This window comes from Populus nigra, chromosome 15, assembly GCF_951802175.1.
Source record: "Populus nigra chromosome 15, ddPopNigr1.1, whole genome shotgun sequence".
Classification (NCBI taxonomy): Eukaryota; Viridiplantae; Streptophyta; class Magnoliopsida; order Malpighiales; family Salicaceae; genus Populus; species Populus nigra.
The window spans coordinates 4,180,169-4,252,257 of record NC_084866.1 but is presented as its reverse complement, the minus strand read 5'-3'; the positions used below and the strand labels follow the sequence as shown (position 1 = coordinate 4,252,257).

Below are 72,089 nucleotides of genomic sequence, written 5' to 3'. Positions count from 1 at the left end.
AATAATTAATTATATTTAAAAAAAATTGAATGTTTACAGAGGATGGAATAGGAAAATAAAAGTAAAAAGTCCATAACTTTTACAACATTTATTGATAACCCTAAACCAAAAAGATACATTAAAGTCTATTTAATTTTCTTCACAAAAAAATATTCGGCAGTGATGATGAAATAAAACAAACAATTTAAATATATGTATATGGATAAGCCGGAACAAATGTGAAAACTTCCAATTCATTCCCATGTTTTTAGTGATTTTCATTTTAATTGATTGAATTATTTCTTGTCTTCAGTTAAAAGTCATAACTCATTCTATAATGGTATACTGCTCTTAAACCAACTACAATCACAAACATGTGGCTATAAATATTGCTATTTTCTATGAGATGTTGCAATTGAAACTTGGTGTATTCCATTTAAAATATAACTCAACTCTAAAGAATAGTTTATTGGTCCTTCGTAATTGTTGTTGCAATTAAGGAGAAATGAATGAAAAGAAAGAGAAGAGGTTATAATGGCCATTTTGAATACTTTAACAATACTAGAAAATATGCCGTTGTAGTCCACCATGCAAAGAGCAGAGAAAACTTGTTTTTCCGTAACCGGGTCCAACTTCAAGTAAGTGGTGAGGCCCATCAATTTTAAATATTCTCGAAACCAGTAACCAAACACTCATTCATTGCGATTTACACAAAACACAGAAACAACCACATTAACAAACACTTTAGGTGTGTTTGGTATTGTAGTAGTGGTTGTGGTTTAAAAAAAATTATTTTATAAAAGTACTTTTAGTTGAGGTTGGTTTGGAAAAATATATATTTGGTTAAAACTGTGGTTGAAATTGAGGTTGAACAAAAAGTAGTTTAATATGTGTTGGTTAAAAGAATGCTTTTCAAATTGAGGTTATAAAATATTTTAAAAAATATTTATTAATATTGATGGTTTTTAATTTAAATATTGTAAATTTAACTACTGTTATTATATCATGAAATAAATAATATTGATATCAAATATTTTTTATTGTTCCATTAAACTATGTGCAATTTCATAACGTACGAAATCTATCCAACAAGGACTATATTTTTCATGGTTTCTTAAGCGCGCAACAACATCAGGTAAGATATCATCAAGAACAAAATTGATGTTGGGATCAAATTCTGCAAATATTACGTCATTAAGCGATCTACTTCTAATTTTTTTAATAAAACACAATTAAAAATTAAAATTAAAATTAAATTTTTTTTAACCAGGTCGGACTCGGCAAGAATAAAATTGGGATTGCCTTTTAATTTTTTGAATAAAACACAATTAAAAAAATAAAAATTAATTTTTTTTACTAGATCAGACCCGGTTTAATACATTTAGCTTTGTACCGGATCCGGACTGACCGGAACAGTGAAGAGTGACTCCACTATTTACGTGAACAGTGGAGTTTTGCTCTCCACTGTTCACTTAATTAAGTAGACAATGGAGAGTTTGCTCTCCACTGTACAAAGACACAGCATAACAAGAAAAAGCATAAAAAAATTACTTTAGCTGAACCTATAGTTACATCTCAATTTTTATTAGTCTCATGCGTGAAAATATAACTACTATTTATAACCAAACATTACATTACTGAGTTTGAAAAAAAAAACAGCAACTGCGCATCGCCAAACAAACTTTAAATTCCAGATTTTTATCAACTTCTAATGCTGTGGCAGATGCATAATGTTGTTCAAAGGGCCGCAATTTCTTTTCTTTAGATTCTTTATTTGTTTTTCTTTTTTAAAAAAGAGGAAAAGATAAAGAAAAAGACAGAGCCGTTATTTTTTTGCATTAGGTTTGTGAGGGAGTGCTAGGAACGATGCAGGCATGCAGCCCACCTGGCAGCCATTAGGCAAGCATGTCGCCAGCCTTGAAGAATGCGGATATTTTTTAAGGAGAGATTTCATTTTCATCCCTAATATGCTACCTCATTCTCATCTTCACTCTAAAACAATTTGTTTTTATCAATTTCATCCCTAACACATCAGGAATTTATTCAACAAATTCCTTCCGTCTAAAACCGTTGCCGTTTCACATCATTTTATGACGTACCATAACAGAAACAAATGCTAACAACACGGATGAAACGGCTCAATTGAGTAACGTCTGATAATTTAAGGCCCAGATTGAGACTTAGTTTAGGGAACTAATTAAGAGTTGATGGATGAAAAGGGAAGTAATACGAGGTTTCCTCCTCTCTTCTGTTTTTTTCTTCTTTTTTTTTGCCGGTTTAGGTGAAAACTTTATTCCTGGTGACAGCAGGGAGGAGGGAGGAAAGGAAAGACAAGTGAGTTACAATTTCTAGTTCAATTTTTGTACGAGTCAACTTTAGAGTACTTTTAGCCAAGCAAGATACAGGTCGGTGCACGCATGATGCTGCCTCTGCAAGAAGCAAGCAATATCAACTGCAATAGAAAGTGTCGGTAAATGTAATAATTGTTGTTTTCTGAAGTTTTTTTAAATAAAAAATATATTAAAATAATATTTTTTATTTTTTAAAAAATAATTTTTTTAACATCATTAGATTAAAATAATTTCAAAATATAAAAGAAATAATCTAAAACAAAAATAATTAAATTAAATTAAATTAAATTAAAGAAACACTTATAAAATATAAAAATAAATAGTTCTAGCATGTTAGCACACCCTTGAGATCAGTTGAAACGGTAAATCACAGCCATTAACAAAAGAAAAAATAAATTTGTTTAGAATTGCATTCTAGATGATATTTTTTAAAAAAATTAAAAATTAATTTGTTTAAAATTAATTTTTTATACTTTAATATGTTAATATTAAAAGTAATTTTTTAAAAAAATATTATTTTAATACATTTTCAAACCAAATATACTTTCAAAAATAATTGTTTCTAGACTCTCAAATACCCCTAAAAAGCCAACATACTATCAACATAAAACATGAATTCTGTTTTTTTTTTTTTACACAAAATCAATAGTATAAATACCAACACAGCAAAATAAATTATCTCCCCTTGCTTTCCTTTTCTTATTCTTTTTAAAAAAAATTGTTAAAATATCAGGTTATTAGGTAAAAAGTTAAAAAACAAATTTTACCATGGATTCTCTAATTTCAATTATGTCCGTTGATCGGATTAATGAACATAAAATTGTTATTTCATATGCACAAGTGGTTGCTCTTCCAAAAGAAAACCTTATATTACGATCCACCCATCACGTAACACAGCTTATTAGTGATTATAATAGCCCATTAGCTTGCGCATAGCAGTGGATTAATAGAGTAATTTTTATAAAAAAAATAAAAGAAAATTAGGTTTTACTAATATATCTTTTAAACATAAAAAATATTTTATTTATAAATTTAAAATCAATTGGATATTAGACAATATTTTTATCTAACATAAAAAATATATTAAATTAATCTAAATCATTTTGGGTTGACATGAGAAAGTTATAAGATAACCTTGAAAATAACAAATAGAAAACTTAAATCTCAAATTAATTCAATGTTAAAGGAAAAAATTAGAAAAAAAAAATCTTAATATTTGTTTTTATAAAAACAAGTAAACTTAAATCAATCAACTAAACTCTTGATACAAGTCATGCATACCATCAAATTCAATAATTTTTTTGATTTCATAGATTTTTTTAATATATATATATATATATATATATATATGAAAAGAAAGCACATGTGATTTTTTTAATGAAATATTTTTTAAAAAAAATCATAACATATACGTGAGGTTGAGATAACAAAAATAAATCGTTGATAGCAAGGGGTAGGCCTGCATTTTCTTTTTAATTTTAAGTTAAATAAAAAAATAGATCATTAATAATAAAAGGTTGAATTGTATTTTTTTTAAAAAAAAATTGAGGGATGAAAAATGTATCAAACAAAAAACAAAATAATATACTGGATGTTTTGGCTTAACTAATTAAACTTGTGATCCAGATCATAGAACTAACCGGATTAAATTTTTTTTTCATAAATTTGTATCTAAAAAAAGCAAAAAAAAAGCCCAACATGGCGTTCCTTTGGACTTTTAAGTCCAGAATTGCACGTTTACATTTTTTTTCCTCGTTTAAAGGGTTGTATGACCTTTTTAGTTTTTAAAATATATGGAGACAACGTGTCATCTAATTCGTTATTTTTCAGCCTAAATTCCAGCTATTATTATAATGGCTAAAAAATTAGGTTATGGATTTTTAACCCAACAAACCCATTTTCAACTCATTTAAAGTAAAAAACACACCCTAAATCTAGTCCTACAACATCTAATAACCAACTAGTTACATGATCCGTGCGATGCTGCGGGTTAATTTTTTTTGCATAAAAAATATTAAAAAAAGCTAAGATCTAAAAATATTAGGTATTTCTGTAAAGCTATAACTAAGAGTCTTGGATTTGGCTACAACATCTGACATAAGAGTAATATTTATAATATTAATAATAACATTAAACTTGCATGACCCAAGTTTAAGTGGGTCTGACTGCAATACCAAAACACAATAGCCTTGGATATGAATCTGGTTGCAAGGTCGTGTTATAAAAATATTATAATTAAATAGATTAATTAAAAAGAAAAAAAACCAACATAAAGAAAAAAACTAACAAAGAAAAAGAAAAAAATATGAATTAACCGGATCAATCCTTCAAAGCAAGTTAACTCGTCAAACCTTGGATTCTTGTTATGAAAGTTTGATAATTAAATAGAAAAAAAATTGATGAATTACCCATAATTAATTAGGCTAACCCGTCAAATCAGGTTAACTCGTCAAACCTGAGATTCGTGTCATGAAAGTTTGATAACTAAATAGAAAAAAATTAAACATTAACAAACTAAATTAAACGAAAAAAATTAATGAAAAAGAAAAAAAATAAAAACAAACAAAAGACATCAGCTTTTTCATTGTGGACTGCACAGTGTTGTCCACAGTCAAAAGCATAAAAATGGAAAAAAAGAAAAAAAAACTAAAGGCATTAGCCGATAATTAAATAGAAAAAAATTAATATTAATGAACTAAATTAAATAAAAAAAATATTAATTAAAAATAAAAAATAAAAGAAAAAATCTTATAAGAAGAAAAAAACAAATGAAGAAAAAGAAAAAGAAAATCTAAATTAATTGGTTTAACCCGTCAAACCTAAGATTCATATTATAAAAGTCTGATAACTAAATAGAAAAAAATTTAATATCAATAAACTAAATAAAAAAATTAATTAAAAAAATAAAAAGTATCAGCCTTTTCACCGTGGACTGCATTGTACAATCCACAGTGAAAGACATAAAACAAAAAAAATTATGATGAAATAGAAGCCTTTAATATCAAAACCATTGTTAATTTAAGCTTACACCAGTCGTTCCCTACAATTCACGTCATGAAAGTTTGATAACTAAATAGAAAAAAAAATTGACGGGTTTACCCAGAATTAACTGGGTTAACCCATTAAACGAAGTTAATCTATCAAGCCCGGGATCCATGTCATGAAAGTCTGATAACTAAATAGAAAGAAATTTAATATTAACAAATTAAATTAAACGAAAAAAATTAATTAAAAAGAAAAACAAATTCAGGTTAATTTGTCAAATCACATTAAGCCGTCAAACCTGGGATCCGTGTCATGAAAGCCTGATAACTAAATAAAAAAATTTAACATTAATAAACTAAATCAAACAAAAAAAATTATTAAAAAACAAAAAAAATTTTAAAAAAATGGACAATTTAACATTTCATTTACTTTTTAGTGTATATTATAATATAATATAATAATTATAATTATAATAATATAATATATTAATAATGGGGAAAATTACAGTACTTTCTCCACGCCTTTTAAAATATTTTATAATTTAGCAATTCAATAAAACAAAAAAATAAATTCAAATCATATATCAAACTGAATAAACTTTTTAGATTTGTTTTTAGACAATATTAAAATTTAAAATAACTATCATAAAACTCATTAAATAAAATTTATTTACATAAATTTTAATTATTGTAGTGGTCAAAATAAATATAAACAGTAACTTTTTCTTTAATTTAATACCTTATTTTTTACACAAGTTGAGTTTTCATGAACTTTTTTATATGAAATTTATACCCGCATGTAATTTTCACTTTTGTTTCTGACTTGAACCCATCCTTTCCTTTAAAAAATATAATTAGATTTGGGATGAAAAAGAATTCAGAAGTTGGTATTAAATTGAGATTTTTTCTAAAATTAACTATTTCTGATTTGCGAGAAGAATAACAGTAAACTGGCTACATTATTGTAATTTGAGGACACGGCTTAACCTTCTCAAAACGTCGTCGTTCTCTGGAAACTTTCCATACACAGATAGTCAAGAAGTAAAGAGATTTTTATCGCCATAAATATACGCAGCCGATCTCCCACTCCCTCTCACTAAAGGAAAACAATCTTCAACAAAGAAAGCGGAGAGCTTATAAGATCCGATCAGATCCCGTCAAAGTCAATTTCTCTATCTAAAACTCTCCTAGCATTTCTCCTTACATGTATCAACACCGATCGGTTCATTTCTGTCATCCTCTAATTACCTTCAATCGAAGCTCGATTTTACAGTTTTGACTCCGGTATTTTGCGATTCTTCACTTCATTTCTTCAATTTAGGGATTTTTTTTTCTTATTTTTTCTAGAAATGCACGAGACCGTGTGACCTAGGGTTTCTTGCGTGAGTAAAGGTACTGCGTTTACCTTGAATTGCATGAAGATTTGGTGTTTCTCGTGCTTCATTTTCGGTAAAAAAGAAGTAGTAGAATATAAACCCATGAGAGAGGGCATTTCCGAAAATGAAGGCAACACTGAGGGTAATTTTGGAAATAACGAAGAGGAGGATACTGAGGCCGTTGCATTGACAGATATCCGCCGAGACCGTAATGCTCGGGAGTCGTTGAGGTGGATTGAGGAAATGATTAGAGCGATGCAACGTACACGTGGCGGCGGAGGCAGTGGTGAGGCTACTTGGGGAGAGGTGGGGTCGGGTTTCGAGGTGGAGGCTCCATTTGTGGCTCCTTCTCTTGCTTTGAGGAGCTCTGCTTTTCGCGCCTCATGGCTGGCACGGGGAGAAAGTAGTGGTAGTAGTTCTGCAGTGGCAGAGGCGGAGGGTAGTGGTAAAGAGAAGTGTGATCGCGATGCTCATAATAAAAGGGCTAAAGTTTACTCCTGTGCTAAGTGAGTTTTCAACTTGTTTTGTGTTTAATTGGGGTTGAATTTTAGTCTCTACGGCTTGCTGTTTCTGATTGTTTTGTGGTTTTTTTGGGCATGTTTCGTTCTAAAATGGTAGTTTTTTTAAATGAAAGTTTTGAACTTTCAGTATTTTTGGATAATAATTCAATGTTTTTCTGCCAATTGTGGTGTGTGTGCTTCTGGGTCATGTTTTTGAAACAATGCTGTTTAACAATCTGTCATTATGTTAAAATAATTTGAGCTAAACCCTGCTATATTTTTCCAGATATTTTGGATTTCTACGTTTAGTTTTCTCTCTGACTGTGAAGTGTAAGGAGGATTGCTGGTTAACTTGTAAGGAAGTGCATTTCTTCCTTTGGTCTTTAGCTTGCAAGCATATAGTCTCATTTGTACATCACAATTGTAACTTGTTACTGTTACCTTCATATTTTGATTGCATTTTCGTCACCAACATTGTTTGCAATACCTGATTAGGATTGGATGATGTTTATGTTACATGAGTGCTATCAGAGTGTATGCGTGCTTCTTGGTTTTAGTGGTTGTTGTTCATGCATGATGGGCTACTGTCTCTCTGCAGTGACAGTCATTATGCTGCGGTAATGTCTTCAGATGTTGGCGATTCTACTTCATCGGCAGATAGAGACCTTGGTTTAACTCAGAGCTCTTCAATTTCATCTAATAATGAGATTTGTTATCATAACTTCATGTGGAATAACAACAGCGATGAGAATCCCTTTGATTCTAGTGGTGGGAGAGATGGTGGTGATGATAGTGTCATTTCCAATTCAGAAGACTTAGATGTTAGGATGGATCTTACAGATGACTTGTTGCATATGGTAAATTGCATTTTTAATAGATCTATGCACCACAGCTTGCTTTCATCTGATCTAATTTTATATTTTCCTTTTTCTACCCAGGTTTTCTCTTTCTTGGACCACATTAATCTATGTCGGGCAGCAATGGTTTGTAGGCAGTGGCAAGCTGCTAGTGCTCATGAAGACTTCTGGAGGTGTTTGGATTTTGAGAACCGAAACATATCGGTTGAACAATGTGAGTTCTACTATTTTCCTTATGCTAAATTTTTTACTTTATCTTCCTCCTGCATATGAGACGGGGTATTGTAGAGGTGTGAACATATGTGGTTTTGTAAAACTCAAAAGGAGCTTATCACCATCCACACTCCCTCCCCCCATCCCTCTTGATCTTATCACCAGAAGGCTTTAATGTTAACTTCCTTTTCTATATAGCTTAAGGATGAATGAATATTGGAAAATGGAAACCCTGCAAATGTGGTCTGTAATTTCTTACCTAACCATGATTGAAAAGCCTTGTGTGAAGTAAATGGTTTGCAGCAAAAAGTAGTGAAATCCAGATGATGTAGTTACAGAAGTTTCTTAAAATGCATAGATATGATGCTCTTCATGTTGGAAAATGCCTTGAGGCTAGATATGAATTGCGGCTTTGTCGGGTTTGTAGTACTTGTCATCATTTGATAAATAAGAATGGGTGTACGAGTTAAGTAATCAGACATCATAAATGTGGAATGGGCTAGATGTTTGAAGAATAAAGAACACAAGCTTAGCTTCCTAAATTACGAATTTGTTTAAAAAGCCTTGTTTAGCATGCAATATTGGTCCACTTATAAGTGAGTTTTGAATCATCATTTGATAAATAAGAGTACATGTATCAGTTAAATAATCAGACATCATATATGTGGAATGGACTATACATTTAAACAATAAAGTATTCGCGCATAGCATTCCTGAATTATAAATTTGTTGAAAGCCTTGTTGAGCATGCAATGTTGGCCTACTTATATGTGTAAATGGAACACAACCTAACTATCAAATATTATGATCTACAAATGAAAGCGATTACCCATATTGTACTATAGAAGCATCTATGTCCCTTCTCTTGGAAAATAATGGTTGAGGAATCAAATTGATGTATTTAATATGAATTTGTAGTTGAGGACATGTCTCGACGATACCCGAATGCCACTGAAGTGAATATTTATGGTGCTCCTTCTATTCACCTGCTTGTTATGAAAGCAGTCTCTTCTTTGAGGTAGATGTTTTTGATTTTGTTCATCTTGTTATGGTCAAGTAATGACACACTAAGCTGCCACTAATATCTTTATATTTTTCTCAGAAATCTTGAGTCTTTAACCTTGGGAAAAGGACAGCTAGGGGATCCTTTTTTCCATGCCTTGGGAGATTGTAGCATGTTAAAGAATTTGAATGTCAATGATGCTACTCTGGGTAATGGTATTCAGGAGATACCAATAAACCATGATAGACTGTGTCATCTTCAACTAACAAAATGCCGTGTGATGAGGATATCAGTCAGGTGAAACATTATTAAGCTCTTAAATCAAAATTTTGTTAGTTCTCTTACTTTGTGCTAAGATACTTCTTTTACAGGTGTCCACAACTTGAAACTTTATCTTTGAAGCGCAGCAACATGGCACAGGCTGTGCTGAATTGTCCTCTCCTGCGTCTCCTTGACATAGGCTCTTGCCACAAGCTTACAGATGCAGCAATTCGTTCGGCAGCAATTTCATGCCCTCAATTAGCATCTTTAGACATGTCGAATTGTTCTTGTGTGAGTGATGAGACACTACGTGAAATATCCCACACTTGTGCTAATCTTCACATTCTTAATGCTTCTTATTGTCCAAACATATCACTTGAGGTTAGTTTCTAAATTAGTGCATTCTTTGATTTGGTTAGATGTGGATATGCCACTGTTTGACTTCATGATAATTACCTTTTTTTTTTATCTCTTTGAAGTCTGTTAGGCTGCCAATGTTGACAATTCTCAAGCTTCATAGTTGTGAGGGCATCACTTCAGCTTCAATGTCTGCAATTGCACATAGTTCCTTGCTGGAGGTTCGGATTCTCTTGCTTTGCATGTTGGTCTTACCTAGATGTGTTCCCTCAGAAATAACTTTGGAGCATTTCCATTGTAATTTTTATAGGTTTTGGAGCTTGACAATTGCAGTCTTTTGACTTCTGTGTCCTTGGATCTTCCTCGCTTGCAAAACATAAGATTAGTACATTGTCGAAAGTAAGCATGCTCTTCCATTCCTCCATCTCACCATTTAAATCTTGAGAAGCATTCTTACCCATTGGATGGTAAGAGATTTGTTCTTGCTCTTTTTTGTTGAAGTAATATTATGTTCTTTTTGGTCTGCCCGCAGATTTGCTGATCTGAACTTACGAAGTATCATGCTATCATCTATAATGGTGTCTAATTGCCCAGCCCTTCATCGTATCAATATCACTTCCAATTCACTTCAAGTATGTTTAACCAGAAGGCTCCTGTATATTCACTTTGCTTTCCTTCATTTTTCAGTGTAGCAACTCTTGTAATTTGTTTCTTGACTTGCAGAAATTAGCATTGCAGAAGCAGGAGAACCTAGCAACATTAGCATTACAGTGCCAAAGTTTGCAAGAAATGGACCTCACAGATTGTGAATCTTTGACTAATTCTATTTGTGATGTTTTTAGTGATGGTGGTGGATGCCCGAAGCTGAAATCATTGGTTCTTGATAATTGCGAGGTTTGTGAATTGCAACCTTTTTGCCCTTTTTGTTTATGCATTTGTGAAATCTGCCATGCTTTGGCATGTGCATAAAGAGGGAACATGGTATTTTAATGCTGTATTACTGTTATAATCTTTCACATGTTTTGCTCTCTTTTGGAGCAGTTATTCTTATAAAGTAAGAATGATAATGGTGGTGTTACTGTATTAGAATTCCAATTCTTATGCCTTCAATAAAGTGTTGTTTGCAGAACAGATTTTCTGGATTGATGCTGTTCTGTTATGATATAGGTCATAAGATATCTCAGGTTGTAAAAGTGGAATCATACTTTAGAACTATCATTTCAACATGACATATTGAGTGGAGGAGATGGTCCATATAACCAACCTTAACTAGTTTGGATTGTGACTTATTTTAGATGGGTTATCATTTTCACCAATGACATTTGCTCAAGATGGAGCTCCACTATGAATTAGTTAGAACTAGTCACATGCTTCTAAACAATGCATCACTGATGCTGAGGACACTCTTTACAGAATTTGGATTGGACTTGAGTAATGCAAAGAGTGCAATTTGAAATCACTTGTGGGAAAAATTTGGGTTGTCAAAAATTTGGAATGACTTCTAATTATGTTCAGAGCAAGTAAACGTTGATAAGTGGACTTTTGAAGATTGGGCAGGGAGAAAGGGCTTGGCTGCTGAATTCTGATTTTAAAGTATTATCTTCTTAGTGAATTATTGGTCATGTGGTAATGCAATAAGTTCACCTTATACTGTTTTTGTGATAAATAATGTTTTTTTCTCTGTTGGCTGTTCATTGGATGTTTGTGCCCAGGTAAATTGAGCTCATACTTCCTGTCGAACATTTTCATGACATATGGTTTTGTGCCATTCTGGTTTTGGCTTATTGAGTGAAACTTATGCAATTATTTCTGCAGTTCTTGTGATTTGTTTTTCCCTTTGACTGAGTGAATGATTTTACTTTTCAGAGTTTGACTGCTGTGCGATTCCGCAGCACTTCTTTAGTCAGTCTTTCCCTAGTTGGTTGCCATGCTATTACTGCTCTCGATCTGGCGTGCCCTTCTCTTGAGCTTGTTTGTTTGGATGGCTGTGATCATCTTGAGAAAGCATCATTTTGTCCAGTGAGTGGGAATCATTGGTGTCAATTTTGTTCTGCTAAATAATGAGCAAGGTGTGTATTATGCTAAACAAAATTTATGGTAACCTGAAATATTCTGCCACTTTTCAGGTTGCTCTCCGGTTACTCAATTTAGGAATATGTCCCAAACTGAACATGCTTAGCATTGAAGCACCATTCATGGTGTCCCTTGAGTTAAAAGGATGCGGTGTATTATCTGAAGCAACTGTTAATTGTCCCCTCTTGACATCTCTGGACGCTTCATTTTGCAGGTCACGATGCTTTCTAGTAGTTTTTTTTTTGGCTGTCCCTTTCATCTCCTATGACTGACATCTGTGGTGTTTACATTCAGCCAACTCAAGGATGGCTGCTTGTCTGCAACCACTGCATCCTGCCCACTGATTGGGTCATTGATTTTGATGTCTTGCCCTTCTGTTGGCCCTGATGGACTATTTTCTTTGCGGCGACTTCCACATTTGACTGTGCTTGATTTGTCATACACTTTTTTGATGAATCTGGAGCCAGTGTTCGACTCTTGTTTGCAATTGAAGGTACTTGTGATTCAGCTTGCATATTTTTACAGATTACATGTAGTTCACTTCAATTTTGTAAAATTTGTACCTCTATAACCAATGAGCCTGTAGGTTAGTGGTACTCTTGCATAACTATGAGGGATGAGGTCGGATGTTCATCTCACCTTTTTTAATTGATTTCTAATAAAATCGGATCACACTGATAAAAAAAATTGCACATTCAATGGATTAGCGAGATCTATACTTTTCCATAACAAACTTGCTTATGTAATTTGAACATTCCAAAGCTCATTTTGAACGAGCTAAACTTTTCTTGCTGAAACATGTTGAATTGCCTTGTGATTCAATTTCATGCTGTCTAAATATTCAAAAGATGAGCATCTGGAGAATGTTATGATTGTGTCATCAACTTGATTTGTGCATTGTTATATTTCATTTTTTAAGCTGAATGCGTATCCTTGGATGACCTAAGCATCTGATTCGCTTTCTTTTTTTCTTGTTCAATGGTTTGATGAATGGTTTGTGAAATTGTGGGCCTTGCTGACTCAATATTTTTTACATGTTCACTAAGGTACTAAAATTACAAGCGTGTAAATACCTTACTGACACATCATTAGAGCCTCTCTATAAGGATGGTGCTCTTCCAGCACTTCAGGAGTTGGACTTATCTTATGGCACCCTATGTCAATCTGCAATTGAAGAGCTTCTTGCTTGTTGTAGACACCTCACTCATTTGAGCTTGAATGGCTGTGCAAACATGCATGACCTGAATTGGGGATGCAGTGGTGGTCAGATTTATGAGTTCCCAAGCAAATTTAGCTCAGCTGCGCTGTTTTCAGATGAGAATCTTCCTGTGTCAACTGAGCAGCCAAATCGCTTATTGCAGAACCTCAACTGTGTTGGTTGTCCGAATATTAGGAAAGTTGCCATTCCACCAGTGGCCCGTTGTTTGCTTCTTTCTTCTCTAAATCTCTCTCTGTCCTCCAATTTGAAGGAAGTTGATGTTGTTTGTTTTAATTTGTGCTATCTCAATTTGAGGTACACTTCTCTCTGTTGACGTGTTTAATGTTCATTCTTATTAGTTTTATGCTTTTTATATCTAATATCTTTGTTTTTGTATGTTGTTCAGCAATTGTTGCTCCTTGGAAATATTGAAGCTTGAGTGTCCAAGGTTGACTAGTCTTTTTCTTCAGGTATGTGCAATTCTGACTTTTAATGAGTTCTTGGATCTGGTCATTGTTTGGGCTTACCCATATCATAATTCAAGGGTAAAAGGACAAAAAGAGCATTTCTCTACTAAGTTGGATAATGTAGGACTGACCTCGCGCAAATAACATGGCTATTGACTTTCTTTCGCCTTAATTAGTTTGCTGGGTTTGGGGAAGCCCTCAATCTGGTGCCCACCGTTATTAGCCAGGAAAATATTGTGGTGCTGCTTGCACTATAGATGTATATACTGAACTATTTTGTTGGGAGAATCGCTCTCCTTTGGGAACTAATGTATAAGAAAACCAGAGAGCCTCCTTAATACCAATCGTGAGGATCACTTGTTTCTGGTTTGATGTGCAATTTTCCTCAGAATTTGATTCTTTGCCCGCCTTCTCTCCTGCAGGGGAGAGCATGCCCTAGCCATATCTTTTGGCCAATTATCATTTTAGCTTTTAGGGACAGCGCATCTGAAATTGCTCCCAATTAATACTGTTTTTGGTTCCTGTTTTAAACGTCGCAGTCTTGCAATATTGATGAAGAAACTGTTGAGGCTGCCATATCTCAATGTGGCATGCTGGAGACTCTAGATGTACGTTTTTGTCCGAAGGTGAGATCAACATTTTATCTTATATATATATATAAGAGAAGTCTGTTATCTTATTAGCTGAAATACAGTCTTGGATTTGTTTCTATTTACCGTGCTTCTTGTGTTACTCGAGTAATAAAGTTACTAAATGAATTCATCTGTGTTCTGACTTTCCCTAGATATGCTCAATAAGCATGGGCCAATTACGTGCAGCATGCCCGAGTTTGAAGCGTATCTTTAGCAGCCTGTGATGTGAATAATTAGCTTCCTTTTGTATTTGTCATTCACAAGTGGTGATTCTATTTGACCTGAAGTAGCAACCTGTCGTTATATGATATCCACGATTCACACCTGTGTTGTAAATGTTCATCTATCTTATTGATGCTTGTTCCGAGTATATATAGGTTGTGTAGTAGCTGTCGTTCTGTTTCAATACAATAAATTTTCGATGTTTTAAATTTTACACTATTTGGAGTTTAATTTTAAAAAAGGGATTTGTGGTTGTGTGACCACAGCTAGGATGGGGCTTGGACTCATTTAGTTTTGTTTTAGTTAAAAACCATATTATTATTTTTTTTCCCTATTGAGACTTGGGAAAGATATATATATCAATTCCACTATTCAACACATCCACTCTATATAGTTTAATGTTGAATAATAAATAATACTGAATATAATAGAAACATGACCAGTATCCATTGCCATCCAGAAGAAATAACCATGGTTGGTACCAGTCATAAGATTGATTCCAGCTGTTTCAAAGCTGGGTCTAAATATTAACCTGTGAATCTTTTTCTGTGTTATGTAAGCATGATCAATGGCCATCCCTCTATCCAACACATCAGAACGGAGAGTATGGAGAGGGATGTAAAGAGAGAGCATGAGAGGAAAGGAAGTTCATTTGTCCTATAGATATATTGTCAAGGAGAAACAAGTGAGTATTATGAGAAAACAAGAATCTGTTGCTCAAATGTTAAGCACCGCTGCTATAATTATATTATTAACGAAAACTAATTAGAGGTTTTGTTGTTCGCTTTTGCACTGTGCTTTCTCTTACTAACCATGGTGGATTTCAATAGTGTTATTATCCCGTTTTAATTGCTTAACTTTTTTATTTTCTCATTGAAATTGCTATTTGAGATTTTCCATGAGTTAATAGTTTTTCTCTTTGGTTATTCTCGGAAATTAAGGTTTTGATCACATTTTAGAATTTGAATGGAGGTCAATTCAATGAGATACAATTTAAATTTCTAGCAAAAGAACTAAAACTAGAAAAAATAGCATGGCTTTACTCAAATTTACTTCAAAAAAAAAAGTCAACATATTACCCATTGACTGCTTTTTAGGTCCTTTTAGTTTTGGACTAAATTTTATTTTATTAATGTTTCAATCCCTAAGTTTGAAAGAAAAAGAAAAAAGAGGAACTCACTGAAAAATAAAAGAGGAGAGAGTCGTCGGCTAGTTATATTCTGGCAATAAAAAAAATCAATCTTGATATCAATAGGTTCTAGTTGATAAGAGAAATATTATTTAGGTGTTTTTAATCTTTCATCTTGTTAAAAAAATAGATCATGAATAAAAAATGTTTTTTCTTTAGAATGATTTTTTGGGTTTTTAATTGATTAAGGTTGGTTTGAGTTGAAAATAGATTTATTAAGGTTTGTATGATAAATTTTTTTAAGTGTTTTCAAGTGAGAAAATACTTGAAAATAAGTTTTTAAAATCAAGAAGATGAGTTTCGACTTTCCAACCACTTGATGTGGCTGAAGTTTTACTAGGGGACGACACATCGTTTTTCATTGTAGATGATACATCGTCTACCTTGTTTTTAAATTATTTTTTTAGGAAGTCGAGATGTCTAATGTGCGCGAGCCTAAACTTGTAGACCTACATACGCCTAGCGTTATTCATTTTAGGCTAGGAAAGCTAAGTCCACCCAAACTCAAACACGTGGTCTCTTTGTATAAAGGATTTTATGGTTTTTGTTAAAAAACAAATTCTTAACTTTTAATTAAAATTAACTAAAATGAAATAATTAAAAATATTTTCAGGACTTATTTTTATTAAATACCATTCAATTTTTACATTGTTTTCAAATAATATTGCAATATCTTTTTATAATATTAACAAACGCTCTTTTTGTACATTCCTTTTCAGTAATGAGCCCCTTAGTAGGTTATGGTCTAGTGCAACCTCATGTGATATGAATGATGTAGAGATATGAACCCTTTTCACCCTTTCTACTAAGGTTTGTGATTGTGTTGAATAACAATAAATCCATGATCAACACTATTATTTTGTATATGAGTAAATGAGATCTTGTCTAATATTAATCATTCTAACTTTTCCTGTAAGGAAACTAATTAGTGCTTGATGTTGTTTGTTATTGACCATTTTGTTGGTATGTACCACTTTTAGAAACTATTTCTTATACAAGGTGTATAGATGACATCATCTCTCCTTACCAAAATGTTTAGCATTTCTTTCTCCTAAACTAGGTTTTGGATAGTTGTCCTTGTTTCCATCTTCTTTCCATGTCTAGGATATTTGATGATATTGGGGAAGATCATCATCCTCCACATCACTGGATTTTGATGACTTTTGTTGTGATTATTGCTTATTTCAATCATTTTTATTGTTGAGTTACTACTTGCTTAACATTACCCTCCAAGTCCTTACTCTTTGAAATAATTGTGTGGCAGGTCGGTAATTATATACATCATATCTTAGTGTTCAAACTATCCATTTAGCTTTCCTATAATCTATGTATTTTTTTCAAATACACTAATTGACACGATCAAAGAGTTAATGTTTTATCCCAAGTGCAAGAGTGTCAAAGTAATAAATAACCCGACAAGATCGGGGTCGAACTATAGGGAGATCAACTATATATATATATATATATATATATATATATATATATATATTAACAAAGAGCAAAGAGATCTTTAAGATGTGAGATTAATGTGAGGATTAAACAATAATAAAAACAAATGTCAAGGTTAAAGGGTCCACTAATGGTATTAGAAATAAGTATAGTATAAACTATTTTTATTACTCAATTGGAAACCACACACAAAGGAGGTTTCAATTGGATGATTTATCCTTAATAATTCATTATAAATTTTTAACATGATCATATTAATTATCTTATTTAAGTAACACCATACTTTTAAATATTGTCAGGAATTCATGATGCTAACTTATGCTAACAACAAATCAAGCTCCTCTCATAACAACGATGTCGGCCGAAAACTATGAAGGATCAATCATTTATTGTACCAAGTGTTATACAACACAAATCGAGATAAATCATTTAACAAGCAAGGTATTAAGAATTAGTAAGATAATAAGATAAGACATATTAATAACAAACTTTCTTTGATATAAACATTGAAGTCCATCTTGAGTTTATATTATACATATTCTAACACCATTAGTGAAACCTTTTCACCTTGATAATATTAACTTAGCTAGACATAATGAAGAAGAACATAAATAAACAAGATAAGAACATAATTATGATATAAGTTAACTAAGAGTAGTAAAGGAAATGAAAAGCATAAACAAGAGATTAATGAAAATAAAACATGAAATAGAATTTGAACATTACAAAAAGAGCAAGCAAGAAAATGATCTTGATCTGAAAACCAAGATGCCTAAATGAATGGCAAATGATTTATTTTATAGGCTAAAATTCAGAACTATTCATTTGGTAATTGATTATTGATGTAGTGGCCAACTATTGATTTAGTGGACTTGGTGGACAACAACACTCAAGCATTTTAGCTGGATGAAATGACATCGATGCAATCAGAATTTGGCAAAGTGTTCTTCATGAAAGTTGTTGGAAATCATCTTCTCTTTTCACCCATAACATTTCAGAGCATTTAGATCACTACAGATTGAGATATGGCTAAAATACTGAGTAGCGCTTCTTGTGGACGTGGTGGATAGCCCTCAAGCTCTTGTTTGGATGAAATGTCATTGCTAACATCAGAACTTGAGCAGATGATCTTCAAGAAGGTTGTTGGCAATTGTCTTATCTTTCCATCCACCAAATTTGACTTCAGTTTGCCTTCTAGAACTCTAGATATGGGTTAAATTCTTAGCAATGTTTGGGCTAGATTGCAGGACAGATTCTGACTTTTCTTTTTTGGCCAAGCTTTGAATTTGAAAACGGCATATTTGGGTCTTCCACTCTTCATGAACATTATAGGCCTATTTCTTAGCTTTCTAGCCATATAAACCAAACTAAAATCCAAGATCTACAGCTCTAGATATGACCTAATGACTAAACAATGTTCCAATTTAAATTGAATCAGCATCTCTTTTCTAAACTTAGCCTTTTCTTTGTCCTTTCACTTTCAATAGTTAATCACATCAATCAATCCTTTGAATTGTGAGATATATCTGCATTTAAAAATGAGCATTTACCATAAATTAAAGCTATCTTATATTATCAGACTTGTTATTATAAAACATGCTCTAGTTGAGTTATTGATACTTTTAAGTGCAAAATGATGATATAAAACCTTAATAAAAATGCACTTTTAAGTACTAATCACTAATCATGATCAACTCTAGTCTTTGTCGTGGTCGATTAGATATTGTCTTTTACATCCCTCTCTTTCTAAGATGCACAACAAGCTCGGGGTTACCATTTTTGTAATGATAATCCACTTTCATTTATTTATCTAAAAAATAAATATGTCTTAGACTATAGAGCCTTTTTAATTTGGTTCTTGAAGACCACATAACTTTTAGTTTCATGTTTCTAAGAGCCATTCCAATTACAATAGTTCTTACCCTTAGTTTTATTTGTAGTAGGGATAATATGATTTCTAAAAAGCTTATTTCCCCCTTATACAACAATTAGTCAAATCTCTCCTTTTCCCTTTTGATATTAAAAGGCTACCCTATCTTCAACTACTTTAGTATCATTTACATCTTTGTTGTCAGGTTTAACAATCTCTTTAGGATTTTTTTAATATTACAAGCTCAAATAGTTTTTCATATTTGATTCTTGTGATTGATATAAGTTATTATTGGACCTCTTTAAACTCCTCATTAGAGTCCAGATCTATCAATGAATGTGTACTCATGATATTATCTTAATGGACAACAAGGTAGGTTCCCTTTAATGACTTCTTTTATGTCTATTTTGCTAGGATTTTCTTTTAACAAGCAACTTCATTAGTGAGGGTGTAGATGTCTAGTTGTTTTGTTCCTATAAACCTCTTTTTTATATTCCATTGCAATCCTTTTAATAATAACTTTATGCACTAATGACCAGTTATAGCTACAATGCACTTAATTTCCAACATCTTAAACCACATAATATAACTTTTTATAAACTTTATAAGATCTTAAACTATCTTAGATAAATCAGTAAATGTGAACTTTGGATTAGCCCTATAAAATTATTTATTAAAATGAGGTTCCATCTTTTCCCAAACATTTAATCCAATTAGGTGGCAATATGAAAAACTAGTGAAAAACTATCTTGGTTAATGATGAACTAAACAACCTTAGTTACAAGAAAGGTTTGGTTTTGTAGAAGAAAATATTACTACTACTACTACTACTACTAATAATAATAATAATAATACAGGAAAGGTGATGAATGGAAGGTGATGATGGTGTTAAGTGTCTATTTCAAACAATGTTTGAGCTATAATTTTTTAAAATTATTTTTTAATCATTTTGATGTGTTGATATTAAAGATAAATTTTAAAAAATAAAAATATATTATTTTAATATATTTCTAAACAAAAAATATTTTGAAAAACAACTACTATCATTATCTCAAACACCTCCAAATATAGTCATGCCAATATTGTATTGGTGGATCGAGTTAACTTAGTCAGGTGTAGGAGGAAACAGATAAAGGAAACGGGGCCTTATCCCTTAACTTGTCTCATTGTTTCTTTATGTCTTCATTTTTACTCGAGGGTAGATCAAAATTATATTTGTATAATATTGATAATATTATAATTGATAAAATATTATAATTGTATTTATACTATTATAATTAGATCAAAATTTTATTTATAAATTGAATATTATAATTGCAGTTATATAATATTCAATTTTTCAATACATTCTCCAAATCAAGTTTTTACATTTAAATTGATAAAATTATATTTTTTTCATTCCAAAATTGCATTGATGAAAACTTTCTCAAGTTTTCTTAAAATATTTTAAGAAATAAGATATTTCAAAACTACTCAACAATTTAAATTTTAAAATATAAGTATATTTTTTAAAATTATAATTATAATTTTAAAATATAATAATTTTAATTTGGATAGGAAAACTTAATCGGAGAATTTATTATGAAAATTGATATTATATAAGGATATAATAAATACAATTAAAAACATTTGGACATGTTGAAGACTTGTCCAATTATATAAAAAGTTTAATTAAGTCATTTACCCATTTAAAATCCAATAGCTAGAAATTTTATTGATGTTATTTAATGATGATTTGTAGCCACATTTAGTAATTGTTTATAATCATGCATAGATAAAAAATCAAGCATCCATTTTCTTTAATTAATACTTAAAAAGTCATGATTTGATCAAAATGTATTTGGACAGTCAAAAGAATCCTAGAATCTAACTGTATGAATATGTGTTATTGATGCATTTTATTCCTAAATTATTTGTTAAAGATAACAAGATAACATGTATGTGCCAATAATTAACCTAAAACAACTCCAAAACAAGAGGTTAAGGCAAAGTTCATGTAAAGAACATGAACCCAGAATCTGGAAAAATTTTAGAAATTAAAGAACTACTACCAAAACCTAGATTTTTTCTTTTAAGCATCTAAACAAACAACTTTTTGTCCTCATAAATCACATTATCAATACCAAGCATAATTGAATCCAAAGAGCTAACAAATAACATCAAATCTTATTCAACCTACATATCTATGTAATTTGGATTCAAAATTAGTTTTCCAAACATATTTTGGTCATGAACAAGCCTTGAAAACCAAGGATCAACAATATTACTTCATAATGCATTAATTAAACAAAACAAAACAAACAAACAAACATTGTTTTTACCAAAACTAACCTAACTAGAAAGCTTTTATCACATTAAAAACGCCAAACACACTTTAATGACAACATATCAAATCGTAGAATCAAAATCATAGCAACAAAAAAAAAACACAACCCTTACTCTTTAAGCATCACCCTATTTGCAAACATAAATGCAGATAAAATGACAACCAAAATATTCTCAAGCAAGCCATATGGACTCCATTTAGATTAAAAAAATACCTTCGAAACCCTAGAATGATCACTGCCTTCTTTGCTCTCCTTTGTAAAGTTTTTCTTTTACAAACTTAATGCCTTTTCAAAACTGAATCAACCCTTATGTTAGGCTCGTAAACCCGTGCAACTAGGGTATTTTATTAATATTTATCTCCTCCTTTTCTCTCATTTTTTTCTCCTTTTAGCTCTAATTTTTAGGGGTTATTTATAGAGTTTTGCTATGGTTTTTTTATTGGATTTAATAAAAAATTGATCATAATTGATCAATCTTTGATCTCTGATCAGAATAAAAGGGTTTTGGAAAAAAAAAATAGCTAGAAGCTCTAAACTAGACTGGTTTTGCAGTGGTGGTTTTGCCAAACTTGTAAACCAACAAGCTATTTTTTAGCCTTTTGATTTTGAGAGAAATACGATTAAATCTTGATAAAAACCTATTAAGAAAGTTTTAAGTGTGAACACATGAAAAAAATCAATGGTTTTGCAAAATAGGTGTCACAGCCATGACTAACTGAATTGACCACTTTTAAGGTCTTGTAGGAGCAACTTCGATGTCAACATTGCCTAAGACCACCTGAAGTTGGTAAAGAATATGCACACCTTTCGTTTGGATCCAACCTTACCCAATTTGGAGATATGTAGCTTCACATTTATTTATCCAAAGATGCCAACTTGATCATCCCAGAATTTGAAAATGTAAGGAAAGCTAATTGGGGACTTTTATGGAAGAATTAGGGTGTAAACGTCCAATTTTGATGGTCATGGGCTTATAGAGGGGGCGTTTCTTAATTGAATGATGGTGGTTAAAGCCTCTGAGATGGTCGGAAACGCCTCATTCATTCACTTGAAGTTGCCTACTCAACCAACTAAAATTGTCAAGGAAGGAGATGAACAATGGTTGAACGACACGTCGTATATGTTAAACCCTAGAAATTATAGTTTTTTAATTTGGGATTTGGCCAATTTAAATTTGTTCCCTACTTTTCCAATTCATTTTAATTACATTTGTAATTGTCATCCAACTTTTAATTGCATGCAATTGCACCCTTATCAAATTCAAATATCACCCCTAAAGTTCAACACCTTTTACAAATGAGTCTTTGATTTTCAATTTATTCAATTTCATCCTTAATTGACTACCAAAATTTCAGTTCCTTTCAATTTGGCCTCTAATTTCATGAATTTCTACCCCTGAAATTGTGTGTCATTTACAAGTTGGTCCTTGGTCTTGGGAATATACAATTAAGTCTTAAATGACCTCCAAACTTTATTTGTTTATTACAATAAAGCCCCTGATTAACAAATTAAACCTTTCAAAGTCTAATTTCAATCCTCAAACTTTAATTTCTTCCAATTAACACCCAAATTGACTCCAAAAACTTATTTTCCTTACAATTAAGTCCTCAATAAAATCAATTAAGCCTTCCAAAATTCTTATTGAGTTCTTACCCATCTAAATTTATGTTTCTTTACCCTAGATAAAATATTTTCACCAATGAGGCCTTTTTTCAGTCAGAATTAGGTTGCCAATCTTATACATTTTATTCCTCCAATTTTTTCACTTGTCATCTTGGTTCTCTACCACCAATCTTGGGCAATCTTCCAGGATATCTTCATGTATGTTCTCTTATATTTTTTATATATATATATTTTCTTATGAATGGTAAAAAATAGGTAACAACTGATGTCTCTTCTTTACAATGCTTACAAACAAGGTTGTTAAAATCGCGATTTAACTCTTAAAATCATACGATTTTACGAGTTAATATATACTTAACGTGTAAGATCGCCTTAAAAACTCAAAAATTGATAAAATCGGGTTGAAATCGGTAAAATTGGATGAAATCACAAAAAATCATGATTTTATTACTGATTTTACGATTTCAACAAAAATATATACTGTACTGTAATGGTGCACTATATGTTTCTTCCCGACCAATTATAGCATGCCACTTGTTCACACAAAAGATGTGCTGCCAGCTACAAGGGGATGACATGGCAGACTTCCTTGTTAGGCTTGATTCCCAATTGATCTTATAACTATTAAATGATGAGTCGATAATAATATAAATAATTATCATTGTATAATTCATTTGCAACCTCTTTTATTGCATTTGTCACACTCAACATCACGGCTAAAAAATTTATAAGTAAAGAACAAATTTTTGACATCTTGTTCTTTTAGGGGAAAAGGTCTTGTTTGAAGAGTCGCCACCTAGTATTACGGTCACTAGGAACCCTAACTGGTCATCAGAGATTCTATGGCTCGGGATTGGTTGCGTAAAAGGGAAGATATTATCACCCCTTAAACGTTCTGCCTGAGACACACTAAATTGTTGGTTTTGTCTTAAATTGCTAAATGTTTATTACTTTATGCTATGATAATTTGCTTATAACATTCCTGACTCTGGTGTCTGTGAATATTCAACAACGAATATCTCCAACTCTGCGTTGGTAAATATTACGTAGCTATAAAAAAAAATTAGATCAATATTTTTTATTCCCTACTTGAGCGCCAGTGAAAAAATAAATTTATTTTTAAGCATGCACATATTTTTTTTCTAGCTAAATAAAATAAAATACAACGAATAAAAATAATATAAATTTAAACCGGTATTTTTATTCCTGACTCTGACGTCAGTGAATAAACCAATAAATTTACATTATTTTTATTCATGCATACTCATTTTTTATTTTTTTTATTTTTTCTACCTTTTTTATTTTTCTGTTTTTTTATTTTTTCTATTTTTTTGGGGGTTGGGTCACTGGTCTAGACCAGTGACCCGGCTGGGTGGCAGGCGTGCGTTACCCAGCAGGCGAGCGTAACGCACGCCTGCCTAGTGAATTATAATTCACTGCTACAGTAGCAGTGAATTAAAATGCAAAAGGGTAGAGATGAGGGATGCCTTACCTGGTGCAGCAAGGCGTAGCCGGAGACGATGGCACACTGTGCTGGACGAACGACGCTGCCTCCTCTTGTTCTTCCTCTCTTCTTCCTTCTCTTCCTCCTTTTCTTCCCCCGTTCGTCCCTGTATTTCTTTCCTGGAGTGCCCTGTTTCTGGTGCAGTGGCTGCTGAAGATGGAGCTCTGGAGTTGCTGCTTCTGGAGGCGACGAAAACGGTTGTGAAGCTGGTGGTGACTCTTGTCTACTGCTTTCCTTGGTCTTCCTTATGTGCTTCCTCTGCTCAGGACATCAACGATGGTGATGAAGATGTTAGGTGCTGTCGGTTGAATGGAAGCTTGCTCCCCTGTTTCTGTTTTTCTGCATGCGTCTTCCCTAGTTTCCCTTTCCTAAGCTGTTTCTTGTGATATTATTGGAAAACGAAGACGAAGACGAAGACGAAGACGAAGATGATGGTCGATGGTGATGGAGGTCTGCACCCAGGAGATGAGGGTTCTTCCCCTGCGTTTTTCTTGTTGTTGTTCGTCTCTATGTTTTTTTTCTGTTCTCTGTTTTCCTGCGTTTTTCTTTTCCTTGTCTGCCCTTTTTTCCCAGTTTTTCTTCCTCCTGTTCGTGGCCTTTTTCTTTAGCCTCCTCTGTTTCTTTGAGAAGAAACAGAGGAGCGAAAGTCTGTTTTTTTTTTTCTAGTCTCTCCCGGTTCTCTGTGGTTCCTCCCCCTTGCGATTCCTCCCCTTTCAGTCCACTTGTGACCTTTCGTTCTCTGGCTTTTATAGCCAGAGAACAGTCCGTTTCTTCCAACCATTGATTGCAGTTGTATTGGTGGCGGTGGGCGTCCGTTGAAGAAGATGAACAGCGCATCCACAGACGGCGCCGTTTTGGTGTTTAATGCTTATTTGCGTTTTGGCCCTTTAAGTTTTGAACGTTTTGTAATCAAGCCCTTGGATAAACTTTAATTGGACCCCCTGAATTTCAGCGAATTACACAACACAGTCCCTGGACTTTAATTTTGCAATTTTGACCCCTAATTAACCCTAACTTTGCTAATTAAGTCCCTGATTTCATTAATTTAATTAAATTCAAGTCCAATTAAGTCTCAAAACTTATCAATTCACCAATTAAACCCTTGATTGGATTAATTAGATTAATTTTAAGCTCAATTAAACCTCAAAACTTATCAATTCACCAATTAAACCATTGATTGGATTAATTAGATTAATTTCAAAATTTAATTAAACCTCAAAACTTCCAATCTTGTTGCCCTTAACCCAAATTTTAATTCATTCTTCATTCATCTCATTTTACTTGCTTTTCATCATTATTATTTTTTTCATCATCATTTTTTTATATCTTTTTCAGTAAATAAAATAATAATAATAATTAAAATAAAAGGGTCAAAAATTAGGTTATGACAGTTGCCCCCTCTTTATAATATTTACTATACAAAGATATTGGAAAATTTCATTTTCTTTTAGCTTTGTGTAGTAAATTTATAAAGAAAAGTAGATACAGAAAGAACCTTTGCTTTTTCCCTAGTCTTGAAAACTTCGAAAACAATAAATTGACACACGAACTTTACAGAGAGATCAAGAAACAAGTCATTTGGAAGAAAACCCACTTTTTTTTGTTTTTTGTTTTGTTTTTTTTGTTTTTTTTTAAATGGATCAAATTGTTTTGGGCAACCTGTTCGATGAGAAGAATAAAACGCGAAAAGGGTTTCGCGAGTGGTCTAATTGTTCTAGGTGACCTGCCCAATAGGAAGAATAAAACGCGAAAAGGGTTTCGCGAGTGGTCTAATTGTTTCAAGCGACCTTCCCGATAGGAAGAATAAAACATGAAAAGGGTTTCGCTAAAACACGAAAAGGGTTTCGTGAGTGGTCTAATTGTTCCAGGCGACCTGCCCGATGAAGAATAAAACGCGAAAAGGGTTTCGCGAGTGGTCTAATTGTTCCAAGCGACCTGCCTGATAGGAATAAAACGAAGATTTTTTTTTTGACGAATACAAAGCAACGGGTCTCATTGTAATGGGCGACCTACCCAAGTAAAAAAGAAAGAGTCTCATTGTGATGGGTGACCTACCTAAGTAAAAAGAGAAAGGAAAATGAGGGCTCGAAGGTGCACTCAAAAGGATGGTCGAGGGCTCAAAAGGATGGTCGAGGGCTCAAAAGGTGCACTCGAAGAGAAATGAGGGCTCAAAGGCACTCGATAGGAAGCGAGGGCTCAAAGGCACGCTCGAAGAGGAATGAGGGCTCAAAGGCGTGCTCGACAGGAAGCGAGGGCTCAAAGTCGCACTCGAAAGGAAGCGGGGGCTCAAAGGCGCGCTCGAAAGAGATGAGGGCTCGAAGGCGTAGTAGGGTTAGGAAACACACTACCTTGGATGGTCAAGTGCTTAAAGGCGCACTTGAAAGGAGATGAGGGCTCAAAGGCGCCCTAAAAATGATGATTGAAGGCTTGAAGGCACGATCAAAGAAGGTGAAAAAACACAAAGATTTTTCAGTTAGCCTAATTCTCATGGGCGGCCTGCCCAGGTTGAAAAATTCTCAAAAATGAAAAATTTTCAAAAGCAATTTCAATCTTTGGCCATTTCAAGTTGGCCTTCCACTTGATGGATTCCGCCAGACTTTTCTCTTATGGAACTTGCAAAACTCATTGTCTAATATCTCAAAGTTTAGATGATATGCATGCATCTTTACCTGATTTGAAATATAGGCCCCCATTTCTTCTTAGTCTTCTTATTGCTTGATTGATGAGGACTTGCTACCTCTGATTTGGGTCCTCCTTGTCGCTTGGCTTCTAGCCCACTCGAATTGGCCCATGTAAGTCTATTTCTAAATTTGTTTACATAACTCAGCCTCTGTGGTGCCCACCGTGACCCACTTGCTTGCTAATGATTTTCTATCTCGTCAAATAATTTGAGAGGGTCATTCATTACTCCTCATCTCACTGCTAAAAGCATTCGATGTCACTTGCTGAAAGGATCAAGTTGTCTTTTGTAAACCAAAATGCCCCCTTGTCTGGTTGAAGGAAATTATCATCTTTTTTTTCTAGATTTTTTTCTTCTAAACACAATATTGCCTCCTTGTATTGGTCATTGCCCCCAAGTGTGCTCTGTCAGCTACTTAGACAAATAATGGTTTTAAGAGGCTCTTCTCTCATTTCTCTTCTTTTTAGTTTGGTGAAGGATATGGGTTGAGAATAAAGCTTGAAATCTTGATCTTGCATTTTGAAAACAAAAATTGTTTCGATGTGAGCCTAAAACAATTTGCTTTTGAAATCTTGCAGCTCCTTGGTTATTTTCTTTCTTGTAAAAGAGATTATGTGCTCTTGTGTTTGGCAATGAGGTCTTCAGTGAAAATACATCATGAGGTGACATTTTGTTTTTTTTTAGGATTTTAAAGTGAAGGGCTCGAGAAAAAGCTTGAGGTTTTGTATGAGAAAAACTTGTCTCTTTTTGAACATTCATTTTTATCAGCATGAATAATAATGAATGGTTTATTCTTGATGTCATGAATCTTATGAAAAAGTATTCTTTGCATTTTGAGAGCATTGTTTATTGTTTTAGGTTGCTTGCTTGTTTGATTAGAAAGGACTTTTACATGCACGTAACGTAGGCTGTGGTTTTTTGCTATGAAAGAAAATGATTCATAAGGCTCAAAGAGTGTTTCAAGGTTTCAAAGACTAAGGATCACTATCAACAGTTTGACTATTGATGGCTGTTGCGATGTCGCAGTCGCACAAATTAATTACCCTAGCTTAAAATACACAAAATAATATAGAGCAAGCAAGGGGTCGATCCCACGAGGAAGTTTCAAGGCAGATTTTTATGTTGTACGTTATGTAATTGGAGGGATTTGGTTTGTGATTATCTAAACTATGACAGCAATTAAACTAGCAAACAAAATCAATTAAAACCGAAACTTATCAAGAAAAACAAACCTTGGTTGCAAGCACACATCCACCAACGGAAATTAGAACCGATCCTTGAAACGAAAATTGTAATTTATGTTCTGAAATTTTATCTTTTCTTAACATTAATTAATTAACGGATCCGCCGTATAACTAATCCTAACCAATAAACAATCAAAGTGTCCGCACTAATGATTCAATTTAATGGTAGCTTTAAGAACTAGATAATTTCATCAAGATTAACATACAAGCTGTCCGCAGCTTGTATCACTTTGTTCAAATGTTCTCCCTAAGTTCAATAATGTAGTTCCGCCACAATTATCAAGCTTAGTTGCTTCACAAGTTCATATATCATAACTCCGGTTTTGATATTAAACTTAGCAATAGATTGTTCACAACAATAACTTAGAGTCCGCTCTAGCAATCATCAACAACAATCATAGAAAATATGCATAGGAAAACAATCATACTCATTCATAACATAAACTGAAAATAGAAGGAAGAATAAATCTCACGGTTCTTGAAATCCGAAGGTTTGTTGTGTCCTTGCAACCAAGAAAAGAGCTTAGCCTTGCATAACTATTGAACAACTACTTCTAAAGAATGAAAAGAACATGATTTTTTGGGTTTGTAGAGGAGAGAATTTGTGTTTATTCTCTGCTGGCTGCTGCCTCCTTCTGCTCTCCCTCTTCTCTGCTGGCTGCTGCCTCCTTCTGCTCTCCCTCTTCTCTGCTGGCTGCTGCCTCCTTCTCTCTTTCTTTTTATATGCTAAGAAACCCTAGTCTCTATTTTACAAAATAGTCCTCCCTTGAGTTGGCAGTTTACATTTAAGTACTTCAATAACTATTTTTCCTAAAAGGAGAAATAGCCTTGCATGAAATCTTCAAGCTCTGACTTAGAGGAGCTAAATTGCTGATATAAAAACTTGGATGTCGGTTTAGATGCTTCGAAACGTAATTTGGACTCGTTTCTTCACGAAACCTGTTTGCTGGCAGAATTTAGTTGTCATCTTTGGAAAATCATATCTCCCTCATATGACATCATTTTTGGCTGAAATTGTGAGCGTGGATAGGTCTTTGAATTAGTAATCCAAGAAAATTTAGTTTGCATCAATCGGACTTCTGTAGCTCCAGATATTAAATTTTGAATGGCCAAAGGTCAACACTGGCAGAATGCGAGATTTGACTTTGCAGGATGTGATTTCCATGATCTTTCTCCTTTTATTTTTCTTGCATTACATTTCCAGAAAGGTATGGATGTTATCTTTTTAGTGCCACTGGAATCACTTCATTTTGATCTCTAGAACTCACGCTCTGCACAAAACATCGACTGAATGTCAAATCTGCCAATTACCTCCAATTTACTCCTTTTTGCATCTTTCATCCAAAAATGCCTTCAAAACATAAAACAAAGAATATCAAGGCATTTTATATATAAAACATGGACAAAACATTAGGTAGATGTGGGTGAAACTATCGAATAATATGGTTACATCAATGGCATTCATATTTTATTTTGCCGCTCTTCTTTGATTTGCTGCTTCTTCTTTTTTTATTGCTTTGTTAGGGCATACTCACTTTATCTTGGATGTCACTTTTTCTAGTGATTTGGGCTTGCCTCCTAGCATTTTGAGTTTCTTGAGCTCTTATGCCTTTTTGGCTTTCTCACGGCTTTTTCTCCTTTTTCATTGAAATTTTCTCTTACCCCCTAGTGTGAGGTATGATCCTAGTCGGGATTTTTTTTTTATGAAAGAAAAACCATTCAGGCTCAAAAAGGAATCGCAAAGGATGTACTTATTTCAGAATGTGAAAGGAATAACAAAGATGGTCTTTCCTCATTTCAAGCGCAAGCAGTTAAGATCAATAAACTTTGACCTCATCCAGTGTGATGGTTTGGTCTTTACAAAGATGCATTTCATGGGTCATGAGCAACGAGTTCACTACATACCATTATTCATACATTTAAAAACACATGATTCAAGAGTCATGGGGTAAGGGTGCTTATTCATTTCTTTTTCTTCTTTTCTTCTCTTTTTTCCTTTTTTTTCATAATTTAGTCACCTCAATGATGGAGTTGCTTGATTCACTTGTCATTCTACAAGTAGAATGTCAAAAATATCATTTTTCAATCAACATCAAATTATTTTTGAAATCAAAATGCCAGATCAATTTTTCAAGACTCCTATAGGAAAACTAATTTTGGTAAAAGAGATGAATTGAGTCTATGAGATCACGCGAGGCTTTAAAAGTGTATTCGTGAGTTCTTATAAGAAAACTCTCTTAATCAGATGAATAATGCTTGGTCGTGAACACGATTGAATGACAAACTCATTATTTCATTGAAGCTTAGGAAAATAAGTTCAACAACAAAGATCTTATACTAACATGAATACTGGCATGATAACACATAAAAGGGCTAAACATTTAGTGATCATTGATTGGAATTTCTAGAATCTTTCAATCACTCATTCTTCTTGACAAGGGTATCTTTTCAGTAGTTAGTTGAAGCCATATACAGACCATTCTTGGCCTAATATCACTGTAGCTTTTTCTTCAAGATATTTGATTTCTAAGAGTCGGTATGAAAAAAATAGCTATAGGAATGATAAGTGCCTTGACAACCACCTTCAGTGTCCTTTCCTTTTTCAGTGAAACTGTTCTTTTCAGTTAGATCAACAATTTTACCTAACCCAATGGCTTGTTCAATCCTCTCAGCTATAACAACTAAGTCGGTAAAATGTTGTGTAGAGCTTCTAACCAAGTATTCAAAGTACGGAGCTTTAAAGGTGTTGGAAAATAAACTGATCATCTCTTTTTCCAACATGGGAGGATTAACTTGCGCAGCTATCTTACTCCATCTTCGGGCGTATTCTCTTATGGACTCCTTATTGTTCTTCTCCATAGCTTGCAAGCTTAACCGATCAGGGCACACATCTATATTGAACTTATATTGCCTCATGAAGGCATCAACTAAATCCTTCTACTTTTTAACCTTGGTATTATTTAATCGTATATACCAAGTGAGGGCAGTGCCACTTAAGCTGTCTTGGAAGAAATGAATCAACAATTTCTCATCATCAACCACCTCAGCCATTTTGTTGCAGTATGCCTTGAGATGAGTTACAGGGCATTGAGTTCCTGTATATTTAATGAATTCTGACACCCTAAACTTCTTAGGAATGACTATGTTAGGTACCAAACACATATTGACAGCTTTTACTAGGTCACACAAATGGTTTCCTTCAACTGCCCTTATCCTCTCTTCTAGGGCAGTCCATTTTTCCAAACCCTCTTCTTTTACCATCTTGCCCTTTTGAGATTCTTTCTCGGTAGAATCAATGGTAGACGAAATTCTTAAGGGGTATGTTGGCTAGAAATGCATAGCTTGTTGAAATTCAGATGACACCCTATTTGCCCCTAGATTCTGTGGATCGAAATGAGTTATATGCATATCTTCAGGCTAAGCTATAAGTATTGCTTTTCCAGATTTATCTCTCAAGGCCTGCTCGAGTAGACTAGTAAGCCTTGCGACTTCTTCTTTAAGATTATCCACCTCCTTTTGATGTTAGGCTTCCAACTGGGCTCTTTCTTCATTTTCCATTTATCTTTTTCTCGACCGAGTGTTATAGGCGGGTTTCAATGGGGAACCTATATTTCAACCTGCTAATATGTAAATCATGCAATTTATGCAAAAATATTGATAAAAAATAATAAATAAATAAAATGTGTATGAAATGTGAACTTGCCTTTCACGGAGTGACAACCTAGTAGGAAAATCCTAGTTGTTGAGTGCATCAAGGGGTTGGTCATTATCTAGTTTCAAAGGGTCTCTCGCATGCTCAGTGATCGTCCATGAAAGGTCGATATGAGGCTTAAAAGTAGTGTGAAAATAGAGGCCCTGAGTAATATCAGTTTGGTATATCAACCACTTTCAAGTAAACAATCAAGCGAGAGTTGGATGGTTTCACGAGTCTTACCCAGGCTAAAGCCATTGGGGTACCGTTACTCCCCCACTTATCCTAGGATGTAAACTGTGTGCTTCCAAAGTGATGCATAACAACATAAATAAGGATGCATGCTAAAACAGTAAATGCAGGAAAAAAAAACAAATAAACACAACAACAACAAAAAATAGCAATAATAAGACAAAAAACAAAGCTTAATCCTAAATTCCCAGTGGAGTCGCCATTCTGTCGCACACGACATCGCGGCGGCCCTAAAAAATTTACAAGAACAGATTTCTGGCATCTTGTTCTTTTAGGGGAAAAGGTCTTGTTTGAGGAGTCGCCACCTAGTATTACGGTCACTAGGAATCCTAACTGGTCATCAGAGATTCTATGGCTCGGGATTGGTTACGTAAAAGGGAAGATATTATCACTCCTTAAACGTTCTGCCTGAGGCAGACTGCATTGTTGGTTTTGTCTTAAATTGCTAAATGTTTATTACTTTATGCTATGATAATTTGCTTATAACATTCCTGACTCTGGTGTCTGTGAATATTCAACAACGAATATCTCCAACTCTGCGTTGGTAAATATTACGTAGCTATAAAAAAAAATTAGATCAATATTTTTTATTCCCTACTTGAGCGCCAGTGAAAAAATAAATTTATTTTTAAGCATGCACATATTTTTTTCTAGCTAAATAAAATAAAATACAACGAATAAAAATAATATAAATTTAAACCGGTATTTTTATTCCTGACTCTGACGTCAGTGAATAAACCAATAAATTTACATTATTTTTATTCATGCATACTCATTTTTTATTTTTTTTTTATTTTTTCTACCTTTTCTATTTTTCTGTTTTTTTTATTTTTTCTATTTTTTTGGGGGTTGGGTCACTGGTCTAGACCAGTGACCCGGCTGGGTGGCAGGTGTGCGTTACCCAGCAGGCGTGCGTAACGCACGCCTGCCTAGTGAATTATAATTCACTGCTACAGTAGCAGTGAATTAAAATGCAAAAGGGTAGAGATGAGGGACGCCTTACCTGGTGCAGCAAGGCGTAGCCGGAGACGATGGCACACTGTGCTGGACGAACGACGCTGCCTCCTCTTGTTCTTCCTCTCTTCTTCCTTCTCTTCCTCCTTTTCTTCCCCCGTTCGTCCCTGTATTTCTTTCCTGGAGTGCCCTGTTTCTGGTGCAGTGGCTGCTGAAGATGGAGCTCTGGAGTTGCTGCTTCTGGAGGCGACGAAAACGGTTGTGAAGCTGGTGGTGACTCTTGTCTACTGCTTTCCTTGGTCTTCCTTATGTGCTTCCTCTGCTCAGGACATCAACAATGGTGATGAAGATGTTAGGTGCTGTCGGTTGAATGGAAGCTTGCTCCCCTGTTTCTGTTTTTCTGCATGCGTCTTCCCTAGTTTCCCTTTCCTAAGCTGTTTCTTGTGATATTATTGGAAAAATAAGACGAAGACGAAGACGCTGACGATGGTCGATGGTGATGGAGGTCTGCACCCAGGAGATGAGGGTTCTTCCCCTGCGTTTTTCTTGTTGTTGTTCGTCTCTGTGTTTTTTTTTCTGTTCTCTGTTTTCTTGCTCTCGTTCTCTCTGTTTTCCTGTGTTTTTCTTTTCCTTGTCTGCCCTTTTTTCCCAGTTTTTCTTCCTCCTGTTCGTGGCCTTTTTCTTTAGCCTCCTCTGTTTCTTTGAGAAGAAACAGAGGAGCGAAAGTCTGTTTTTTTTTTTTCTAGTCTCTCCCGGTTCTCTGTGGTTCCTCCCCCCTGTGATTCCTCCCCTTTCAGTCCACTTGTGACCTTTCGTTCTCTGGCTTTTATAGCCAGAGAACAGTCCGTTTCTTCCAACCATTGATTGCAGGTGTATTGGTGGCGGTGGGCGTCCGTTGAAGAAGATAAACAGCGCATCCACAGACGGCACCGTTTTGGTGTTTAATGCTTATTTTCGTTTTGGACCTTTAAGTTTTGAAAGTTTTGTAATCAAGCCCTTGGATAAACTTTAATTGGACCCCTGCATTTCAGCGAATTACACAAAACAGTCCCTGGACTTTAATTTTGCAATTTTGACCCCCAATTAACCCCAACTTTTCTAATTAAGTCCCTGATTTCATTAATTTAATTTAATCCAAGTCCAATTAAGTCTCAAAACTTATCAATTATCCAATTAAACCCTTGATTGGATTAAATAAATTAATTTTAAGCTCAATTAAGTCTCAAAACTTATCAATTCTCCAATTAAAACCTTGATTAGATTAATTAAATTAATTTAAAGCTTAATTAAGTCTCAAAACTTATCAATTCACCAATTAAACCCTTGATTGGATTAATTAGATTAATTTCAAAATTTAATTAAATCTCAAAACTTCAAATCATGTTGTCCTTAACCGAAATTTTAATTTATTCTTCATTTATTTCATTTTACTTGCTTTTCATCATTATTATTTTTTTCATCAACATTTTTTTATATCCTTTTCAGTAAATAAAATAATAATAATAATTAAAATAAAAGGGTCAAAAATTGGGTTATGACAGCATTAACAATCTTTTTTAACAATATTCAATATATTGCAATCTAGCTTATATTTTGACGTGATAATTTTATTTAATGTAACAACTCGATTATGATTTAGACTTATCTATAACTAAATAGGTGGCACGTATTATGTTGTTATGTTGTGAACTGTATTATTTTTTAATTTAAAAAAAATAGAATAGTTTCATTATTAGACCTGTTTAAAATTTTTTTAAAAAAATGTCAATTCACATAAAAAATTCTTAACTAAAAATAATGAACCAGAATCCTAAGATAATATTTTTTTTCAATATTAGGACAACGACGTATTAGATCAATCCAGGTTTTGTAATTAGATATGTGAAACCTGTGATTTGAATGAATCTATCGTGTTTAATTTTCTTTAAACTATTTTTATTTAATTATATAATATGTGAGCTGGATGATGGAATTGACTTATTTTAATTACTTTATTTTTTTTGAAATTTTTTATTTAAACCATGTATTTTAAGATGTTTGAACTATGTATGGAAAAAAAAAATTCCTTATGGTTTTACAATTTTACAATCCATTTTTATGATCCAAGTTTATTTTGCATTTTCCATACCGTGTTAAAAATACGTTTTTGACAACCTTGCTTACAAAGAAAAATTTCATCAAAGTTTTACATAGTAAGTTTGTAAAGAAAAAAGTGTTTGTTTGATTTGTTGGTTGATTTATCCATCTAAAGACTTTGTTTTTCTTTTTACTGCAAAATGATTTCATTATCACAGATGACCTACCCTTTATAAAATTCAAAAAAATTAGTCTATTCTCATGGGCAACTTGCTTATTTTGAAATTAAAAAATTGACATATTTTCACAGGCAACCTACTCTTTTCAAACTCTAAAAAGAATTTCAGCAAATGTACATGCTTCCCTAAAATTGGTTTATTTTAATAGGTGACGTGCCCATTTTAAAATCCAAAAATTGACTTGTTTTCACAAGCGACCTACCATTTTTAAATCCCAAAATGAATTCCAAAAGACGTCCATACTTTCCTAAAATTAATTTATTTTCACGGGCGACCTACCCATTTGAAATTTAAAAAAAAAATAAAATATGATAATTAATCAAGTTGTTTTTTAGCTTTGAATAATTACTTCAAGGCTGGATTGTCGAAAATCATATGTCGTCTAAGTATTCGACCTCTAACGGTAATCTACACAAACCACTTGTGAGAAATCTCTTTTCTTTTGTGTTTTGGTGTTTCTTTACTATACTCTACTATTAGAAAATAAGAGGTATAACCTTTTATTAATAAAAAAACCTAAAAAACCATATAAATGAAAAAATATTAATTTTCCCCTTAAATACTATCACATTTATTATTTTAGGCTAATTTTAGAAATTTATTCAATTAAGTCCTTACTTAATTGTTTATAAATCTAGAATTGCAATCCCTTATATTAATTATATTTTAGTCTTCAACTTTTAAAACTTATTTACAATCAAGTTGCACTTGATTAATCATCCTGTTTTAATTTCTAACCAATTATTCTTATATTTGTGACCCATTAGGTTCTCTAATAAGTAGGCCCAAATATAAATCATAATCCTAAATAAAATAAGATTAATTAAATTAAACAAATTAATTTATTATCAATTCAACAATTGATTGATTTATATTTGAAGATCAAATACAATGTCAAGCAACCTATTATGATCTCCCGAATATTAAGAAAGTCATAAGTGATTTGACTTAATCTTTTAGTGACTAATTTCTCAGTGTAATTATTATCCCTTCATTAATAATGTTCGGATTTAGACATTATAGTATGTAATATATCTGCTCTATCAAATCATTTTAGTTCTTAACACTCTAGTCATTGATTATTTGAATAAGATTTGAAACTCTTTTCAAATCTCATTCCATCTAGCCAAGGATTTCACAATCTATACTATTTGATAATAGATGGGATATCTTTCTTAGTTAACCTATAATGATGAATCCTCTCTTAATTACTCAAATATCTTTATATAGTTTATGTTATACCCAATATCTACATGTTTGTTACCCTTGATTAGGACAACATGTAGCTAAGATCAAAGCATAATACTCTCTATATAAGATAACTTAGTAATCCTAAGTCTAAGAATTACTTACACAACTATCATGTGAGCTTTTTCATAGGTTTTATTTATTATTAATAAAAGCTTTTATTAATATAAAGAAAGCTTTTATTAATACTAAATATATTTTACATTAATAAAATTAATATTATATATAATCAACTGATTGACTACAGAATATATTTACTTACACTCGTATATTGACGGGACATGCATATTCTTCCCATTCTCTACTTTCTAAATGTCATTTGTTTCTATTCCACTAGCTAATTATATGATGTCATGATGGTTGGTAGTGTTTCACTACTACATAGAGTTCCAAACTTTTTTCTTTTTTCAACTCTATTTGATTAATGTTAAATCTTATTTTATTGAATGTTAGATATCATTTTCATAAGTTAAGAGCTTTTTTTAACCACACATAGGCTTTTTACCTTTCTATGCATATGATAATTACAAAAATTTTCTTTAGAAAATGCATATGCTAATTACATTAGTCATGCGGGAGAAAGAGTAAAAAATATTAAGGTCATGATTAATGTAATTAGCATATACATCTTTTAAATAAAATTTTTATATAAATCATGGCTTGTATCTTTGCAATCACAAGCTAATAAGATTGAAGATGGATGAGGTCGATAGCAAGCAAGCTGACCTCGTTTGTCAATTCTTTAAACTTGAAGCTTGAGAGGGAGAGACTTGTATTTTTTACTCTCTCATTTCATGTAAAAAAAAAATAAATTTATATATTTATAATATTTAACATCATCAAAATTCTAACTTCTTACCCCTTTTAACATTTAAAATTCATACCCTTAGCCACCCCACAGGAGAGCTCGTGTACATCAATGGCAAACAAACACTAAAAGGCATAGTAAAAGTGGTGTTTGAAATTGGAACAAAAAACTCACTTTGTTTTTCTTATTTTTAGAATGCTAACTTTTCAGTCCTTTAATATTTCCACAGTTTAATTGTGGTATAAAACTTTATTTATTTTTTAATTTTTTAGTTCCTGGGTTAAGAAAGGGAAGAGAGTGGTCGAATTCCAGTTGTAAAAAAACAAAACTCAGTTAATACTAATTCCAGACATGAAAAAAAGTTAATTTTAATGTCAACAAATTCCATTTAATGATGAGAGTTCTACCTAGGTGTTTCTTTTTCTTTTCATCGCTTGATATGATAGATTCAAACTCAAGAAGAACCTTTTTTTTTTAGTTGATTTTGGGGTTGTTGGTCATTGTTTAGGTTATTTAAGGTTATTTTTTAGGTGTTTTGGGTTAACACATGTTGAAAAATAAAATTTTAACAAATAAAACACATACTTGGACTTTTCGATGAACCTCCAATCTCCTGAAACTAGCCAATAGACAACATGTAACTTGTACTATTTTATTTTAAAATAAAAGGCAAAATTTTAAAGAGAAAAATAAAGAGATTTGACACATGGGCCAAGCTTTTTCTTGGATGAGTTAGGTGTCACGGGTGCACCTAGCTTGTTTTGTTTTATTTTTATTTTTTTATTTTTTTTATTTTACATTTTAATTCATTAACTAAGAAATAATTTGATATTTTTTTATTGAATATCATTGAAATTTATATTTTTTTTTCATGAAATTATAGCCTCTGTTTATATTAGCTAGAGCTATTTTTAGATAGCCTTTCATGATTATTTTTTTTAGATTTTATTCCGTTAGTATTGTTTTATTAAATATTGTTCCATTAATCGGGGTTTTGTTTTTTAAGCCCTCCACGATAGTTTTGGTTCAAGATAAAATGCTTTTTTTACTCACATTGAAAAAAATTCTTGACGCTACAAAAAAAAAACGTTGTTAATAAAATTAAATGATTAGTTCTTATGGTCTTTTAAAATTATTTATGTAATTAGTTCTTATGGTTTTTTTAAATTATTTATGTAATTAGTTCTTATGGTTTTTTCATTATGTTTTTTAATCCAATTATAATTGAATCATTTCCGTCTATTCTATGGTTTTTTTAATTTAATTTTGTTAAAAAACTGAAAAATAATGAGAAAATAAGATAATTCTTTAAACAAAATACTACTAAATTAAGAATGATCAACACTAATCAAATAATTATAAAATTAAGTTATAATGAAATCGAATAAATGGATCTTAATAGCTTTTATTTGAGCTTTGATTATTTTTTTTTAGGAAACTCTTGATCAAAATTAAAGAACAAGTTAAATTTCTGCCTTTTACTCAATAAGAACTAGTGACAATCTTTTAAAAAGGCAACAGTCAGGATTAGACTCTACTTCGATGGGAAATTGTTAGTTGGTTTATTGCGTACAACTAGAGCGTTGGTGACTAGATGCATGCTGTGAGGTAGTCATTGTATATTTTGGATTCCATAGAGTTTGTTTTCTAAAATATTTTTTATTTTAAAATATATTAAAATAATATTATTATTTTTTAATTAATTCTTGATATCACACTAATATAAAATTTTTATAATTAATTTGATATTAAAAAATTTAAATTTTTAAAAATTACAGTCCAAACATAATTTCAAACACCCTCTTAATTTATACACAGAAGAGGTAGGTTGGGATGTTAATAAATTTGGGGTAAAGCTAAAGGTGTTTGTATGTTTGATAATACAAAATGCATGATTCTTTTTAAAAATATTTTTTAATTAAAAATATATTAATATTATTTTAATGTATTTACTTCAAAACAACCCAAACACATCCAAAAAATTAATTTAAAATAAAAAAACAAAATTTTTATAAACTTTGGTTAAACCCTCCTAATTTAAAGTGCCTTTTGGAATTGCATTTCAAATGGTGTTTGATAATTTGATTTTTAAAAAAATTATTTTTATATTTTAAAATTGTTTTAAAGTACTAATATCAAAAATAATTTTTAAAATAAAAAATATATTTTGATGTATTAAGATCAAAACAATCTAAAAATATTCAAAAATTAATTTAAAATTCAAAAATTTAAAATATTTATAATCTCCGGTTGAACCCTTTTAATTTAAGGTGTTGTTTGAAATTGTCTTTCAAACGGCGTTTCATGAAAATTTAAATTTTTTTTATATTTCTGAATTTTTTTGATATGCTGATGTTAAAAATATTATTTTAATATATTTACTTCAAAACAATCCAAAATATTAAAAAAATTAATTTAAAAAAAATCAAAATCTTTGTAAACTCCAATTAAACCCTCCTAATTTATGGTGTTATTTGGAATTGTATTCCAAACGATATTTTATAAAAAAAAATTTATTTTTTTAATTATTTTTTATAATTTTAGATTTTTTTGATGTGTTAATATTAAAAATAATTTTAAAAAAATAAAAAATATTACCATTTTAAAAATAATCGCTAATATATTACCAAATACCGTGCAAATGTGGTCATGGCCAGCATTATAAAAATAGACATAGTAATTTTGGGGAGTAGCTCAACTGGTCAGGTCTTGGATTTGTTCTCCAATAATCATGAGTTCGAGTATTTTTAAAGCTATTGGAGGTTTATATGATTATTAACTTCAGGACTCATTAGATTAATCAAAATACACACAAACTACTTCGAATATTCATATTAATAATAATAAAAAGTAATGAGCGAACGTGTCCCATTAGGCATTAACAAGCGTGACAAGATACCCCCAAAACTTTCACATTGCCACACTCACACGGACACAACACGGAAACAGAGAAACCAGAGGAGCAAAGGGATAACCAGTAGAGCATAGTACAGTCCAGCCCACTTCATTGCCTTGTAATAATTAGTTCCATATTTCTGTTTATGAATTTGAGTAAGGGATATTAGAAGCTGTTCATTAATTTTAGAATTTATGATATTAATTAAGATACACGGAAACAAAATCTATAATAATAATAAAAATAATTACATTTTTTTTTAATCTTTCCCATACAAAAGACACCCCCGATGTTCATCTATATATCCCTCTCCCGAAGATCCATGTTATTAAATTTATTTTTTAAAAAACTAAAGTAAACGTGGCTGTAAAGATACTCATCTCAGTGCTAGTTGAACATTTTATTTCTGACTTTGACTGTAATGAGAGCAAGCGAAAGTGTAGGAGGAGAAGAACAGCAGACAAAGCAAAGAGGGTGGCTGCGAGAACCAAGCCAATCAACCAATTCTATATCTACCAACTTTGACCCTGTTTCTTCTTTGCATTTGCTAAAGTATGTCTTTCTAGATCTTTGCTTTCTTGGGTTCCATTTATGTTGTGGGATCTTCGTATTCTATTCTATTCTATTGCTCTAACAGTTGCAGATGAACAATTGTTTTCTTTTAAAAAAAATCCTTTGTTTTTTTCATTTTTGGGTTTGATTTAGAAAATTCTTGGGTTTTTTGTTTTCATTATCTTTATCCGTGGATGTATAATTCTCATTTTGTTCCTTTTTCGTTCTCATAAAAATGATAATAATAATTCCTGTTGGATGCAATTAAATATAATTATTTTGGAAGTTGTTTTATGATAATGAAAAATTTCATAATTAAAACATTGATTGTTATTATGCAATGGGAGGTAGGAGATAAGTTGGCTGAAGGGGGTGTTGATGCTATGTACTGCCGTGAAGTGGTAAATGCCAAGACCTTGTAAACTTATACTGGGAATATTAATTGTACATATACATGGCTGATAAGTTCTTGTCATTAATGTACGTGTGTCTCTGATGGTGTTTTCTAGTTTTTTGTTTTTTGAACTTGGAGTCACGAGAAATGACATGTAATTTTGGGTACTGGTTATGTTGTACAACTCATTTATGTGAGTTGGACTGGTGATTGAACTTAAGTATTTTTACAAGGAAGATGAATCTAATCTTTAATGGCCCCTGCAGGTTTCTTCACTCTGATCAGGTCAAATTGACCACATTATGAGTGACCTCTACAAAAGGGCATCGACCAACTGTTTGAACCCCTGGTGAAGCCTGATCACTGCACGTTCTATGCTGTCTATCACAACACAAAATATGGGCTTACTCTGCAGTAAACGGCATCGATACAATGAGGCAGATACTGAAGAGAATGCACAGGTGAGTTACAATTGATAAAATGCATGATTTATATTCTTCTACGAGTATGATACTGGTGATTCGGTTTAATATTGTCTATGATGATACTTATGCCTCTTATATGCCCCTTGTTCTTTGTGTGATCTTTAAGTTTGCAAATTTAATTTTGGCTTTTCCAGGCTGCAGAAATTGAAAGGCGAATTGAACAAGAAACCAAAGTTGAACAGCATATTCAAAAACTTTTGCTTCTTGGTAAATGCAATTCAACCTTGTTTCCCATCGAACCGATCATTTGGCTTTCAAAATTGTTTTGTATTATGTTAATTGTTCGGCATCTAAAACTGTATCCTTAGTAATTGAGGTTTATCATAGTTATGGACTTGTATTTGAGGTCCAGATAGCACAGGCACCATAGGTGCCAGGAGTGGCTTCCCTGGAGAAGAACTTTCTCTCTTTTAGCATAAGAGCAATTATGAACAATTTGTTTTCCTTGTTTAAAGCTTATGATATTAACCAAGGACTGAAATACTGAGTTCTTAATTGTGTCGGGGGGGACATTGTTCGCTGTTTGCTTTACCATATTCTTTGACAAGAAGTAGAGATAATAAAAGTTGGCTGCTTAATGCATGACTATTGTCTAAATGTAATTGCCCTCCATCTTGTTGCACATTTCTTTCTCCCCCCCCCCCCCCCCAATGGAAAGACTCTTAAAGACATGGCTATTTCAACTTTGGTGGCCAATATATTTTCTCTTCTCTCTTTTTTTTTAATGATGTGATCAATCTTTCGTGATCAAGGTGCTGGAGACTCTGGGAAGTCAACGATTTTCAAGCAGGTAGGACGGAACTCTTTGTTGTTCAAGTATGAACTTGTATTTGCCAGCATTGCTGTTTTTTATCCTTACTTGTGTATGTTCTGGATGCAGATAAAACTTTTGTTTCAAAGTGGTTTTGACGAGGCAGAGCTCAACAGCTATATCTCGGTCATCCATGCGAACGTCTATCAGACAATAAAAGTATGCAAAACTTGAAAGGGTGTGTTGGTTATTTTCCCTTTTTGCATAATTTAGAAAATACGAAGTGCCTGGCTTTTGTGGTGAAACTTCTGGATTCATAAATGGTAAATTTTATTCTGAAAGTTCAATCTATGGGTTTCTACAGGTATTGCACGATGGATCAAAAGAATTGGCTCAAAATGAAACAGATTCCTTGAAGTATGTTATATCCAATGAAAATAAGGTTTGAATTTGTCATTTCAATGTCTTTTACTTTGCTTTAAGTAAGGTTATCATTTTGAAAAAACAAATTCTAGGAATCTAGCAATGACTTACTATCTAACATGTATAGGTTAATTTGATGTATTCTTTTTCCTAGAAATTTTGCTTAATTCTTTGCTAAAGTGGTTTGATTTTACAATCCATTCATTTCATCATGCATCAGGATATTGGACAGAAATTGTCGGAAATTGGAGGCAGGTTGGATCATCCAAGTCTTACCAAAGAACTTGCCCAGGAGATTGAAACTCTATGGAGAGATGCTGCAATTCAGGTAGCCAGTTCATCAAAGATACATATACAACTTCCCTGGAATCTGTATTATTGCTACAAAGTTTGTCTGTTTTCCTATTATATCATTGAGACTATGGTTTTCATTCATGGTTTCTGAATGAAGCATTTCAGTTATTAATTTCAATGGATACTGTAGGAAACATATGCCCGTGGCAATGAGCTCCAAGTTCCAGATTGTACCCCTTATTTCATGGAGAATTTGCAAAGATTGTCTGATGCAAATTATATTCCTACTAAGGTATCTATAATTTATCTTGTTTCCTTATTGTTTCCATGTTACATGAATGTTATGTACATTCTGTTTGCATAATTAGGATATCAGAGCAAGGTTTAAATTCTTCAACATCTACAAAATGCATATACAAAATATTTATTCCTTAGGATTAGACCCAATCGCACTGCATTTCTTTGTTCTACTTCGAAACCTTTTATATTAGAACTTCAGTGAGCTTCACTTCTGTGTGTGGCATGCATCCAGTTTAAATTTTTAATATGCTCAGTTTTGCATGTCGCAGTGCGATGGTTTTCTTGGGGAAATTATGGTGCACTTGTTGGAATGATGCTTTTATGTTACTAAGACATTTTGCATAAAAAATTGTTTGCTTAGTCTTTGGATTTTTGGCATTACTTTAGCTTCTGTAGATTATTAACTTACTTTATGCATGCACCCACATAACACTTTTTAAATGATATTTAAGCTCTTTCCCACAGCTTCTCAGTGTTTATTGTATTTCAGGAAGATGTTCTTTATGCAAGAGTTCGTACAACAGGTGTTGTAGAGATCCAATTCAGGTGAACATACTAATTCACTGGTACCTGGCTTTTGCATTGCTTTCAATATGTGTTTTGCCCTATGGTGTTTTGACATGGGTTTACAAGGTGCAATTTTCTTGACTTGAATCAATTTCAATTAAAGGTCAATTGCACCTGATTGCAAAATATGTTTTCCAGTGCCTCCAAAATTATTAGTTCTGGTACTCAGCAGCTCATGTTGGCTATGATTTTGTCAGCCCTGTTGGTGAGAACAAGAAAAGTGGGGAGGTATATAGACTTTTTGATGTCGGTGGGCAGAGAAATGAGAGGCGGAAATGGATTCATCTATTTGAAGGTGTTACAGCTGTAATTTTTTGTGCTGCAATTAGCGAGTAAGATGACCTATTTTCTTTAAACTGTTATAATGTCACAAAATTGTTGAGTTTGGGGTGTTGAACATTAAATATTTGAAGTTTTTGTTTTAGTTGGATATCCTTGGCCATCTCTGGATCATGGTTATTTGATATACTGATATTCATGACAGTAGCCACTGCAGTATCCATTGCATGCCACATTTCCAAAAGCAAACAAACTTTGCTGGGATTATCTGGCCTATATCTTCCACAAGGACCTCTCAGAATGGCTTCAGTTTGTTATTTGAATATGGGCTGTAACTGTCAAATATGTGTCTGTACATGCTGTTCCATTCCCATGATTCATTACTTTGGGTCCGCAACACTTGGTCAGGGCAGTATTGAGTTGGAGTGAGCTCATCTCAACCATTGCTATCTGTTAGCATGTGAAGTGACATTTCTAACACAAGAACATATTGTAAAGTGAAAAGGGTGTAATTTGACTGTTTATGTTTTCAGGTATGATCAAACACTATTTGAGGATGAAAACAAGAATCGAATGATTGGGACAAAGGAGCTTTTTGAGTGGGTCCTGAAGCAACCATGCTTTGAGGTTTTCTTTTATGCTACTCTAACCTGTCCCTATGATCTGTTATTTTAAGCTCCGAATATAGACAGCTGGGACTCTTTACATTTTCACTTGGCTTTTTGCGTGCAGAAGACATCCTTCATGCTGTTTCTAAACAAGTTTGATATATTTGAAAAGAAAGTTCTGAAAGTAAGAGCTGCAGAACTGTGCGTTTTTATTGAGTATAGAAAAAATAGCATCAGTTTTGGCCTTTGATGTTGTGCAATTTACAGGTACCATTGAATGTATGCGAGTGGTTCAAGGACTACCAGCCAGTTTTGACAGGAAAACTAGAGATTGAGCATGCATACGAGTAAGCATTTATCTTGCTGCTTCATTTCCTATATATGAATGAGTGAAAAATATTAGTGCACTGAATAGGCTAAAAGTGTTGAAGTTTTGTGCTTTGCTGAAAGCTTGATTTGGAAGTCCATTTCCTTATGGTCTTGATGAATTAATGCAAGCCAACACTTGTATATTTGTCAAATACACGTGTGCATTTTGCAAAATGTTTGTTCACAGTGTCTAGAACCAGCTAACCTCTGACCTTCCTTTTTTTATGCTATTGAGGTTTTGATGATTTTTTTTTTAGCGGTTCCAAAGATTTGATGGTCGTCATTAATGATATAGTATTCATCAGGTTTGTAAAGAAGAAGTTTGAGGAGTTGTATTTCCAAAGCACAACCCCTGATCGCGTGGACCGGGTATTTAAAATATATAGAACCACCGCACTTGATCAGAAGCTTGTGAAAAAAACTTTCAAGCTTGTAGATGAGACTTTAAGACGCAGAAATCTCTTCGAAGCTGGTTTATTGTGAATAGAAGCATTTGCTTTAAAAAGAATGTTCATAGTTTGAAGAACTTGATCAGGTTTTGAATATTAGAGTTGGCAGAAACACCTCTCATCTGTTGACTGCTGGAATCAGTCTCACAGGATAAAAGTTTTGTCACCATTTGTTTTTTTCTCAGCATGGTCGAAGAAAGATGATTTCCCCCATGATTTTAATGTCTGCATAATTTTCTGTAGAAAAACCTATCCAGAGGATCTGTTCTCTTGCATGAACTGTTTTGTTTCAGAGTGGGGACTGGGGACTAAATTGAACATATGAAAGTAACCTTGTATTCTTTCTATCCCAACACAAGCCATTGCATATTTAGTCTTGCCCAAATCTTTGGAACAATGGTCTCATTGTTTAGAAATTGCTAATCTGTGTGATCAATGCTATGAGTTTGTTTCTCTACTTGAGTTTTGTTTGTTTGAGTGGACTAGTCATCCTTGGTCTAATTAAAAATTGAATCAAGGATTTTTTCTAGGTAGCCTAAATGAGTTTTTGCAGTTGAACTCAACTTTTAAATTGCTTCTCAAAATAATATTTTTTTAGATGAATAATTAAAAAAAAATATTTTGATATATTTTTAATTAAAAAAACAGCTTTTACAAATCAACATCTGCTGTAGTTATTAATAATATAATAATTATTATATTATTAAATTAAATTGGCAGGCAACTACGAGAAAGCTGACATAAAAAGAAAATGAATAAATTTGCGATGAACCTGATTTAAGATTCCCAAATGTATGAAGCATCATCTCAATTTGAAACAAAAACATATTAAACTACTTCACTGCTAAGATATATCCCAAAAGAAAAAAAAAAAATTAGTTACACAAAACAAGAAGGCAAAGATTGAAGATGCTGAGGTGAGTCCATCCTCCTTGAGAAAGTGTGTGTGTTTGGAAACATGGTATAAATTATATTTTTTTAAAATTTAATTTTTTTTAATTTTTTTAATAAAAAAACACTTTAAACTATCATTACCATTTCTATTTTAAACACACCCCTAAATTGTGTTTGCGTGTTATGGACGGTGATGGGCTTCGCAATATATCCAAGCAATTATTATGGCCAACGCTTCCAATAATATTAGGGAGGGGGGTGGTATTGCCTTTGGCTATGGCTTTGGAGACCACACCAAATAAGCAATTAATCCTACCATCAATGGTAGTTTGTCGGTGCGCACAAGCACACATAATTAGTTGTTTCTCATCAATATCATATCAAAGCTTGCATCATGGTATTGTATTTGGATGTTATGGTCTCCAAAAATAATAAATTTAAATTTTTTTAGAATCTCAATAATCTTATTAGATAAATCTAGAGTTTTTTAGAGTTTATACAAAAATTACTTGAAAATTATATGTTCTTTTCAAATTTGAATAATTACTTCAAAGTTAAGTTGTCGCAGATTACAATTGTCTAGAGATGAAGTGGAAAGGATAAAAAAATCTTGTTTTTTATTAGTAAAAAAAAAAAATCGCCACCTAGTATTTTGGTCACTAGAAACTCTAGCTAGTCTTAGAGTCTGTATAAGGAGACTAGTTGAATAAGGAAGATATATCACCTCTAATACATTTTACCTAAGGTAAACTTTATTTTTTGCTTGTCTGATATAAATTAAGATATTGTTGCATTTTCTAACTGTTGGTCTGTTGAAGGCTTAAGAAAACTTTTTCTTAGTAAAAAGATCTTTATCTTATCAAGTTTAAACCTAACTATTCTAGAGTCAAAACATATTTTTTGTATTTTTTTTTTCTTTTAATATCGTGAGTACGTTTTATGTATAAGTTCATAATCCTTAATATTGAAAAAAACAAAATTAATTTTTTGGTATTTTTAAAATATATGTCAAGTTCTCATAGATTTCATAAATGAGTTATTAAATCCGAAAATACATGCAAAGATATTAACAAAACTATTTTCTTGAATTTTTATATTTAAAGAAGCTACATCATGCCTTGTATTTGTTTTTTAGTATTTATGATTTTATTTTTTTTAGAAACTTGGTCCATATGCAATTTAAAACAAAATTGTATTTTTGAAAGAAAGTTTTTTTTTGTTGTTTTTGTAGAGGGAAAACAATTTGTTTAATACTAAAAAAGCATCTCGCGTGTAGGTCACGATTCCAAATATTAAATACATTAGAGTAAAAAAAATATAAAAAATTCAAAATTAATTGCAAAATGATCTTTCAAAAATTAAAAGATGAAGACCGTGTTTGGTAAGATGCAAATAAAGTATTTTTATCAAGGCTATTTTAATTACGATATCAATTCAAAAAAAGTTATCGTTTATCAACTCAAAACCGAACAAAACCAAACATCCATGTAAATCTTATTAATTTCATGCACTTATATTCAAATTTCAAGCTAATTCAAATAAATTAGTATTGATCCAAGCACAACCCATGAATCAAGACTTAATGTTCAAATCAACATAAACTCAACCCTAAACATAAAATCGCAATTCAACGCAAATTATCAAACCAAAAATACAAATGAATTCTTATCAAATAATGTGTCCAAACAATCTAAAATTATACACAACAATGAGATTTTACCGTAAAACTCAAATTTTTAGTCAATTTATCCAAAAATTAATTTGAGGTTATGGATCGACCTTCCAAGGTGTTTGATATGTCTAGTATACTAAAATCAAGGCTGGAAGCGTAGGAACAGTGATGACACGTGGTCTCCATGCGCCATCGCAACTGTTGGTGTGTGGATCCACGCATCACCGCGGGTGAAACCAAGAAACAGGTGGATCTATATTTAATTTTGAGAGAGATTATTCTGATTCATCAATATTTCTTTTTTATATTTTGTATAATTGAACTTTATTTTTTAAAATAATTTTTTTATTTTTAGATAATATTTCTAATATGTGCATCATTGCATAATATTTTTTTCATTTTATTTTATTCAATCAATTTAATGTGTGTATCTATTTTTATTATTGTTTGATTGAATAAAAAATTAATTGAGGTAACACAACCAGGTAAATGCTCCATCTTGTAAAATTAAATATCTTGATCTATATCTATTATTCTTTCTAGTTTTATTTTTTTTTATCGTTAATAACTTTTTTACCATTTATAGGTTTCAATTTATTTGATTAAATGCATATACAAACTTTTCAATTTACACATGAAATTTTTTTATGTACAAAAAAACACTGGGAAAGCCTGCATATATAATTTTTTTATAGGAGGAAAAAATATATGGCCCATGAAGGATCACAGGTCAAATAGCTAGTTCATATGAAACCACAACATACTTAGGATTCTCACATGATATACAAACTTTTGATATCTTAAAAATTGTGAACTTTACCAATTCAATTTTTTTTTGACCCAAGCAGGTTGAATATATTGGGTTTAGCTAAATTTTTTATAAATATTACAAATATCCACGGATTGAACTTACATTGCAAATTTTTATATATTCTCAAAGATACAACTTTTCTTTATTATGTTAAAAAAAATCTAATAAGAAGTACACCAATAAAAACTTTTGAACTAAAATATTTCTAAATAAAATAAAAATAAATGTTTAATCCATAAACTATTAATTATAAAGATAAAAAAAGAGTAACATATTTGTAATATTACATTATTCAATTTTCACGGTTTTCGTCACTTCATGTAATGTTAAAATTACAAATTACTTTATAAACTAAAACATGGGTAAATACTATGCAGTCGACAATGTTCAACCTTTCACAAAACACTATAGATGACAACTTAAATTTTGTACATAAGTTCATTTTTGTTATATTTCAGTCCTTGGTTAGAAAGAGAAGAGAGGTGGAGTTGCCAGATTCCAGCAAGGAGAGAAATTTATCGTTAACTCCATTTCCAGCCATCAAAATAGGTTTTCTTGGTGTCCACGAGTTTTATGAGATGAGAGGGACTTCATGATGGTTATTTAGAGTCTAGATGTTGCATGAAAAATCAAATCTTAGCCGAGAAAAACCAAAATTAAACCGGTTTGATTTTGAGTTTTTGGACCATTTTTTTTTGTATTTGGAGTTGATGTAATGGTTTGTGGGTGTTAAAGAGGTGTTTTTGAGTTGAAATAGCTTGAAAATTGGGTTTTTAATCTTTTCGTATACAAGAACTTTATTTTTAAAAATAAAAATATTTATTTTCATATAATATTTATGATATGTGCAGCCTTGCATAATATTTCTTTTTCACTTTTATTTTATTTAATCAATTTAATATGTGTCTATTTTTAATATCATTTGATTGAATAAAATATTAATTTTGATAAATAAATTCAGTAAACACAACCAGGTAAATGTTCTGTTTATTAACATATTCGATTTTTCCATTTTATTTTTAGTTATCTTTAGCACTTTTTTCCCTGTTTATTACCACACATAATTCTTAATTTATTTGATTACATATATATACAAACTTTTCAATTTATACTTAATTTTTCTTATGTAAAAAAATGCATTGAAAAAGCCTGCATGTATAAATTTTTTATAACAGGAAACAATATCTGGCCCGCGAGTGACGCATCATCTGATCTTTTTAAAAACATTAGAACGGATGACATAATGCAACAAAAATTAAGGGCTCAATCAGGCAAGCCTACCAGGGGCATAGACCCTAACAATATGGGCCAGGTTGGATGACCTGACTTGCTAGTCTCAACAACACTTGATTTTTTTTATAAATTAATGCTTATTTTTATATGTTGTTTTAAAATATTTTTTTATTTATATTTAGATTAATATTTATTCTCTCTTTTATTTTGATTAAAAAACCTATTTGAAATAATGATTATTTTTCAGTTATGCATTTAATTTTTGAAGAGATTTTTCTGATTTTGCTATGATTCTTTTAATCTTTTGTATAGATGAATTTTATTTTTGAAAATAAAAAAAATATTTCTAATATGTGCAGCCTTGCATCATATTTTTTTCCTTTTTTATTCAATCAATTTAATGTGTGCGTTTATTTTTATTATCGTTTGATTGAATAAAAAATATTTTAATAAATAAATTTAGCTAATACAACTGAGTAAATGTCCCGTTTAGCGAGATTAAATATCTTAATATATACCTATTTCTTGATTTTTCTAATTTTATTTTTTAGTTATTATTTTTTTATTTATTAACACATATAATTTTTAATTTATTTAATTTTATGCACACATACTTTTTAAATTTTTTAAAAAAATTTTTAAATTAAAAAAAATAAATAAAAAAACCCATGAAAAAAATGTTTTATTAAAAAAAAATTCAAACCCCGAGAAGACACGGGTGTAAGTATCTAGTGACTACCGTGGCCCTTCTATTTATTTCCTTGCCACCAAAACAAATTTAGCATAAATTATTTACCTCAAAACTCACAAAAGAAAAAAGAAAAGTTTCTTTCAATAATAAGAAGAGTCCTGTTTTCTTTTGATCTGCCGTGAGTCTGTGAATGGTTCCCCCCCTCTGGAACCAAAGAATATTCTCTTCCCGCTCCCTCTCTTCATAATAATAACTGAAAAATCTAAGAAATTCAAAAAGGAAACCCTAATTTGAATTTAGCTGACCTCTTTTAACATCATCAACATTTTTTCTCTTTCCTACCTCTCCTTTCTAAAACCTTTTCTTCATCCAATAGTAAGGTATGCTTTTCATTCATCTCTGATTACTTGCCCTTTATCTTTGACACAAAGAGGGAAATAAAACGGCTAACTTTTGCATTCTGTAATAAAGACCCTTGATTTTTCTGCTTCTTTGAGATGTTGGGGTTCATCAAAATTTGAATGTTAATGTCCATGAAGCGAATATGTATTTTTCGTTGTTTGTAGGTGTGGTTTGCTTTTTTCTTGGTGAAATTAACTAGTAAAGGGCTGAGCTTTTGTTTCTTTGTTTGTATTATCTTAGTTTAATCTATATTTTTTTATTTTTTTTTTATCTCTTGAATTCTTAAATATGTTGATTGAGTCCTTCCTATGGTGAAAATGTGTTCTAAACCTTGCTTGTTCTTACAAATTGATGGATTCTGTTAAAGATATTTAGAGCTTTTTTTTTAAAAAATAATAATAAAATTGTGACACCAATTTAACAATAAACCATGGTTTTTATGTGTAATTATTTGACATTTATTTTGTTGAATTTGTGGATATTTTCAATAATGTTGATACAAGATGTTTTCTAAACTAATCCCCCAAGGATGAGAATCGGCAATGTAGCATTTTCTTTTAGAATTCAAGTATTGCATGTCCTAAGTTACGTGCTCTTTTTATGTTTTTGAACTACTTGCAAGTATGAGCTTCTCACACTCACTATTTATTTCCATGCAGGTGTTTTTGCATCTGTTGGACCTAGGTTCGTCTGGTATAAAAGTTTGAGACTCCTGAATCGGAAGCAATAATGAGGAACAATTGGTTCTTTTTCATGGATTTAGATGGAGAATCTCAATACATGTTTCCCTTAGAGCCCCTATTATCACAAGGCTTTGGGGCTAATCTATTTTCTCAGCTTAGTTCATTTGTTGATAATCCTTTGCACCAATCGAGATTCCTACATGTCCCTGGAACCATGGCTTTTCAAGAAGCTTTGAACGGCATGTCGAAGCTTGCTGGTGGTTTGATTTTTTGGTTCACTAGTGCATCTAGTTCAAATTTGAGTCGCCAAATATCAGGCAAACAGATTTCTCCCACACCAGGAAGCTGTAGATCTTCAGCACAAGTTAAGAACTCTACTTCTACTAGATGTGATCTTGCTGGTTTAGGCGTAGGTTCTGTATCAAAAGTAGAGTCTTCACCTCCTGTTGTTTTTAGTACGATCTCAAGTTTTGTGATGAGGCTCCTACTCGGGGAAGCTGAAAGACTTCAGCCATTCCCTGTCCTCTCATTAGCTGCTTCTCTGGTACCACCATTTGACAACTTGTGAGTCATTTGATATATAATAAAATAAGTTTTTCTGTGCACTTTCTGTTCTTTAGCTCTACTTCTCGCACTATATGCTGTTCTTTTACTATCTAAATGTTGCTTTCTGCTTTTTGGTCGTAAGAGCTTCAAAGGTACTAGCTATCCCTTTGGAGAATGGTGATGTACAAGTGCATGCATCCATAGATCAAAGGCCTTGTGAAGTTGAGCATTGTGGATGTCCAGGCCTCTCATTTTCTGATTTAAACTGGACAAGACATGCCGTTGAGCCCAGAACTGGCATTGAGTTCCCAATGTTTTTGGACAACATCGTAGCTGGACAGGAAAGATCTAGATTAACTTCAGAGGTAGATGTTTCTAAATTTCATGTTATTGCACTAAACTTCATGCGCGCGCATTATGTGTTGACATAGCTGAATACAAGGGACCTGTTTTGTGCTAAAAATAACTTGCTGTGTGCATGTGCGCGCGCGTGTGTAAAAGCTGTTTACGTTCTAGTCTGTTTTACATTAGGGTTTTGAAACATCAATAGAAATTAGATGCTTCAAATTCAAACATCTTGTTACTATTTGAATTTTATTCCCTATCTGATTGTTAAGCTTGAAATATTATCAGAAAATTAGTACCTACATTAACTTTGAGGGTTGCTGTCTTCCTGTTTGAGATCACTCCTGTCATCCCTTTTTTCAATCACTGTGAACAATTTCAATGTGCTTTACCAGGTTCTTGTTGGTACTGGATCCAGAACTATGAAAATAATCAGAATAAAGTCTCTGAAGATTTATGCTTTTGGTTTCTGTAAGTGCTTTTACATTTCAATTGAGGATTGTTTTTTGTTTGATTGTTTCTTTCATGTCTACGATATTCAATTAGTGACACTTGCTATTTCTTATAGATGTTCATCCTAATTCTGTCTGTGAAAAACTGGGCCCAAAGTATGCTTCCATTCCAATGGGTGAATTAATTAAACACCGTGACTTTTATGAGGACCTTCTCAGGTATATATGAACACTGACTTTGCTGAACACATTGTCCGTGTTTGGTTTTCTGAAGTTAAAATGTGGTTGCATCGCTATTCATCTTTTCTTTATCTTTATATGGTTTATTGTAAACTTATTTTTAAATCAAGAGAGTGAAACTTTCAGGAAAATTCTCGTTATTAACTGTTCGCTTCATTCCAAGTTTTAATCTTTAATTTTCTTAACTTTGAAGTTATTTACAAGATCTAATAAATTTTGTAGTTTAAGTATGTTCTCCTGTAGTTTTTAATAGAGCAAATGATATTTCCGTTGAAAGTTAGTTTTGTAATATAAAAAACAAAATTTTTTGTATGTTTGGAGCATTAATCAATTAACATAGGAGCTTGCAATGAAATTTCTGTCACTTGCGTGATGCTTTTAAATCATAATTATCTTCCTAGCCTTGGCCGTGAGTTGTTTGTTAACATTCATGTACTTGGACCTTTTCATTTTCATTCCTCTGCAACTCGATTAATTCACTTTGATGAATTCTCAGATACTGTTCTTATTCGAGTTTTTATAATGATACTGCAGGGAAGACATCTCCATGACTGTTCGGCTTGTGATTAACTGCAATGGGATAAAAATCAATACTGTTAGGGAGTAAGTCAAACTTTGTTTGCTATTGTACTTGAAATTTGGTGGTGGGCCTCTGATTTCTGCAAGACCTTGGTATAAGCTGGACATTCTCAGCATACTGTTTGTAGACCTATAAAAAAAACTGGGATATTTTTAGCGTGGGAGGATATAAACATCATATCATCTATTAGTGTCTCAATTAAAATTTTAGGATCTTCTGGGCCATGGGGGATTGTGTGTGAAACAGGGTGTGTTAATAGTGTTCTTAAGTTCAATCACGCAACCTGCTAGATCTTTTTTTTAAAAAAAATAGAATATAGATTATTTACATTGTTTAACAAGGCTGAGCTTCACCTGGAATAGTTTTGCCCCTGCTTGTTGGAGACTCATTAACCTTTTATTCCCTGAAGTCATGGGGGAAATTGTAAGACTGATGATGAAAATAAGCACCAACACCTAGTTACATGCTTTATGTTATGTGCTTGCAGTGCTTTTGAGAAATCACTTCGAAACCGTTTATTGAAGGTAATTTATTCTACTTGCAATCATTTCTTTTCCTATCAGTTCTGTAATAGAAGGAAAATGTCCAGTCAGGATTCTGATTCTCTAAAATACTTTTCTTGACTTCTCTCAGACAAACCCAGACACTGATTACCATTGCCTGACTACATTTGGTTCATTCTTCACAAAAGATATTCCACTACCCGCGGTAATTTTTTTCTGGTTTATGCATATCTTTGCTTTGCCTCTACACATTCTTATTGGATTGCATCAACTTTGAATTGAATTTGTGCAGGGAACAACAGTTGATTTTCAACGGACAGCTGATGGGCAACTAATAACTGAAAGTACGTCATTATTGGTTGGAAATCTTACACTCTATATGCACTGCTGTTGGAGTTATTTAGCAGCATCTCCTTACATTTGCCAAAAGTGATTGGAAAGCATTGCAATACTAGTTTATGGTTCTCTGTTTTCTCAGAAGGGCATCTCATTCACCCTTTTATCATTTTCATTAATGAATTTATTCCTGTCAATAATAATAAAAAAGAACAGAAATTGTTGGAGTTAGAGGACCTGCTCATTTTGTCATCTGTACAAGGGCTTTCCATTTTAGCAAAGCAAGAAGGCCCTCCCTATAAAGGCGCATGAATGATCCAACAATATCTTTTCATTTGTATATTGCCGCATTTTATAGGCAACTGACAGATTCTTTTCTTGCAGTTGGAGGTAACCAAATTGGAGTGGTTTGTAGCAAGGATTTATGTAGTGAGTGAATTATCCTTCTCCTTGTCTCCAAATCATTAGTTGATTAATTTGTGTGCCAACATTTTCTAGAGATATTGAGAGGCAGTTCATGATTAAAGAGAGGCTGGGATGGAGGATAGTTTATGTTTTAGAGTTAAGATTCTAACTTTCAGTTTTACTTTACAGGAGCCTTCTTTGACATGTACATAGGTGATATTCCTGTCTCAGAGCAAACAAAGGAAGAGATTGGCAAGAATGTTGCCAGCATTATCCGGAAGTGCTAAGTTGATCCAATAAAGCTTCCATTGTTCAATTTTTTTTTATGAACAATTGGCTGCTGATTTATGGGTCGCATATTTCTTGACTATAACGATGTACTGCCTTTCAATACACTGGAGTGTGCAGTTAGGAAGTGTATGGGTGGCAGGTCATGCATGTTATACAATAAATAGATCTAGGTCAAACCAATTTGAGATTAAAAGGGGGGCTACCAGAACTTGTACAAAATCGATTCTTTGTAGCTTTCTTCCTGTGGGGGTTTGCTGCATCTGAATTGCTGCCCCCAGCTAGATCCAAGTTATTAGAATTATCTTTCAGGATACGAAGAGAATAGTTTTGTTTTACTGCAGTGTTGATATACAGACCAGAGTTCCTTTAACATAGAGGCAAATACTATCGCTTGCAGGCAGTAGCTTCACTTGGTATTGACCATGGTTCCGCCTGAACTGCCCGTATATTATTAGCCTCCCTCGGGCACAATTGTTAATATACAGACCAGAGTTTTCTTATCAGAAACTTTGTTTTTTAAGCAAAAATAAACTTATTATGATCATAGCAAAATTTTACAAATCATGAATTGATCATCTCTTTGCAGCTATATAAAACATATGACAGCAACAAATCTAAAAACAATGGATGGTGAAAACACTTAGGATCTTTTCATATAGACTTGAGATCTAAAATCAATCATCTTTTTCACTTACATAATTAGATTATGAATGTTTATATATAAAAAAATTTTAATTTAAGATTATTAAATTATTTTAAATGAAGAATGATATGGTTTGATTTTAACTACATGTTTTAATAATATTGAGTATAATATAAATTATATATTTTTTTAATTTACTTTTCTCAATAAGATGGAATCTCAAAAACATCATTGGAACTTTCATAAAAAATAACTCAATGGCATAAAAACTATTATTTTGATGGTTGAAGGGAAATCAATACTTTCTTTAAATCCTTTTTAATTTTTTTAATTTCTCTTCCCTTTTAAATCTTAGAAATTGAAACGTAAAATAAATGAAGTTCAAGAATGAAATTATTTATTTTATATTAAAAATTGAAACCCAACTGACCGATTTTAATTCTGTTTGATTTGATTTGGTTTTAGTACGGTTCAGTTATTTTATATTTAAAACCAAAAACTATATTATTTTTTGAGTTTTTTTTTGGAATTTCTAATGGGCTTGGTTTTGATATAGTTCGGTTTTTTTTCAGTTTGGTTCAGTTTGGTTTTTCGGTTTCAGGCTTATAAAACGGAAACCAAACCGAACCGAACTAAATATTTTTTAAATATTCTAATTAGTTTTTTATTTCAGGGTTAGATTTTTTTTATTTTTTTCTTAATTTAATTGATTTTTTAATATTTTTACTCAACTGTATGTATGAAAGTGAACAATTTTACTTGTCATGAACAATTAAAAAGTTAAAAAAAAGGCCTCCTTGAAGTGAACATTTTTGCCGGTACGTGCAAGTAACATATATAATATTTGTTCATGTTGTATAATAAATTATTAAGTACTCTGGAGCCCAAGTCCTCCTCTCAAAGGTGAGGATCATCTCTCCCTCTCCCTCTCCCTCTCCCTCTCTCTCTCTCTCTCAAAACGGTAACTAATTTCACTAAGATATGGATTATTAGTAATGTTCTAAATTAAGCAAATTAATTACGTTGTTTCTATGTTAAATTGCAAATTAATTACATTGCTTCTAATGATCACGAGTTTCAACCGAGTATCTATATATATAAAAAAAGAAAAAAGTACACCGTGGAAACCAAGCATTTGACTCTTCCTGCCTCACGGCATTTGCCAAGCAACAGATGGATTACTTGTTGGGGAGCAACCCTGAAAAGAGATCATATATGGTTGGGTTTGGACACAACCCACCAGTACAAGCAAGCACATCACAGAGGCGCTGCTGTTCCAGTGAAGTCCAGTAGCAAAATAGTTAGCTGTGGCGAGAGCTTTGCAAACTGGTTCCCCAAACCCTAATGAACGCACCAAACCCTAATGAACTAACTGGTGGCATTATGGGTGGACCTGATCGCTTCGACAACTTTGTTGATAAGCGTTGGGATTCATCTAAAACCGAGCCTTGCACGTACGTTAACTCTATTGTAATTGGTGTTCTGGCAAAGCTTACAACACATGGCCGTGTCCAATAAGCCAGAAATTCATTCTGTTGTTTAGTGATTGATCGACGAGCATGCAAGGTAGGTGGATATATGTTCAGTCCAGAAGACTGAATTCTATAGCATTTATTTTGAAGTTTACGTACAAAAAATCCATTCAATTATTTTAGATGCATGTACACAATACATTAATAATATAATAATTCTTTGAGTTTTAATTAGAATTATCCCTATTCTAATATAAATATATGCATTAAAAATATTATAATCTAAGTCAATATAGACCTCCTCTTGTTTGTAATATTATATAAGAATGAAATATATTTTCACCATACTTTGCTTTTCCTTTCTCATGCACCTAATTTTTTTCTTGCATAGTATCAAATCTAGCTTGATCTAATGAAGCATTTCAAGGATTAGAGCTGTGTGTAGATGGAGGAGAGAAATCTCTGGAGTAATTGAATAAAGAACATCCAAAGTAACAAATGGAGGTGAAAGCTAAAGGGAGCAAACAAGAATATTAATTGAAACCTAGCATTAAAAGAAGGATAGAAGTAGCCCATGAGAGGCAATGTTCTATCTTAACTTTTATTAAAATTTCAGCAGAATTTTTAAAGATTAGAATTTATATAGATTACAAAATAATAATTATAATCTCATAACTAAATTTTAACCCGATGCAATAAAAGATATACATTACAAAATACCCAACAACCCTGCAAAACATGATCAACCTGCAACACATAATTTTAAATAATATTTATTTAAGTATCATATAAATATATCAATTATTGCTTACAACATTTTTATAATTTCCTACTCGTCTTATTTTTCATTATCTTATGTAGAATATTTGTTCTTATTTTATTTTTCCAATAACTCATCACATCATCAATTGCCATCCATCCCTGAATCTTCATTTATTGCTCTTACAAGGATTATCATACCCATTTCCCTTAAACAATACCAATTCATTATACAATTTCCCATAAATCCATACTACTAAAATCACATGTCAATACCTGTTATAATCTTATTCAAATTAATTAACTATCACCATAAGCTTATTCAAATTTGACCATTATTGATGGCAATACCTGTTATAATCCAATTTGATCCATTTATTTTTAATTTAATTTTAAAAAGATTAAAATTTAAAAATAAAAAATCAATGATTTATTTCGAATAAAGATGTGATTTGTTAACTTATAAAAAAACTAGAAACTATAATGTGTTTATGTCATTATCTATCATAATCTTCGATTTAAGAAGATTATCAAGATAATAAAAATTATATATTTTTAAATTAAATTTTTAGTTTAATTTAAATTTTCTTAAAAAAAATTTGTTGGAGACTTGATTTCTTATATATTATAGAATTCTTGTATCATAAATACAGATCTGAGCATGCAGACAAGGGAGGAAATTACAAAGAAACTTAAAAAAGCACATTACGCGAGCCTAGAACATCATTGTACGCAGCCACCCCATCCTAAAAAAACAGAGCTTGGTGTTTCCTTCCTGTCATCGTCCTCCCACCTTCAGGATCGGTCCATACACATTTTCTTCTTTTGGTTGCCAGAAGACACCCTCATTTTCTCTTCCCTCACAGACCACGCAGCTGATAAAACTCAACTAGCAACAGCACCATCCCTGTCCCTTACAGTTGGCTCCCTATTCATGAGAGATACGACAACAAAGCTAATTCACGTTGACAGTAGCAGGACTCCATCCTCAGCCATCAACAACGTTGCCTCCAACTGAGAGCTCCATCCTCAACGTTGGTTGCAGTCAAGATTAGTAGCAGCTCATCCATCTCTATGCACTGTAAGCATGCACCAGCCATAGTAGTAGCGTCATCAACAGCTCCAGCAACCGGGAGCAAATGCAAGCCAGCAGCAGCAGCAGAGGGAACCCTTCTTTCCTTTCCTCCTTGCCTAAAGCGCAGCCACCAGCATCAGCTACACCCTTGCATTTCCAGCAGCAGCCTTCTATTCTCAGTAGTGGCAGCACGGATTTTAGTGACTTGAGCAACAGCCACCGTGAGCAACAACAGTTGTTTCTCCTCACCCACGGTTGCAGACATCCCTCCTCAACACTAGCAACACTGAAACCAGTAAAGAGAGAGAGAGAGAGAGAGAGAGAGAGAGAGAGAGAGAGAGAGAACAAAAGACCAGAGAGAAAGACGAAACAAAGAAGAAGAAGAGGAAGGATAGAGGAGGTTTGTTCAAAGGTTGTCTGGCCGCCAGCCACCAGCGCCACCAGTAGCGACGTCTTCATGCCAGGTACGCCATCTTCACCATCACCATTTTAATTACATTCTTACCGAGCACGCATACATGAATTATCACGTATGCCTATTGCATTTGCCTGCTAGGTCACTAGGTTGCGGGCTGGCTAAATCAAGCTCAGCCGGTACGGCTGTGGTAGATCCAGCCTAAAAAAACAAACACAAATTGAAAGGCTGGTTTGGGCCTTAGACCCAACCCACCCAATTGGTTTTAGACTAAGGATATGTTTAGCAAAATATACCATTATGCTCTTTCCTTTTATTTCACTCATTTTATTTTAATATCTAGCCAAACAAATCTTTTTGAATATCATAAAATTTCAAAAACAATACTTGTGGATCTTTTTGAATTTATTTGTAGATCCCTCGTATTTTTTTATTGACTTTACTGTATATTGGGTTCGTAGACTTTTGCTGTAAAATGCAAGTCGGATATGCAATACTTGTCTTCCTATTTTTTCTCTCTAAAAAAAATATAAAAATAGTTTCCTTTTCTTTTAATCCAAATTTTACAGATTTATTTACCGGCGCCAGAGTCAGGAATACTATACTTTTAGGGTTACTCAATATTTACCAACGCCGGAGTTGAAAATATTCATAGACGAATATTTACTAACATTAGAGTCAGGAATATTATAGGAAGACCTTAAGAATGGAACAAAAACAAACTCTTAGCAATTTAAGACAACCAACAATGCAGCTTGTCTCAGGTAGGACGTTTATTAGGTTATAGTATCTTTTTTTTTTCATGTAAACCAGTCTCATACCATAGAATCTCTGTTAACCAGTTAGGATTTCTAGTAACCATAATATTAGGTGTCAACTTCTTAAATTAAACATTTTTCCCTTAAAGAATAAGATATCAAATATTTATTCTTTTCGTACATTTAAATATTTTAAAGGTCGTTGTGGTGTGACAATACCTAACAACAGTGGAAACCATCCTTGACATTGCTTATCTTTCTCATAAACCCATGATAATTTCCACATTCCTCACTTTTATCCGATCATCATGTATAGACTGATAGTCATTCCATGTAATAATTCAATAAATAAATAAATAAAATACACAAGATGAATAAGGTGTTGAATACCTACCTGCACCTCCCGTTACACATTCTCCTCCAACCACCGAGGGTGTTCCTTTAGGTGCCTCTCTTAAAACCAAAGAATGTACCCATACTAATATCTCATCATTCATTCAAAATTCCAAACATCATAAAGCATAACCAATTTATTATTCTTATCTCTCTCTCTCTCTCTCTCTCTCACACACACACACACACACACACACACGAGTTTAATTGGATTTGTTATTTTGTTTTGAACTCATTATTAACATGTCTATATGCTCTAACACATTTATAACTTATTTGAAGTGTCACATTTCTGTATATCTTTAGTCTTTTATGGCCAACACCACATACACTAACCATAATACATTTTCTTTTCTTTCTCAATTTTCCATGTTTTATGTCAATCAATACTATCCTTATTTTTTTTTCTTACCTAACTCATATATTTCAACACTAAAGTCACTACTTTTAACTTTTCGTATACACCTTCCATTTCAATGTTGTTTTATTATTATTTCATCTTTATAACTATCAATATTAATACCAACACAACATTAACTCATAACTCCAATATGTACCTCTATTTACCTACATCAAGTTTCAATACTAAGTCTCATCACCCCGTATTGGGCTAGTCTACAAGGTTAATAATTACTCATTTCACTATAAGATGTTTACCTAGCTAACATTTATATCTAACTTTACCTAAAATTTTCTGGTTCACCCTAGCATTCTCTACTTGTCCAACTATTGCTGAGAAGTTTTTGGATATTAAACAAACCTCCCCAGGAGGTAATTTTAATGTGGTTGATTTCCTTTCTTTTACAATCAGTTTCTCTACAACACTTGTAACTCTAGTTAATTATCCACCCCTTTCAAATGCAATTTCTATGTTATGTATGGTCATGCCCTAGGGTATATTAGTTGAAGTAGATTCTTCTTTTTTATCAATCAAAATCTCTTCCCAAATTGTATAAGCTTCTTCCAAAGCATACAACTTTTTAGGTGTAGATGATGATATCTATATAGATAGATCTTGTATATCATATAATAAAGTCAAGTACTATATGAATGGATATATAGGAATCAAGATTTGCTGAATCATTCATGTTATGCACTTCTACATCATAAGTCTTCTCGTTCCTTCAACTGGCTTATGTTTTTCATGTAGCATTCAGACTGAATGACTTTATGAAATTACGTTGATACTTCCACATATTAAGGGTAACGTAGGAGACATCTCTATTTTTTCCTTGAGGAATCTTTAAAATTCCCACTACTTAGCTTTCAATTTACCTCTGACCATCAAATGAAATATGAATAACCCGTTCGCCTCTCTTTAAAACAAGAAGCGCTTTTGGTTCTGTCAGTGCTTGAAACAATTTTGTCTTCTCCATAGTACTATATTTCTAGAGTCAATAATTTTATATGAGGGACTACTAAACTTAATAACTTTCTACCCTTACTCTTTAGTTTTTTGTTGAGGTCTATCTTGTAGAGGTGATCAAATTGGATCAGTAATCAATTTCTAGGTTTCGTTGTAAACCTAATTGGTTACTTCTAATTATATAAATCAATAGTTTAAACCGCACTCAATGGTAGGGCATTTCTCATTTTTATAGGAACTTTTATACCCGAAATAATGGTATCTATAATTATAGCCCTTCTAGGATGTAAAATATATCTCTTCTCACCATCCCTATAGTGTACGAGACAAAAGTATGCATTTCGATTAGGGTAGTGTTCCATGGTTATGATTTTACCATATTTGTTTTTTCTATTCCATTGAAAATTGATTTTACGATATAGACATTTATGACCTCCCCCTCTATACCTTGCGGTAATGATTCCTCAAGTATTATAGCCTTTACCACAATGATGTTTGCCCATAAATCAAATTAATTTGTGTATTGAGTTTCACTTGACTGACGTCTATGGCTGCATTGCGTGTGCTCGGGGTAGAAGTTTTGTATAAATATATTGTCATGCTATTAAGTATTTTGATTCAAGTTATTTTCTTTTTAAGAGGTGAAATAAAGTAACCCAGTTGAAATGTAATGGAATAGAATCCACAATGAATCTTGTATGGCTTTTAGATTTTGACTAAATTTGTGGCCCACACTCCACTGCAAGTCTATCATATTGTTTTTTGATGTAAAGAAAAAAATCTAAGGAGAAATAACTCGAGATCCTAGTCATTGAACTAATTGGGACCTAAGCCCATCCGGAGTATAAAAAAAACAATGTTAAAAGGCGAAACTGCAAAAATAAAACCCAGTTAAACTGGGTTAACTTACAAATTTTTTAACCATATATATAAGATCAAGATAATCTTATAGAAATAAACAAAAAAAAAAGACCACTTGAAAGGAAAGGGAAAAAACTCGAAGACCAATTTTCAATACATCAAATGTTGAAAAATAAAATTGAAATAAATCAATTTTAAAAAATGACCAAAAAAAAATGTCAACTTATGTTAACCTTTGAAACTGGTGACTCTAGTCATGAAATCGAGACTAAACTCATAGAAGGTAAATCGTGAAAAATAACAAAGTAAAACTTTAAAAAATGGTAAAAACAAAACAACTTTTTTTAAAAAAATTAGCAGACTTAGGCAAACTTTTTAAATCTGGTCTAATCTCTAAATTCGTAACTCATGAAATCTTGGATCCGGGTTGAATCAAAAGGCTTAATTCTCAACTAATTTAATTTTGAATTATAAAATCATGAAAAAATATCAATTTTAAAAACTTGCAAAGCAAAAAAGATAGCATTAAAAAAGATTGGGTATCAAATTTCATAGAGAAAATAAAAACCCATAGAGGATAAAATTGTAAAAAAAATTCTAAAAAATAACCTCAAACAAAACAAATAGCAATAAAAAGAATATGGATCAAATTTAAAAGATTAAAAAATATAAGAGGGTGAAATTAAAAATCATTTGTAAAAACCTGACGCAAACATGTTTCAAATCTTAAAAAAAAATTGATACATGGAGAACCCTAAAAAAAATATGGGAAACCACAAAAACAAATGGTTATGAAAACCATATAGAAATAAATTAAAGAAGAAAACAAAGCCTAATTACTAATGATATAAATGTTAAATTATAAAACTGGAAAAACATAAGCTTAAAAAAGAGGGGGAATCAAGAAAACTCGGGAGATCCTTCTAAACCTTGACAAAGATCTCAAACTCACATCTTATAAAATTCTAGATCCGAGTTGAATTAAGAAACTCAATTCCTAACCAGTTAATATCAATTAGCAAAAGTAAATCTAACAAAGAATAATAATTAAAAAGACATGAGACAGCTCAAGTTATTTTCAAAATCAATGAAAAGTCTTAGAGAAAGTAAATAAAAAAAATAAATTCAAATATGTATCATAAATAAAACAAATAGTAATAAAAAGAATGTGAACTAAATTCAGAAGAAAAAAAATAAATATGCATGATTCTTATCTTATAAAATGTTTTAAAAAAATCATTTCAAATATTAAAGGATGGAATCAAGGAAGAAATATAAATTTAAGAATTAGCAAAAAAAAACCCAACAAATTACGACAAATAAAAAGACCCAGGATAATCGAGTTGTTTTAAAGAACAAAAAAAAATTCCATAAAAAGAAAGCTAAAAAGAAAAGAAACCAAGTTCCAATTGAATAAATATTGAAGGATAATACAGGAAAAAAAGATAGCTCAAACAAAGAAAAATAAAAACTTGTAACCTATGAAACTCTAGATCTGGGTTCAATAAAAAAGTTTATTACAAACCAATTTAAAAATATCAATTTAAAAAACTTTTCAAAGCAAAAAAAAATAGCAATCGAAAGAATGACAATTAAATTTGATAGGAGAAATAGGAAAAAAAAAGAAAAACAAAGGACGGCTAAATCCTAAAACAAAATCAATTTAAAAAATTATTTCAAACAAAACAAATACCAATTAAAAAAATTAAGGACCAAATCAAAAGATGAAAAAAAATTAAAAGGGGTGAAATTGAAAAGGCATATATTTTTTATTTTATCTTTAAATGTTAGATTGTTTGAGAATTGAACTTTATAAAAATTTTCAATTTGTTTTCTATGGAATTATTCTGATCTCATAGATTTTTTTTTATTTTAAATTTCAACATTGGATCTGTTGAAAATAAAGTTTCATAAATTTTTTATTTGTCTTTTTATGAAGTTATCATGGTCTCATGTTCCAGATAACAAATTTAACATGTTAGCCCGAATTAACTTGGATTGTTTTTTTTTTTATCGTTTTTTTTTATTTTTTAATTTAATCCTTCAATATTAGATTAGTTGGAACTTAAGCTTCGTATTCTTTTCTGAATCTCTTTCTATGGGGTTATTTGATATCATGACTCGAGTTACCGGTTTGACATGTTAACCTGAGTTGACTAGGGTAGTTTTTTTTATCTTTTTTTAATTTAATATTTTTTTCAATTTCATCTTTTAACATTAGGTTTGTTAGGAATTAGTCTTCGTAATTTATTTTAATTTTTTATAGGGTTATCACAATCTCATTACCCAAGTTATAGAATTGACAAATTAATCCAGGTCAATCTAATATTTCGTCGTCTTAATACTTTTAAAAATATATTATTCAATATTATTAATATTGAAAAAATATATCATACAATGTAAATTATATTTTGAGTTGATAATTAATTTTTTTATTAAAAAAAAATTAGCAACGCACTTCTTTTTTTATAAAAATATAATGGATCCGATGCACAGGCCAATAATCTAAAATTTGCTCATGATGCTTCCTCATTTTGGACAAATAATCTGATGCATGAATTACTTGCGGGGACGGAACTACGAGTTTAGGCGAAATCCACTGTCCTTCCACATTTTAAGATAATCGCTTAAGTTGACCATTTATTTTATAAAAGTTTAACTTTTTTTCTATAAAATGTTTTTTTTTCTAAGTTGCATTTTCTCCAAATATCTATAACTATTATATATATATATATATATATATATATATATATATATATATATAAATGATTTTTGTATCTCAGTATGTTTTATGACTCCTCCAGCACAAATTCCTAACTCCACCCTCAATTATTTGAACCATAGTTTTGAAACCGGCCAGGTTCAGTAGGTCGACCAGGGATCTGACCGATTCAAGACTGGAACCGGGCCGAGTTAAAAAAAAAACAGAAAAAAAAAATTAGTGTGACCTGGCTAACCTAGTAGGTTGATCCGGCGACCTGATTAACCTAGCAATACCCGATTATAATGCATTAATTTTTACCTTTTACTAAAATAATATTATTTTAATTTTAAAAAAATTAACTCAAGCGTAAAACTCAAACATAATTTGAACTTTTAAAATGTATAGGGCTAAGACATGTGGAACTGAAATACGTGAAACAAGGGAAACATAAGGCATGCAAGAAATAAATTCATTAAATTCTATAGCGAGAGATGATGATGTAAGTATTGACAAAATCATTCATTGTCTTAGAGAAAGAAGAAGAATAAAACTATATATATATATATAGTACGCGCGCGCGCGTGAAATGAATTCGATGTTTAATGATTGAGTTGAGGTAATATTCAAGATACTTAACGATGTGGAAGATACTCTTTATCAATTTTATATATTTATTTTCTATTATTTATTTATTTCATAAAAAATGTTGGTTCTAAATTATAATATTGCTAAGTGCTTCAACATTGAAATTATCCTTATCCACAACATTCTAAGGAAATGACAACATATAACTAGAAATTGTGCTGTAAATTGATGGGGCCCGCACCGCCCGCTTGCGTGGCCTTCATATTCTTTTTCAAGGGGCATACGAAACGTTCTTTCAATAAACAAAAAAAAATTAAAACAGATGATATGTTATTTGTTATAGCAGACGACTCGTCATTTTTTTACTTAGATTTCAGTCACAGGAGAGGCAATCAAAAAATAAGGCTGGGAGTTTTTGGAGTAAAAAATTATTTTTCGATCTATTTTTATTTAATATTTATTTTTAGAATTTCATTAAACTAATTTCAACTTAAAATACCCTTAAATTGATTTAAATATATAAAATTAAACAAAAGAAATTTATTTATGCATTTTCTAACATGAAACCTAAAACACACCTCAATAAAACTTTTATTGTTAAATAAAACTCGTTTATAATAAGATTATCATTTTTTATTAATAATAAACAATTTTTTTCTCTTTTATTATTTTTCAATGACTTTTTCTTTTCTCTTTCAAATATAAGGACTAAAAAATAAATTAAATGAAGTATCAAATGAAAACTAATATTTCAAATAATAAAGGGACCGTAAACGAAGAAAAAAAAAGGACCAAAAAACACTTTCTCTTGTGGACCAAAGAAGTTTTCTTCTTCTTTTTTTTGGGTATTTTTATCTTTTAATTGTGTCTTTTTTACTAAATATTGAAGCTATATCTCATAAATTGATCTCTGATCAAATTTTAAAATATGATGAAAAATTTTAAATCTTTAGAATACAAGGATACAAGGGACTACTAACTTACAAAACACTTAAAATAATTCATCAAATGATGCAATCCAAAAAAAAAATGACTATGAAAAAAAAACATTATTATAATCTATATTGAAAGCTGAGAGCATGAATAGTGAATTAAAACCAACATCTTTTTTAATTTATATATATATATATATATATATATATAACTTTTAATTTAATTATAATTATAATTTTTTAACTCAAGTCTTGTGATATTTTTTTTTTCAAGAAATATGTTGAGGATAATGACGTTAGATTTGAGGTCGAGAGGTTAAAGAGTTGCGCCAGCACTTATTATTATTATTATTATTATTATTTTATACTTTAATCATTAGATTAAAATATTGGACAAATGTTAGAGAAAGGTTAGAGAAATATAATTTAATCATTATTTTATACTTGAATATATTAGAGAAATGTGAGAACAATTATGATTTGTAGTAACAATCAACATCTAATCATTATATTAAAATATTGGCTCGAAAATATAGCAGTTCACTGCATATATTATTAGTTAGAAATATAATGTAGATGCAACTAGGTGTGTGTGGATGCACGCTATACCATGGAGCATACATATACATATATATATATATATATATATATATATATATATATATATATATATATATATATATATATATATATATATATATATATTTAGTGCCATAAATGCTTTTGAAGAAAAAAAAAAGTGATTCTAGTAATAAGTTAAATAAATTAGTTTTATCTTAATTAAATGATAAAAAAACAATAATAATAGATAGACTAAATAAAACAAATATGACCATTATAACTAGGGGAAAAATATTTTTCCAAAATGAAATAAAATAATGAAGCTTAATTCTTAGTCTATTACATGCGGAAGAATGAAATTAAATAAAAAAAATCAAAAAATTTGGCTCAAGTCAACTCGAGTTGGCATAACAAATCTGTAACCTCGATAATCAGGGTCTAACATGGATTATCCTGCCAAACTTGTGGTCTAAGTTATTAGATCGAAATAACCTGATAAAAAAATAATAAAGCTCATTTTAAAAAAAAAAAACAATGTCAAACAATAAAAGTAAAAAAAAAACACCAAAAAAGCAATGTTTACACGCATTTACTTTTTAAACTCATAATCTAGGTTGTTAGACCAAAAACACCCTATTTAGAAAAATTACGAAGCCCAATTTTCAATAAATCAAATGTTAAAAGATAAAATTAAAAAAAAAATCAATCATATAAAAGGATTCAAAATAAGAAATTACAATTAAAATAATGAGGATCAAAATTGAAATACAAAATAAATTTTATTTTTTATTAAAGGGTGAAATTAAAAAGAGAAATCAATTTAACAAAATGATAAAAAAAATTAAAAAAAAATAAAAAGAATTAAGCAAAATTGAAATTAGAAAAAATTGATTTAAGAGTACAATTGAAAAGAAAAATCAATTTAACAAAAGATATAAAAAAATAAAGATAAAATTGAAAAAATAACATATCCCAAATTAAAATTGAATGATGAAATTAACTTATTTACTTCTGGTCAATTTAATAATGATTAATAAACCTTCATATTTTCAATAGTCAATTTTAAGTTCTTTACTGAGAAGAATAAAACAAAACAAAACAAAAATATATTATTCCCATCAAAAGTGTTTTCACTAATTTTCTACCATATTTTCCCTTTATAGCTTTTGTTAATACCAAAATAATTTAAAGAAAATATAACACGACAATAATACACGTAAAGGATTTCAAATATAAATTATTAACTATTTAATTGTGATAAGTATTGGGTATCCAGTTTTTTTATATATGTAGAAAACCATAAATAAGAGAATATATTATGGATAAAAATTCAAGGGAATAATTGGATTTTAATTAAAATAGGTCTATCCTCTTTGACTAAAGTCGTGGAAATTCCTAAAATATTTTAGGAGGAAAGTCGGCGCAGGATATTGTTCTTGAGCACGCCATAAAAAAAAAGGTAGCAATTAATATAGCATTATCTGTTAATGTACTGAGCAAAGATAAAAGAGAAAAGGATAATGTTTGGATAATGTGGGTGAGTGGGATTCAAGGGAAGAGATAAAGATGAGGAGGAGTTAAGCTCTGAAAAACCGTGTAATGAAAACGTGTGGGGCCATGGATTTGGACAGAAGAGTTTTGTCAGTGCCACGTAATGTCTTCGATCAAAAACATAAGAAGATAAAGATACTTGAACGTGTCTTAATTTTGGACCGCTACCCTACCACACCACCTCTGTTTTTTTTTTTTATTGGCCCCACCTGTTTCTTCTGTCCCCTCAGGTTGTAACAACTGGGTTGCGTTTCGGGGCAATTCAAGGATAACTTTTTTTTTCTTCTTTATTTTAACCAAAATAATTATTTAAAAAATCATGGCAAGATTATAAATTGGAATTCTGTTAAATGAATTAATGTTAATTACATGTTTAGTTCGCTTTTAAGGATAAATTTTTTATTCTCTTATTCTCTAAGCCGGGTTGTTTTAGCTTTAAATTGGGTCATCTGAGTTTTAACTTGATATCGTACAATTGCATAAATGACCAGCGATTGGAAGCTCAAATTTAATTGCAAAGAGCCAACAGTTGATACAATATAACTCGTGTGTATATCCTTAACTATAATGTTTGAGATATCATAAACTTAATTTCTATTAGATCCACATGATGATTCGACCTTCAACCATAAATTCGAACTGAATTTTAGATAGGTTAAAGAAACACCCTCATATCTCTCCTGCAATCAAGTGATATATGTTTCCTAAAAGAAGAAATAACCAATAATTTTTTTAAAAAAATTAATAACTTAAGAAAAAAATAGTTGAAATCCAACTTACCATTAACTTCTGAGCTCGGCTATTCACGAGTTGTTGCATCCCTTTTCACGGTCCTCATTTTGGTCTTGGATTACGTTTAAGAACTATAGCTTGCAAAATAAAACTATTGATAGTTAAACATTTTCATATAATGCAACCATTTAAAAAATATATATGTAATAAAATAAAATCTTACCATCTATTTTCTATGGAAAAAAGAAGAAGAATGGATCTGTCAATGTGTGTAATGAACCATAAATCTCCTTGTTCTGGTTATCTGCACTGGATTGTGACCGTCGAACGAAATGCTCAGACATCACGTGTAGGATATAAGCGTCCTAGATAGCCTCCACATGGCCATGCCTTCCCAGCTTGGAAGACCCTTCTTCATATTTCTATGATTTTATTTGTGCCTCATATCAGAAATCATACAACCTATATAGTAGAAATATAAAATTTGAACATTTTAAAAAATATAACATTTTGAATTCAATCTTACTTATGGCGTTGTGATTCTCCCACACCTTCTAAGCAATAATATTGGTAGTCTCCTCCTAGTAAAATCCTTTTTTACACGTCAATTTTATAAAATAATTAGTTTATTAAAATTTAAAAACTAATCAAATTAAAATAATAATAAAAATAAGAATACTGATAGACTGAATATTAGGGTGGAAGAATTTGTAATCATAAGAGCTTGATTTGTGATAAAATGAGGAGGACAATGGTTTTCTATGCTGCTCTCTGCATAATAAAAAGGAAGAAGAAGGAATGAGGCAATTTAACATTTGTCCTTTGTTAGGTTATAATTTAAATTTTACTAACTGCTTCACCAACAAATATTAACAACAGACATATTTCATTGAAAATTTTGTTTGTAATAATCACATGTTATTTTTTATATATATTCATTGATTTCCAATTATAATTATCTTGGTATTCATTGATATAATTTTTTTTGTCAATGAATACTTATAGAAATAGAGATGTTATGGTTCATTGGTAAATGTTATTGTAATTTAATAATAATAATTTTTTTATTTGTATTTTTGTTTATATTTGATATTTTTCTGACAGTGATTTGATGATACATTTAGTTTGTTTTATCTTACTTAAAATTGATCAAAAAACCTTCAAGTGTTAAAAAAAAGTAACGCTACAAATAGTTTATATATAT

At 31.6% G+C, this 72,089-nt stretch overlaps 3 protein-coding genes and 1 long non-coding RNA gene across 6 annotated transcripts; 3 read left to right on the top strand and 1 right to left on the bottom strand.

The window, feature by feature from the left end:
• Window positions 1-6,365: 6,365 nt before the first annotated feature.
• LOC133674495 (F-box/LRR-repeat protein 15-like) lies at window positions 6,366-14,742 on the top strand. The gene is made up of 17 exons (XM_062095625.1): window positions 6,366-7,196; window positions 7,789-8,047; window positions 8,129-8,261; window positions 9,179-9,278; window positions 9,363-9,560; window positions 9,635-9,905; window positions 10,004-10,102; window positions 10,192-10,280; window positions 10,414-10,513; window positions 10,605-10,775; window positions 11,748-11,900; window positions 12,008-12,168; window positions 12,249-12,447; window positions 13,001-13,467; window positions 13,559-13,622; window positions 14,159-14,245; window positions 14,404-14,742. Exons 1-17 carry the CDS (start codon window positions 6,730-6,732, stop codon window positions 14,473-14,475), a joined length of 3,090 nt encoding a protein of 1,029 aa, XP_061951609.1. The 5' UTR covers window positions 6,366-6,729; the 3' UTR covers window positions 14,476-14,742.
• Window positions 14,743-28,772: 14,030 nt separating this feature from the next.
• On the bottom strand, window positions 28,773-34,116 carry LOC133674164 (uncharacterized). Its single transcript, XR_009835151.1, has 2 exons — window positions 33,306-34,116; window positions 28,773-29,710 (listed from the first exon to the last, which is right to left on the bottom strand). It is a non-coding gene; the product is annotated as an uncharacterized LOC133674164 (long non-coding RNA).
• Window positions 34,117-40,545: 6,429 nt separating this feature from the next.
• LOC133673918 (guanine nucleotide-binding protein alpha-1 subunit) lies at window positions 40,546-46,451 on the top strand. 2 transcript variants are annotated; one of them, XM_062094851.1, is made up of 14 exons: window positions 40,546-41,075; window positions 41,755-41,930; window positions 42,089-42,161; window positions 42,707-42,744; window positions 42,835-42,924; window positions 43,070-43,147; window positions 43,349-43,456; window positions 43,613-43,714; window positions 44,213-44,268; window positions 44,487-44,621; window positions 45,102-45,195; window positions 45,301-45,360; window positions 45,444-45,523; window positions 45,851-46,451. In XM_062094851.1, exons 2-14 carry the CDS (start codon window positions 41,844-41,846, stop codon window positions 46,026-46,028), a joined length of 1,179 nt encoding a protein of 392 aa, XP_061950835.1. In that variant the 5' UTR covers window positions 40,546-41,075; window positions 41,755-41,843; the 3' UTR covers window positions 46,029-46,451. The 2 variants fall into 2 exon arrangements, with proteins under 2 accessions (XP_061950835.1, XP_061950834.1); XM_062094850.1 differs by having other exon boundaries at window positions 41,736-41,930.
• A 4,947-nt stretch (window positions 46,452-51,398) lies between these two features.
• LOC133674142 (fatty-acid-binding protein 2-like) lies at window positions 51,399-56,413 on the top strand. 2 transcript variants are annotated; one of them, XM_062095141.1, is made up of 11 exons: window positions 51,399-51,675; window positions 52,357-52,944; window positions 53,069-53,291; window positions 53,667-53,742; window positions 53,840-53,942; window positions 54,498-54,566; window positions 55,031-55,067; window positions 55,177-55,251; window positions 55,339-55,390; window positions 55,767-55,811; window positions 55,977-56,413. In XM_062095141.1, the coding sequence occupies exons 2-11, from the start codon at window positions 52,427-52,429 to the stop codon at window positions 56,072-56,074; spliced, it is 1,296 nt and encodes a 431-aa protein (XP_061951125.1). In that variant the 5' UTR covers window positions 51,399-51,675; window positions 52,357-52,426; the 3' UTR covers window positions 56,075-56,413. The 2 variants fall into 2 exon arrangements, with proteins under 2 accessions (XP_061951125.1, XP_061951126.1); XM_062095142.1 differs by lacking the exon at window positions 51,399-51,675 and adding an exon at window positions 51,706-51,861.
• The last annotated feature ends 15,676 nt before the right edge of the window (window positions 56,414-72,089 follow it).

Coding starts and splice junctions, on each gene's coding strand:
- LOC133673918 (XM_062094851.1), top strand. CDS start 41,844: ATGCTGTCTATCACAACACAAAATATGGGCTTACTCTGCAGTAAACGG. Junction 41,931..42,088: donor ATACTGAAGAGAATGCACAG/GTGAGTTACAAT, acceptor TGGCTTTTCCAG/GCTGCAGAAATTGAAAGGCG. Junction 43,148..43,348: donor TTATATCCAATGAAAATAAG/GTTTGAATTTGT, acceptor ATCATGCATCAG/GATATTGGACAGAAATTGTC.
- LOC133674495 (XM_062095625.1), top strand. CDS start 6,730: ATGAAGATTTGGTGTTTCTCGTGCTTCATTTTCGGTAAAAAAGAAGTA. Junction 8,262..9,178: donor AAACATATCGGTTGAACAAT/GTGAGTTCTACT, acceptor ATGAATTTGTAG/TTGAGGACATGTCTCGACGA. Junction 12,448..13,000: donor ACTCTTGTTTGCAATTGAAG/GTACTTGTGATT, acceptor ATGTTCACTAAG/GTACTAAAATTACAAGCGTG.
- LOC133674142 (XM_062095141.1), top strand. CDS start 52,427: ATGAGGAACAATTGGTTCTTTTTCATGGATTTAGATGGAGAATCTCAA. Junction 53,943..54,497: donor TTTTATGAGGACCTTCTCAG/GTATATATGAAC, acceptor ATGATACTGCAG/GGAAGACATCTCCATGACTG. Junction 55,391..55,766: donor TGGGCAACTAATAACTGAAA/GTACGTCATTAT, acceptor CTTTTCTTGCAG/TTGGAGGTAACCAAATTGGA.